Here is a 60,948-nt window from a genome sequence, read left to right as displayed (position 1 = left end):
TCAAGTAATGCTCTCAGGGTCATGAGATCTCGCCCAGTGTTGGGCTCTGGTTCTGGGCTCTGCCCTTAGCTCAATGTCTGCTTGGGTTTCCCTCTCCTTTTTCCCTTCCCCCTGCACTCTCTGTCTCTCTTTCAAGTAAATAAATAAATTAAAAAAAAAAAAAAAAGCTGATAGATGTACCAAAGAATAGTGTTACTTCCTTAAACTTTCTGCTCAAACAAGTTTACATTTTTCTTTTTTTTTCAAGTTTACATTTTTCAATGGTCTACCCTACTAATAAACACACGTAACACCTAATTCTCTCATTGCTAGCTAATCTTTACCACTGCAGTCAACCATTTCTACAGGAAGCAATGCTTATATAATAGTCAAACCACATGTACCTGAGGTTGAAGCACCATCCAACAATGGTGCTTCAGTTTAGCAAATCTAACAATGTCTTTGATTAACCGGGTGCACCTCAGGTCATTATATGTATTCACTCTTTGGTTCCATCTTAGCCAGGTTCTCTGCTCCCATCATTGCTTATCACTGAAAGGCACCCCCTAAAGGAAGGGTTTTCAAGGCACATGCTGGCAGCCAAGTGCAAACGGGCTCTTTGACGTTGCACATCTGCTCACAGGAATCTCTGTGCACACCGAATAGATGGGTGTGACCAGGTGTCTCAGAAATGACTCAGTGGAGAATCCCTGGGGGCTCAGTGGTTTAGTGCCTGCCTTTGCCCCGGGGCTGTGATCCTGGAGTCCTGGAATCGAGTCCCATGTCGGGCTCCCTGCATGGAGCCTGCTTCTCCCTCTGTCTGTGTCTCTGCCTCTCTGTGTTTTTTATGAATAAATAAATAAAATCTTTAAAAAAAAAAAAAGAAAGAACTCGGTGGGATCCATGTGACGTTCACCTAAATCGGGGACACTGACTCATGGCTTTGTAGCCCCTGAAAAAAACTTTTTGAAAAAAATTAGTTTGACTCTTTATACCTGAAAAAGTTGGCCAAATAATCTTTTCATTCTCCCACCAATTATTTTGGCATCTTTTAAATGTAGTCAGAAGATAAATGCTACCTAGTTTCCTCGCTTTTCATTTTCCTTGGCCTCTCCGTCAGGATGTGGATGTTAATGTCAGTTTGCACAAAATGGAGCTGGTTTAAATGCTTCATTTTTATGAGGGTAAGGAAGTCAAGTTCTTGCACCAGCTCTTTTCTCAATTATGGTAGAACATCTTTCCCTATTTCCGAGGAGCTAGTGACTTGCTTGTTGCTTTATTTGTTAAGGCTGCACTAGCTTCTGTTACTGGTAGGCCCCTCAAAATCTCAGCAGCTTAATCCAATGGAAGTTTATTTTTCATACACAGAAAGTTAGTCACTGGTGGGGTCCCAGAGTGATGGAGTCTCTACCAGCTGGCAGATGAGAGAAAAGGGCCAGCAGGGATAATTGGATAGGCAACTTGTACAAGTCCGGTCTGGGAGTGACACACTGTTGTCCACATTCTGTCCACCAGACTCAGGCATGTGGCTTTACAGAGCTACAGAAAGTGGGGAGGTGCCCTCTGGCAGAGAAGTCTCTTCTCAACAGCTCGACACCATGGAAGAGGAGTGCAAATTTTTTGGCGGAAGACTAGCTAGCCACATTGCTATGAGTGCTAAATTCCAAGAAATTATGTATTTTTAAGATTTTTAATTTATTTATTTGAGAAAGAGTGAGCAAGAAAGAAAGCATGAAAGGAGGGCAGGGGTGGAGAGGCAGAGGGAGAGGGAGAAGCAGGGAGCTAGACATGGGGCCTGCCCCCAGGATTCCAGGATCACAACCCGAGCCAAAGGCAGGCGCTTAACCAACTGAGCCACCCAAGTGCCCTGCCCCACCCAGCCAAGAAACTATATTTTAGAAACAATGACCTCTGACCAAATATTTTTAAATAAATATTTTACGAAGTTTATCTAAAGCGATTAATTTCAATAAAACAAATTAAGTCAGCATCTACTAGTTGAGCACCTAGTAAGTGCAAGTCTCTTGATAAATCTCATGGAAAAGTTGAGGGAAGGGACAGATGTCAAGATGAATGAATGTCCATGGCAGAAAATGAACTTTTGTGAAGATTATATACAGTTACAGTTACATCCATTAAGATGTAATTTAAAATATAATCTTATTGCTAGAAGATGTTTACAATGAGTATATTTGTTCTGTTTTCTGATTAAACAGTTTCATTGTAGGAAAATTTGGAAAGTACAAAAAGTACAAATCAAATATCCTTAATTCTGTCACATAGAGATAATCACTGTGAACATTTTTCCTGTTTATATTATATATACGTGCATATTCGAAAAATTATTTTATGAGGACAAATTTCAAAGCACCAAAGTCAAAAACATCAGTTGACCTGTACTCACCTATTTGTAATCATGAAGAAATTCGAGGGAGAATGCCAAAATAAACTGTTTTTCTTTGCTGGTATCTGGGACAGCAAGTTTCATGACTTATCATTAAAGGGAGAAGGAGGAACAGTTACAGCACCTTTTATGCGTCTAACAATTAAGTGAACAAACAAGTTGCTGCAAATGCCCACTATGTGGGCAGCCTGGGTGGCTCAGCGGTTTAGCGCTGCCTTCCGCCTAGGGTGTGATCCTGGAGCCTCGGGATCGAGTCCCACGTCGGGCTCCCTGCATGGAGCCTGCTTCTCCTTCTGCCTCTCTCCGTGTCTCTCATGAATAAATAAATAAAATCTTAAAAAAAAAAAGATCTACGTAACAATGCACTGAAATTTCCTATATTTATTCAACATGTAGCCTGTGCAAGGACCACCAGAATATGTTCTAGAAGAAAGGGATGAAAAGGATAGGGTCACTGGGAGAACTTTTCTGGCAATAATAACTGCAAAGGTGATTAGGCTCAGCCAGGCTCTCCCTCCATCACTGGAGGTGTCGGATCAGAAGCTGGAAGACCTTTTGGACTTTGGAATGTTGAGGAAGGGATCCAAGCACTGCACAGGAGAAAGATGTCCTAAAGTCATTTCCCACATAGGGTGCACGGATATTACCCCCAGCGCATCCCCACACATAGTCCCTACAGGAGCAGCTCTTATATGAACTATTTGGGATTATACATCCTAACCACTTAGCTGGTTGGCCAGAAACAGGGCTTTCCTAGCTCTGGGGCAGTAAGGAGTTAAATGCATCACCACTGGCACTCCAGACACCCTAAAGGCACAACCGGGAAGCAGGGAAAGTGTCAAGCGGAAGCAGAGAACCAGGCAGGTCGACGTCCAAAGAGTCACAGGAAGGCGCCTATTTCTTTGCCATACCACTAACTCTCATTCAGTCAGAAGCTGCCTCTTCTGCCTTCTTTGACGGATCAGAGGAGCTCTAACTCTGGACGTTAAGAGAAAATCATGGTCAGTAAATCGTGCCACCATGTAGGCAAAATGACATAACTAGTCACAGCATTTTGACTCCACTGACCACCGACTATAGAATTTTGTTCACCTCCCTGCTCTTGCCTACTCCTCGAGAGCACACCTTAGCTATTTTGATAACAAAACAAAAGTCCACTGGGCTTTGAAAGAAAATTGCATCATAGACAATCGGCAGACGCGCTTCCAAGTGGTTTGAGCGAAGTGCCACAGACTAAGTAGGCGACCACGGAGGGGACTGGAGTATTTCCTGCCCTGATTAGGGGTTATGGAGAATGTTTAACAGAGAGGGTTTCAATGCTTCTAAAGATGTTGAAACTAAAGAAAAAATATTTACCCAGAAGGTACAACTCTCCCGAAGGAGAGTAAAATACATCCTTTATAAAGTGAAAAGCTACTTGGCCGAAAAGTCCCCAAAGCCCTGCACGCCTGGCCCTCCGAGGCGCGGGACGCCAGCCTGGCAGGGCGCTGAGGCCCCGGCCAGCATCACCGGTCCTCCCTGCCCGGGAGGCCGCGGGCTTCGCGCCAGGCCGCCTCGCGCCCGGCCGGAGGCGCCCGGCCCCGAGGCCACCCCGGGCCGCAGCTGGCGGCCGCTGGCACGAGTGCCCGGTGACCGGGCCAGGGCTGGTTCCCGCGGCTCGCCGAGGCCACCCCGCGGGGCAGCTCCACCGCCCGCGGCGGCCCCGGAGGCGCGGCTCCAGCCAGGGACCCTCCCTGCGCCCGGGCGGCGGGCGGCGGGCGGCGGGCGGCGGTGAGTCAGGGCGCGTTATGCAAGTGCTGGCCGGCCGGCCGGCGCCTCCCCTCGGTCTTTCACCCCGGCCGTTACGAAAGCGAGACCCCCTCCCGCCCCGGCTATAAAGCGGCCGGCCCGGCGGCCCCGGCGGATCGCCTGCTTCCCCGGCTCCACGCGCGCCCCACACCGCGGCCAGGCTTGCGCGCAGCTCCGGTGGTGAGCGGCGGCGGGCGGCGGGCGCGCAGGGCGGGCAGGGCCGGGGGCGCGGGGCGGGCAGGGCCGGGGGCGCGGGGCGGGCAGGGCCGGGGGCGCTGGGCGGGGGCGCGGGGCGGGCAGGGCCGGGGGCGGGCAGGGCAGGGCCGGGGGCTCGGGGCGTGCAGGGCCGGGGGCGCGGGGCGGGCGGGCGCTCACGGCGCGGTCCCCGCAGGGCGGACTCCCGGGCACGATGGAGTGGGTGTGGGCGCTCGTGCTGCTGGCGGCGCTGGGCAGCGCCCGGGCGGAGAGCGACTGCCGTGTGAGCAACTTCCAAGTCAAGAAGAACTTCGACAAGGCTCGCGTGGGTATCCGCCGGGTGGCCCGGTGGCCGCGGCCCCCCTCCCCCCCCCGCGCGTTCTCCCTTGCAGGCGGCGGGCCGTGCTCGCCCGGCCACCAACCCCACGCTCACCTCCTTCGCTCACCTCCCTCGCAGTTCGCCGGGACCTGGTACGCCATGGCCAAGAAGGACCCCGAGGGCCTCTTTCTGCAGGACAACATCGTCGCTGAGTTCTCGGTGGATGAGAATGGCCGGATGAGCGCCACGGCCAAGGGCCGAGTCCGGCTTTTGAAGTCAGAGCCCCCCCCCCCCGCCCCTCAACACCCCCCCCCCCCCCCCCCCCCCCCCCCCCCCCCCCCCCGAGCACCAGACCCTGACTGGGGAGGGAGGGGAGCATCAGGGTGCGCTGGAGGGACGAAGCCCGATGCCGGCCTGGCTCAGGATCCCCTTGGCTTTTGCAGTAACTGGGACGTGTGTGCAGACATGGTTGGCACCTTCACAGACACCGAGGACCCTGCTAAATTCAAGATGAAGTATTGGGGCGTAGCGTCCTTCCTCCAGAAAGGAAGTGAGTAGTCAGTTCAGTGGAACCATCTCAGGGGAGGGAGGGGGTCACACCTGACCAAATTGCTGGGTTTCTTCTCCAGCGGCACCCTTGGAAACAACCGCCTCTATGTGGTGGGAATTCTCAGCAAGGCCTGAGGTTAGGGAAGTGAGGTTGGGACTAGTGACCACCCCTCCCCCCTTTCACCTTCAGCTCTAAAAACCTGGCCCAAGCTCAAAAGGACCTTTGGGCTTGTCAGGTGACCTCCTTCTGCCATTTTCCTGTGCAGCCACTGTGCCAAGGCATGTACCCTTCATGCTCAGACTTCCCACCTCTCCAAGACCCATCCCACATCACCACTCACAGCCTGGTCTTTTATTTCCTCCATTTCACTGGGCTGAATCCCTGGGACAGCTTGATTACTTGGGGACCCCAGCAGAGGCACGGAGACCCTCATCGTGGGATTAGGGAGCATTTGTGCATAGGGTTGGCTCACTCCCAGGTGCCCTACCTGAAAAGGCTGAGATACTGAGCCAGCCCAGATACATAGCATTCTGGGCTAAGGTCAGAGGCCCTGACCTCTTCCCTTCTTCCAACCACTGAAACTCAGATGGGGGCAGGGTGTTGAAGATTCTCAGAAAAGCATCCTAAAAATTGGGCTGATTATAAGAACCATGACATTTACATGCCCTTTCTACTTTTATTCCATTTCTCTTACGTTTCAAATCTGGAAATCTCTTTCGTACCCAGAGGACAATGCAGGCCGGGGAGGAGGTAGGGATCTATCCTGGGATCCTAAAGATGGAGAGTTAACCCTACAAACTGAGATCAAGAGAAAGTAGAGATTTGCCCATGGTCATACAAGTTTGTATGCCAGGGGTTCTAGCTCCCAGGTAAGTAGTAAAAAATATTTAAAATAATGTGGCAAGACTGCTAGAATGATTCATTTGGTGTGAAAGATACGCTCTTCTGATAATGAGTTACAAAAATCAATACTGGAGGTACAAGATTACTAATTTTTAGTAAACAAACAATGCTCTCTTGCATTTTGAGATGCACTCCTGAGAGGACTTGGGTTCTGTGGGTAGTGCATTCAGGAAGGGTGGGAGGGCACCCCATGAGGAAGTGGGGTTTGCCTCTTGTCTCCTCATCCCCTTACCAAACCAGATTAGTTTTGCTTTTACCTCTGATAGATTGAGATTCCAGCCAGGAGTTCAATCAGAGGGGGGGTGGGGGGGAACCAAACTTTTGAAATCTTGAGAACGATGGCTGCAGATATTCAGTGGGGGTGAATGCAATACGGAAGGCTCAGAATTAAATTCCCCGGGAGGTCCCCTTTCAGAAAGAAGCAGTGCTGTGCGGTGGCCGGTGGCCAAGCTTGCGGGGCTCAGGTTAGAATGCCTGAGTTAAGATCCTAACCCGACCTACTCCCTGTGGGAACTTGAGTGTGTTCCTTATCCTCTCTGTGCCTCAGTCTCCTCCTCTGCAAAGGAGGTGATCAGAGCACCTGCCCCATGGGGTTGTCTTGTTTGGATGCAGTGACTTACCCCACAGAAAGAGCAGTGCCAGGACGTGCGTCCTGTGTGAGTGTATATTATTAGTGCTTTGTCTTCTCCCAGCACGAAATCATATTTTATCTTCTGGGCATGTGCTGAGAGGTCCCACAGAGTCCATCAGTTCATTCTACAGGTGATGAAACTCACTTCTCTCTTAGAGAAATGACTAGCCCAGGGCCACCTGGCTACTTAGTGTCACTTAGTGACACCTCTTTGCCCAGGCCAGGAGAAAGGGCATGAGCCGTCCCTCCATCCCTCCGTATTCTAAGTAGCCCACAGCCTGAATGATCTGGGGCTTCTACCTCCCTGTGTCTTACCTGCTTTGGCGATTGGGCGGGTGGGGCTTCTACAAACTCTGCATTCTTTCCTTGTGCTGATTTCTTTCTTCCTTGATCTTGGTCTGGCATTAAACCCTGACTTGATCAGGAGGGTCTGAGGCCTTGGAGAGTGGCCTCACCCCTTCTACATCTGCTGCATTTTACCAAGCATATGTGTTTAAAGCAAGGTCTGCTTATTGCAGAGAAAATAACTCAGAAACACTCACTCTATTCTTCTAAAATGAGGTGTAATAAATTTCTACAGCTGAATATTCCATTGCAATGTCAGCCGACTCTGACATGGCTTACTGCCCCAGCTTTGGGCGTGCTCTGTCCTGGCCTCCTTCTGCCCCAGCTCTGCCAGCAGCAAACAGGACGTCTCAGGGGTTAAGGAATGCCACCATCAACCAATCTTGGTTGAATACAGGTTTCACCATTGACTGGCCTCCCTGAACTTTGATCTCCTTAACTGTGAAATGGGGATAAAGAATAGTCGCTATTTCATAAGATTGTTGGGAGGACAACTTAAGGTAACGCATGAAAAATGCTTAGTCTGATGGATAATAAGCGCTCATGAAAATATTAGCTTTGGTCATCATCATTTTGGGCCTCTCTGAAAGTCTTGGACAAAGATTCTCCTTTGTCTTCCAGATGAGGTCCGCCCCTCTGCTAAAGGGGCTAAATAATGCAGGCCTGATTGTCTACCTCAGTTTCTTCCTTGGACCACCTACATCTAGATCAGCTGGTTGCTTCCTAAGTGTAGATTAAGAGCTCAAACCTAGACTTACTGAATCGGAAACTCTTGGGGTGGGGCCCCAGGGTCTGCAGGTTTACTGTGGTCCTTCGGTATGCTCCTTCTGCACAATGAAGCTGGAGAGACTGCTCTCGATAATTCAATACAAAGAATTTGGAGTTCGGAGGACCAAGTTCATTCTTTTGAGTGGCGCGCGGGCAGTCCATCTCACATCTCAGGAGGGAAAGTCTAGTAAAGTTTCTTAGGATTTAAATTTTTCATCCGCTTTGAACTATGTAGCTAAAAAGGAGCCTGGAGATAAACCAAACCAAGTTAGGCCTTTCTTTTAAAGTCAAGAGTGGTAGCCAATTTTCTTAAAACCAGGCATTGAGAATTACTTAGTTCTTATGTCAGAATTCACTTCTGGCAACAATCTTGGAAAAATACAATTAAGCTGCAGATTTGCTGAGCTAATCGTTGCCTTGATCATGAATCAGGGTAACATTTCACAGAGTGCATGGGTGTCTGAGGGTAAGACTGCTGGGGTGCCTCCAACAGGCACACTGAGCCCCACCACCAGGGAAGGAATGACTTCATTTGCAGAGGAGGAGGACTCTCTGAACAGAGGCTCAGGAGTCTGTGAGGGGAGCCTGTGGTTAGGGTGAGGCCAGCAGGCGGTCTCAGGGTCTCTGTTCCTGTCCTATCTGATGAATAACCGAGCAGTCGTGCGTCTGGGCACCCCCAGCTCTGGCCTCTGACACTCTCCTGTGGGAAAGCCTGGGAGGGGTAGTGGTGGCTCATTCTTTCTCCTGGAGAGCTTGGAGGGAGCTGAGCTGGAGCCTCCAGTACCCAGTCCCCTGTAGCTGAACCCCTCCTCGGATGGTCCTCCAGGGGTTCTCAGATCCAAGAGGTGACTTAGGGTGGGCAGAAGAGGCCTCCCTTATGCATTCTGATCCTGGGGGGCCCGGGTTCCTCTGCATTTCTCCTGCCTGGAACCAACATAGAACAGAGACCATCACCTGCTTCGTGGTCTGAGCGTGAGATAGAGACACAGAGGCTTTTTGTCTCTTTGTTTCTTGTCCCCGCTCTCTTACTGCGTGGAGACAGTGTGGTGTAGCCATTATGCACATGGGCTCTGGTTCTGTCCTGCTCTTTGTGATCTTGGATAAATTATATAGTTTTCCTGTGCCTCAGTTTCCTTATCTGTAAAATAGAAATAACAGTGTGCACTTCTGGGTAGACATGAGGAATGATTGAGAAAGCATGGGAACTGCCTACACAGTGGTTGATACATAGTTAAGTGCTCAGAAAGTCCCAACCATGGTTCCATGTCAATGAGAATGTTCAATTAAGTAGAGATGTGGCACTTTTTACCAAGTATAAGGTATTTGGAGAAACCTGGAGGTTTCTCCAGGGCAAATCCTTCAAACATACATTCTTATTAATGTTATTTCTTATTCTGCCTTTGCTGACATTTATTCCACCTTTGTGTATACTTCTTCCTGGCTTACCTCCCAGCATAAGGAATAAATGAAATCTGAATTCTACAAGGGCTCAGCTCTGCCTCTAGCAGGGGAGATCTGTAAACCACAAGCTCTAAGAAGGAATATGTGTACCCTCAATGCAAAAACTACTCTTTTGCCAGGGTGGAGAAGTGAGTCAGGTTCTGGCTTCTAAGCCAGAATTAAGATGGAGCAGGAGAGCCGTGAAGCAGATCATCAGAGTGATGTCCTCCAGGGGATCAGGGGGCAGCAGGGCAGTGAGACATAAGCTGGCGGCCATCAGATGTCAGCCACAAAAGCACAGATATTGTTGGAGAATAGGTGGAGCAGACAACAGTAAATGGTCTATTTGATGGTTTCGATGGGCTCACAGTCCCAGTTGTTCTTTGGATAGATACTATCACATTTGTTGTCAGGGTGAGAGATTATCATTGAAGGGAACAAGGTCTTCCCCCCACTAATCACCTCTCGACTCCAGGATTCTTTTCTATAAAGGAGAACAACGTCCTTACTTATTCTCCCAATCTAATGAAAACCTTCAGAATTCTCGGCAGTCTCCTGCTTCCTGGAGAAATGAAACCAGTTTCAGGAAGTCACTGGTTTCTTGAGCCTGGTATTTCCCTGACACCTGAGCCCACTGAGGGAGAGGCATTGACTCTATGGCTTTCTGGTTTGCAGATGATGACCACTGGATCATCGACACGGACTATGACACCTATGCCGTGCAGTATTCCTGCCGCCTCCTGAACCTCGATGGCACCTGTGCTGACAGCTACTCCTTCGTGTTTTCCCGTGACCCCAATGGCCTTCCCCTGGAGGCACAAAAGATCGTGAGGCAGAGGCAGGAGGAGCTGTGCCTGGCCAGGCAGTACAGGCTGATCGTTCACAATGGTGAGTGGGTGGGTGGGAGTAGGGTGCCCCAGCTCTCCTGGAGAGGTCGGTGTGCCATGCATTTGGGCCCACCTGCCAGTGAGATCCATTTCATCTGCATGCGAGAGAAAACAGGGAGTCTGAGAAGCCCCAGGGGACCCAGCTGGGTCCTTCTTGATCAGATCTTTTGTGGGGCTGTTTCAGAAAGGGTGAGGGGGGAAAAAAAAAACCCTTTTCAAAACCCTGGCACTTTCTTTCTTTTTTTTTTTTTTTTAACCCTGGCACTTTCAATGAAGTAAAGCTGCAGAGAAAAGACTCTTCCTTTTTATCTGCTCCCCTAGGCTCAGTCTGTGGTCACATGACTTTGTCCCTGGCTACACTGCCCCCAAAACTGTTTGACTACATTCATATTATTTAAGGATTCAGTGGCCCCAGTGAGGGGTGGGGCAGCAAATGTGACCATTGGTGTAAAAAGGTAAAGAGATACATCACCATAACAAGTTCAGATCACAACCATTTCAACAAATGCTCTTTTTCTCATATGGAACTAAACAACTGTGAAATTGCCTAGCTAGTTTTCCTCACTTGTGGTTTTTGAGATTCCCTGGAACAGCCATCGAATCTTTTTATAGATGTTACCTTTGTCTGATCTTGACTTAAAAACCGATAATGTTCTGGAGGAAAGTGTGCAGTCTATTTTGAAATGACACCCACTCCCACGGGAAACTGAGTTTCAAAATCCAAATAGGGTAATGCTAAAATGTAGAAAAAGAACAAAACTGAACTTTTCTGTTGGTCATCTGACTAGCCAGCCCACACAACACCAAACAGATAGATATGTACCCAAACCAAAAAACATTAAAAAATAAGATTTTGATGCTTTATCCTGGGAGCAGCCTACATGTAGGGCCGGGGGAGGATGTCACCTCAGCCAGGACCCATACCGCACCATTTACCTGTATTAGCCCCCACGTAACCCTCAGAGAACCTTATAGAGTACGGATTCTCATTATCTACATTCTACTGATGAGAAAATGCAGACTAAGAAAGATTACACAGATTATTGAAGATCTCCCACCCCAAAGCCCCCCGTGGCACCACTTGGTGACACAGGACATGGTGAACGTGGTGAACATGGTTCATAGTTTATAGAACCATACATAGTTCATGGTTTATAGAACATGGTTTCTATAAAACCACCCACACAGTGGCTGAGGTCAGGCTGATTTGGTCCCCACTTCCTGAAATAGGAGGACATGCCCCCGATCCTTCAAAATGCAGTGAGGCAAATTTAAGACCAATTAAAGGAAAACTTCCATACAGCAGTTCCTATGCTCTTGGCCCCTCTCTCACCCACAAGAGAAAATCAAAGGGTTTCAGGAAGAGCCTTGAGGGTGGGGATGAATCACAGTCACATCTAGCTGTGACCTTACAAGAAACATTTGAATACAGCCGAGCCCTAAGGCCATCATAATAATCACTGCGTACATTTACCACTGGGTCTGTCTTCCTGTCATCAATGACTGTTTTCTCTATTTCAGGGTATTGTGACGGCAGATCAGAACCAAACACTTTGTAGCAACGTGGAGTTCCATTTGAAAAGTTCCCATTAATTCATGCAGCCTTCAACTGTCTCGTATCTTAGGGGTTTAGTTTGCCCTGCTCTGCACCCCTGCCCTCCGCAAACATGGAATCTCAGCACACCTAAAAATATCTGTGGGGATAAGTGAATCTGCACTCAGATGACTGTCTTTCCTGGAGTTTTCTAAGGAATTATTTCAAGCTTAGGATTCCAGACTTTGATTTATTAAAATGTAGTCACCTGTTTCCTGTGATCTGGGTTTTTATTTGTGCCGCCTCAATGTCAATGTGACAAGTTCTGTGGGTGGTTGGGTAGGGTGTGCTTCTGTATACCAGGAGGGGCTCTTCTCTCCCCATTCTTCATAACTTTTGGCCTGTTCTGTGCCTCAGCTCCATTAGTAATGACTGTGGCTTCTCCCGACTTCCTGGAAAGGGAGCTTGCCATTAACTGAGAAAGGCCTCACCTAAAGCCTGCCAGGGCCAAAAGAGGTGTGTCTTGGCTAGGCCAGGCCAGTGAGCTCAAGGCCATGGGTCCATGAGGAAGGTAGGATGGTGGGCTCACCCCCAGCCCTTCATGTTCTCTAGGACTTAAAGCACTTCTTATTTCGGGGAAGGCCAAAATGTCGAGGGAGAGGTGGCTGTGGGCTTCCCTGGGGGAGTCAGGAGATGAGGCCCTGGAAACCAGATCTGTGGGATGATCATGGTGCCTCCTTCTGGAGCTCGGGAAAGGGGTTAGCTGGGGATAAAAGTAGCGGGGCTGGGGAAGAACACGCAGTGTTCACATTATCAGTAGCTCTCGTGAACATAGTGTGTAATCACATGCAGAGCCATTTGCCCTTTGTTTCCCAGGAGCTCCTGGGAGCCTCAGTTTCTGATCTGGAAAAGGCATCAAGGCTTTGGTACCAGAGTCTTAGTTTTAGGTCAAAATCCAGCTCAGATATATATTAGCTGTGTGATTTGGAGCTGCTCATATGGCTTCCCGGAGCTTCCCTCTTGTGAAATATGGGGGAATAGTATCTGCCTAATGGGGTCCAGTGAGGATTCAGTTCTAGCACTTAGAAGCTGTGCAAGCCCTGGCGATGATGCCAGGCTGACATCTATGAGATGTGTTGGGAGGTGGGGAAGGGGATGTGAGTGTAGAAATCTCTGCCTGGAGCTGCCGGGTCAAGGAGCGAAGGGAGCCCTGGGTCCATCCTTTCAATGTGCTTTGTTCTCCCACCAGCAGGGGAGGAAACAGGTAGCTCAATGTGGGAAAGCTCTGCCTGTCGTGCATACCTAACAACAGGCTGTCAGAGCCAGGCTCTGCAGCTTCACTTTGATGATCCCAGAGGTCCATAACAAAGCCACATATCACTTCATAAAACAGCTTTACTTTACTAAATCTACTAACTAAAGATGCACAAAAGAACCTTGTCTTCTTGTTCTCAAGCTTGTGATCACCACTGAAATCTTACTTCAGAAGCAAGCTACTCAAGAAGCCTTGCAAGCAATGGCAACCAGTGGTGCTGATTTGCACCACTCTGCAACAGAGTCGTTGAGGTCCCTACTATGTGCCAGGTTCCAAGCTACTATGCATTGCAGTCATTGCTCAGCCTCCAAGTGACAGGTTCTCTTTGGTTCTGGTTTCTTCTCCCTATCTCCTTGTCCCAGGGATATTTTATAAAACCATAGACCTATAACCACTACCTGACGACTCCTGATGTTGTATCTCTGGGTCCAAGTCCTATATCCCTGCATCCAACTGCCCACTTTCCACTTGGATCTCATTGAGATCCCAAATTTGTATGCCCCAAACAAAACTCTTGGCTCTCCCACCTGCCATTCCTCTGGTCTTCCATATTCTTGTGGCCTGCCCAGTCATTCAACCACTGTCAGGAGTCACCCATGAATCCTCTCTTCTCCCACATTCTGTATCCTGTCCATCAGTAAATCATGCTTGCTCTGTCTTCCCAAAGTCGTTTCAAGTTCCTTTCTCACAACTTCCATCTAAGGCTGCCCACCTCTGACTTACCTCTTTTTCTATTTCAGCAGCCACCTAACTGGTCTTGTTTTTTTCTTCCTCCTCAAAGTCCATTCTCTGCACAGCAGCCAGAGTAATACTGAAAGATATATATTAAGTTTCCAGTTGCAAACCTCCAGGGGTTGCCCACTGAATAGAATTAACTCCTTATGTGGCCTCCCAGACCCTATAAAGTCCAGGTTTGTACTTTCTCTGGTTTCAGTCAAGAGGCTCCAGTAGGGCGCCCCCTGTCCTGGCATTAAGGACAGATTGTAGCATAGAGGAAGTTCAGTCAATAGTTGCTTTGCCTACACCAACCTTCTTTCTGTCCCACAAGTATACCAGCGCCTTTGCACCAGGACCAGTGTCTGTAATGTCTGCAAAGCCCCATTCCCCTGGATTCAGATGGTTCGCTCCTTCTTATAGTTCACCTTTTGGCCCAAATACCATCCCCTAGAAGGGTCTTCCTAGACCCCTCTCAGCACCAAGAACACCAGCATGTGCTTAAGAGGCACCTGACAGGTGAATCAGTGGAAGGAATTGCTTGTGCCCTCACTTTGGATGTTTTGAGCCATCCTATCTCCTCTCTGGTTTCATGGATTTCATGACACAGCTTCTCCTAAAGGAGTCCATGGCATTTCTTTTTTTTCTTTTTTTTTTTCATTGCATTTCTTATAAGTGAAAAACGAAATCATCTTTAATTACTCTTTGGAAATTCCTCAAGTGCTTCACATTAGTGAATGGTCTTTAGGCCTTGCAAGTCCAGGGTGGAGGCCTATAGTGGCTGTGATCCTTCAGGGAGAAACCTGTGTCCTCGATCATTTCCAAAACTCATTCCAGAAACCAGCACAGTGTGGCTTTACATGTAAGTGATGTGATTGCTGAACAGTTATAAATAAAAATTTATTAAACTCAATCATATTGCAAACATACTGAAAAAGTTCATATTTAAAAGGAGCCCATAGCAAATTTTTATAAAGGGTAAAATTGTTAAACCTAATGATCACCCTTTAATTTACTGGTGCTATAAATATGTATTTGCATAGGTTATATTTTCTTAAAGCAGGCTACACTGATGTCATGCACCTGGAAATTAACTCCCTTTGAGAACATATCATGGCTTTCCAGAGGGTGATAAACTCTGCCTATAGAGAAAACTTAATTAGCTGTAAATAATTGACAGATCATTTCTTCTGACAGATGTATCTGTAAACATGGCTCCCTTTTCTGGGTAGAAGAAGCAGTGAAAAATTTTCCTCCATTCATTCCTAAACAGTGACATGTTATAGAGAATGGGGTTCAGGGCCGAGTTGGCAAACGTGAATGCCACCACCCAGAAGAAGAGGGATGGCCAGATGACCAAGTCTTGCTTGAAGTTCTGGATCAAGATGAGGAGGATGGTGATGATGATGGGGCTCCACATAATGAAGAAGGAGATCATGAGCAGGAAAAGCGTGCGGAAGAGCCGGAAGTCCTGCTGGGACACGCGGATATGGTGGCTCTCTGAGTAAGCTAGGTTCACCGTGAGCCTTTTCCTTGACGCCTTTGTGATCTGCAGGAACACAAAACAGAGTCACAGCCATGATTTACTGCAGGATGTTGGGGGTTTTGACTTTGGAGGAGCAAAGCAGCTAGCATTGGAAGCTGTCATCCCTGCTGCCCTGAGACAATTTGGCTTTGGGAATTTGTGTGGAGAGCACCTGTCTCAGAGCCTGGCAGCTGCCTGCACTTAGAATGTTCTGGGGAAAAGGGGCACCTGGCTGACTCCAAGGAAAAAAGGCAGAAAATCACCCGTATTGTAAAGAGAGTTGATGCAGAGAAGTGAAAAGGCTGAATTGTATGGTCTAGAAGAGAAACATGCAAGCAGAAACACATGGCTATGGTCCGACGCATCACCCCCGAGGTTATGGCATTAGGAGGTGATCAGGTTATGGGATCCAAGCCCTCACGAAGAGTGCCCTCAGGAAAGAATCCCGGGACAGCTCCCTCAGCCCTCTACCACAGACAAGGGGGCAGGCTGCAGCCTGGGGGAGGGCAGCCTCCTCCTCACCTCCCAGCCTCCATGACTCTGACAAATTCACTTCTGTTGTTTACAAGCCAGTCTGTGGTATTTTATGATGGCAGCCCGAACAGACTAAGACACACATTTTCCCTATTATTTCTTGAGAAGTAAGTCATTGTATAAGAGCAGTATGTGTTCAAGCTACAAACTCAAAACATTGTGGTACTGAAGCAGATCAAGTTAAAAATACAAGACCTGTAGCTTCCCGTACCCTCTGTTTCCACTCCCTGGCAGTTTGGTGGCAGGGGAGATGGCATGAGGGTGTGGCAAATCTGGGCAGAAAGGGAGCACTGAGCCCCTGTATTTGGTTCCTTTCCTTTACAGGAGCAATTGAGATGGATCCTAGTCTTGCCACAGGCCCTTGAAGTGGAGGAGTAGAGGCTGCTCATTTGCTGAGACAGCTGCTGCCAGGAGTCAGCCTGTGGCATTGGCCATTTGGGAATGATCCCCTGATCAGTAGGATCTGTTGGCACCACCACCAGCTACACGGAGATCAGGCACCATGACCAACAGGTGAGGACAGTCACCTCACAGTGGTGGGTGAGTAAGGGATGATTCCAACAGCAACCTCATCACTTGTGCTGCCCACATTGCCCTGCCAAGAAGGCTAGAGTCCCTCATATATTTGAATGATGTCAATATAAATTCATATTTATTGAGCACTTACTATGTGCCAGGCCCCATACATATCACTTGGCTTATCTCTTTACATTCTCCCAACAATTCTGTGACATACGTACTTCGATGACCCCCATTTTACAGATGAGAAAACTGAGGCTCAAACAGGTTAAGGAACTTGCCCAACAGCACCCAGCTAAGCAGTCGAAAAGCTGAACTTCAAACCTGGGGAGTCTGACTCCAGCCCATGCTTTTAATGTTAAACTAGTTCCTTCCTACCATCTACTATTTCTGCCACTGGAAATCCTTCTGCCTGGACTATCACTTCAAGCTCTAATGCCAGAAACACCAAGAAAGCTTCTTGGTTCATCTCCCACGTGACATCCTGCAGTGCTTTGTTTTGGGGACTCACATGGCCTGTGCTACATGTGCCATGTGGTAGGTGCTGAAGCATCATTGTCACCTCTGACCACCACCAGTCTGCAGGCTCCCGGAGGGCTGGGCAGCCCTGTGGCTTCTGTGGCCCAGAGCTCTACCAAGTGGCTGACAGTGACTGTGAGCCAGCAGACAGAGAAATGGGCTGACTCATGGTCCGAGTGGATAAGTGGTTTGGTCTATTTTTAGCACTGACTGGTGCCTCCATTTCCTCTGCCCATGATTTCCACGGCTTTCAGGGAGTGAGAAGAAAATGGGCTCATTATGATCAAATGTGGCTCCCTGCTGCTCCCCACCCCATGTTAGACAATAAGACTAGTTAACGTTTTTTTTTCCCCCCGGGCTTTAAAGGGCTTTAAAATGTCTCTGTTGGGCACCGGGGTGGCTCAGTGGTTGAGCATCTGCCTTCCGCTCAGGTCATGATCCCGGGGTCCTGGGATCGAATTCTGCATCGGGCTTCCAGCATGAAGCCTGCTTCTCCCTCTGCCTGTGTCTCTGCCTCTCTCTCTCTCTCTGTGTCTCTCATGAATAAATAAATACAATCTTAAAAAGGTAGGGGGGCACTTCTCAGGCCCATACATGGAAACTGAGTCAGAGGCAGTGCTGACAGGTAACAGGAAAGAAAGAGGTAGAGGGTAGAGTGATATGTCTTACGGCTTCAGATGATTTGCTAGTTGTGTCTCTATGAAAAGAGTTGATTAACATTGATGGTCATTTCATTTTACCGAGTTATGCTCTTGATGGAAGAATCTCAGTTGAAAAGCTGAACCAGTGACTCTGAGTTATGAGTATCTTCAGTGGGAGAGAGACACAAGCTATGAGGGGCTGTCCAGACACTCCAACTGCCTGGAAGCTTTCCTGCTCCCAAGTTACCTGCCTGGCAAACCCACAGGTCCAAAGTGAGGACAAATGTCATAGCCCTCCCAGGAAATGGGTGACAGTAAGTTTGGCTAGTGGGGTAGAAAGTAATTTTTTAAGTCTTATGTTTGCATTAGTGTGATTTTCAAAATCACAAGGTTAGATCTCTTTCAAATTAAAGTCTAGCAGCCTGTTTGAAATATTATCATATCTACATTATCTTCTTAATGTGTTAAACAATCCCCTGGGGCCTATCCAGCTCCAGACAAAACCAAGGCCCACAGTAGTCAAATGATTTGTCTAAGGTCACACAGTAATAAAGTCTGGAGTAGATCTGGGTCTTAGGACTTTTTGTTCAGTGATTTCCCCACTGCCCAAAAGGAAGAGGTACTATAGGCTCTTTCAATGTGACCCAAAGTTTGTCTTACTCACTCAGTGAGTATTTACTGAGCATCTATGATGAATAAGCTAGGCTCTGTACTCAGCATAGAGCTATGGCAGTAAACAAAACAAAGTCTCAGCCCTCCCTCATGGAGCTTGCATTCTAGTGGGCAGAACAGATGCTTCACAAATAAACACACACAAATGGAACATGACAGAGGTTGTAAGTGCACTCAAGAGAAATAAATCAGGGAAATAAAGGACAAGAGAGTGATGAGGAGGGTCTCTGGGGAAAAGCCTTTTGAACAGAGACCTTATGGAGTTGGGGGAGTGGCCCACACAGAAACTGGGGGAATAGAGATCCAGGAGACTAAATCATCCGTGCAAAGGCCCTGAGGCAACTGTGAGTTGGCATGTGTGAGGAACAGCCCCACAGCCAATATGGATACAAGAGAGGGCTAGAAGATGAGGTGAGGTGGCAGGCAGGGGCCAGATCATACGGGGTCTTAAGGTGAGGGCTTTGAGTTTTGCTCTAAGCGTGAGGGAAGTGATGGGACCTAAATTATATCTTTGAGGGGCACCTGGGTAGCTCAGTCAGTTAAGTATCTGCCTTTGGCTCAGGTCATGATCTAGGGTCCTGGGATCGAGCCCCAAGCCCTGCATCCAGCTCCCTGCTCCCCGGGGACCCTGCTTCTCCCTTTCCCTCAGCCTGCAGCTTCCCCCGCTTGTGCTCACACATGCGCTCTCTCTCTGTCAAATAAATAAAATATTTTTAAAAATTAATTATATCTTGGAGTCGTTACCCAGACAGAGCACTGTTTCCTGTGCTGTGCTGGGGTCTGTGGTGGGAAGCTGTGCTGGGGTCTGTGTTGGGAAGAACTGAAGGCTGCCCTTGGGTTTAGACCAAAGTATCCAGAAAGCAATGAACTGCAGTTTAGAGTCAGATCAGGGGCCTAGTGGGCTCTGAGAATGTTTCCACATGGGCCCTGGCCTGAGAAAAAGATCGAAAAGGGTGGGAAATCTGTCTGTGGAATAAGTCAATCTTCCCTCAGAAGGTGGCTGAGGAGTCTGAGGTGAGGTGCCAAGGGACAGACCCGAGCCTCCCGGCCTCCAGGGGACGCCCACAAAGGAGCCCTGCTCCAGCCCTGCTCTAGCCCTGGCCTCTTGCTCCTGCCATGCTCCCAATCTGGACCTGTGGTTTATTCACTCAAAAAACTCAACAGTACCTTTTCCCAGAATGCTCTGAGACAAGGGTCAGAGGGACAGTCTTGCCTAACACATAACAGCAGAAGTAGTTCACTCAGCCCCTGTGGCAGGCAGGCCATATCTCTGACGTATCTCCCAACAATCCTATGCTGTCAGAGTCATCGCCATTTCACAGATGAGGGAGCTGAGGTTCAGACCAGTAAATTGCCAAAGGCCACACAGCAAGGACTGAAAAAGCAGATTATTAAAAGAGCCCTTTCTTGTCTCCGTGTCTGCCTTCCACGGCCCTTTGTTCTTCCCTCTCCTTCCCCTCCTTTACTTCTTACATCCATGAAACACTCAACAGTGTGCCAAAGTTTCACACTGAGCCCCGGCACCAATGCATCTGGCCTATCAGGGATTCCTACCTGGGGCAGTGGTGCTGCTGTCTGTCTCCTCTTCCCTTTCCTGGACAAAAGCTCCTTCTAGATAAAGAAGGTGGCCTGCTCACTCTTGACCTATCTCCACTCTCCAACATAGAGCAGTTCTTTAACAAATGTCTGAGGAATCAAAATGTTGGCTCTCTGGGGCCAGATTGCCTGAGTTTAAATCCTGATACTGCTCTTGTGAGCTGTGTGATCTCTGGCAAGTTACTTAGCCTCTCTCTGCATTGGTTTTCTCATCTGTTAATTCTTAATAGGATTAAATGAATTAGTTCTGACACATTGTAAATACTACATAAATATTTGTTAAATAACTTTTAAAGAATTCATTCTACATTTATCTTCCTTTTTCCCTTACTCCCTTTTTTTTTTTTAAGGTATTAATGGCTAGTACTTACATAGCATTTACAAATGCCAGGCCCCCATTGCAAGCACTTTACAGACCTTAACTCCAGGCCTGAATCTGCCTTATGCCTTGAACAAGTCCCAGGGTGGGTGTCACTTAAGTGGGCCACAAGTCAACTGGTAGGGAAGAGTCTAGAGAAGAACATGGCTGGCCCTCTCCCAAAGGACCCAGGATTAGCAGACCCAGAGGGAAGTTGGCCTAGTTTTGGGTTCTGAGCAACTCAGAAGGTTACAGATCCTCAGCTGCCAAGAAAAGGCCATTAAAGTAGCCAGCTAGCAAGCAAGACCTACAGGGCCCCACTTCACGAAGTTTGTTTGCCAGATGACTTATAATATGTAATAAAAACCAAGATTCAACAGCTATAAACCTCTAAGAGGACTCAAGGTTTTGCATTAAACCTGAGATGAGCATGAACACATGCCATCTGCCTGTGCCTCTAAGAATGGGCTGCCTCAAGAGGTAGGAGAAAGGCTGGCAGGGTCCTTTTGATGGCCCTGGACACGCTCTCACTTCAAGGTAGAGATCAGGACAGCCCCGGTGGCATAGCAGTTTAGTGCCGCCTGCAGCCCAGGGTGTGATCCTGGAGACCCTGGATCGAGTCCCACGTCAGGCTCCCTGCATGGAGCCTGCTTCTCCCTCTGCCTCTCTCTCTCTGTCTCTCATGAATAAATAAATAAAATATTAAAAAAAAAAGGTAGAGATCATTTCCTGGTTCAGCGCACTTTCGAAAAGCACCTTCTCTGGGAGTGTGAGGTAGTGATGGGAAGGTCACATGAGCGGGCTTCTGGCAATGTTCTGTTTCCCATTTTTTTTTCTTGGACTGCTTCTAGCAGTGTGGTCAGCTTGTGAGGTGTGCATGTATGCTGGGTATGCTTTTCTGGATGTATATTATACTTCAATAAAAAGTTTTTAGAAGTGTACATTCTCCATCACTATATTGCTGTTTGTTATGGGGTGACAATGGACTCAACCCAAAAGCCCATAAAATACATTATGTCATATCCGTATGATGGAAGACCAAGAAACCATTAAAAATAATGAGGCAGAGATATAAAAACAAATATGGAAAGATATTACAATATAGTGTTAAGCCAAAAAAGGAAATTACAAATAATGTTATCTCAAATCTGAAACAAACAAGCATTGGGTTGAATGCATAGCGTATAGTTGATATTTGACCATTTTATATGGTGTATTTTATATACATATAACATATATACATACACACAGCTAAAAGCATGTATACAGGTAAATTTATAAAAAAAATAACCCGAAAAATGTACTTTGAACTGTTAACAGCAGGAGTAGATGTTTAGTTTCTGTGATACATTTCTATATGTCTTTAATTTTTTATAATGAGCTTTGTGATCTGCTAAATAATAAAATAACAATCATAAAGACATAACTTAAAAAAAATACCAAACTCTTGCCCCTCACTGTTGCAGAGTGGACCTAGACAGAAAGCCAGGATTGGACTGGCATGAACTCTAAGGTAACTTTTGACCTGGAAGGTTGATTCCAACTGAAACATTCCAAGCCTAAGTGGAGTTCAGCTGTGGCACTGGAAGCACACATACCTGTAAAATTTTGGAGTAGCTGATCACAATGAGCAATCCTGGTACCAAGAAGTTCAAAGTAACAAACGACACGTCCCAGGAGATTTCTCCGGCAACACTGGGCCAAGCCAGTGTGCAAATCAGAATTTCCTAGTTACAAGAAGGAAGAGAAGAACATCATTTAAATGGTGGCTGCTTGTTTGGCTCTGGCTCAGTCCCAGTAGGAGGGTGCTCGACACTGTTACACTGTGCTGTTACCATTACACAACTAGGATGACAAGAAATCTCAGCATATAGGATGCCTGGGTGGCTCAGCATCTGCCTTCAGCATGATCTCCAGGTCCTGGGATTGAGCCCTGCATCAGGCTTCCTACTCTTCTGGGGAGTGGGGAGTCTGCTTCTCTCTCCCTCCCTCTGTTCCTCCCTACCACTTGTTCTCTCTCTCACAGTCATCAATCAATCAATCAATCAATCAATCTGTCTATCTCAGCATCCCTCCCCCTGCCCACACAAACACACCTACAAACCATTTCTCTCTGACCCTCGGAATAACCACAGTTATTATTCCCATTCTCCAGGAGATGCAACGGAGTCTCAGGCGCACTGGTAATAGTTGGAGTTAGTTCCCAAGCCCAGTGCTCTGTCTGCTTCCCTGGACTTAGCTGCCTGAGAGCCCTTGAGCCTTCTTTTGCAAGTTCCTCATTTTACAGGAGACAACCTGAACCCTAAGAGGTTACATAGATTGGAAGTGCAGGTTGTACTCAAGCATGTAAAAACAGGAACAAAGTTTCAGTGCTCTCCCACTGGTACTGCTGAAAGCACCAGGAACCATGTCAAGGCACTGAGTGTTTGTTGGGGAGCCGTGCAAGTGTCTAAAAAGTGTCCAGTTGTATCCAAGAAATCCATGGCTTACTCCAAGGTGTAATTGTGCCCAGACTTGAAAGCTCTATCCTCCTGTGTCTCTCCTCCAGAAGAGCATGCTACAGCCCCACAGAATCCCGCATCGTTTGAGATATAAAACCACTGGAATGGGGTGGAAAAGCCTGGTTTGTGACCTTGCTGGTGTCAGTATGTTGTGCTGGATTCCAATGTTTGACACTAATTACAAACCTCAAAACACGGTGGGGACCCTATTACATAGTTATTAGTAGCTGCTGCAACAACTTCCTCCAAGGAATAAACAGATCAATGAAAATTTTGAGATCTGTCTGTCTCCCCTCCCAAACACAAATTTCCCCTGACTGCTTGACTGTAGGAACAAAACTGCTTAGAAACCAAGTTGCCCTGGGGCACTTGGGTGGCTCAGTAGTTGAGCATCTGCCCTTGGCTCAGGTAGTGATCTTGGGGTCCTGGGATCGAGTCCTGCATCAGGTTCCCCACAGGGAGCCTGCTTCTCCCTCTGCCTATGTCTCTGCCTCTCTGTGTAAATACTCACGCGTAAATACATAAAATCTTAAAAAAAAAAAAGAAAAAAAGAAAAAAATGAAACCAAGTTGCCCTAAACCCTTCTGGACACGTAGAACAGACTTTTAAGAGCACATTCTGTGTAAAACATTATTGACTTTTGGTGGACAAGGCATCATAACCAATTGTAGTAGAATGATAGAAAGATTTCTAGCATCACTCATTCATTCATTCAGCCAGTACTTGTTGAATGCTACACTAAGCCAGAGCAAATAACTTTTATCACATATATCATAATTGTGTGCTCAAACCCAAAATGCAAACAGTTACTTCTTTTCCTATTCAGTATTAACAGAAAATAGTAAATCTGATAGTCACTGAACAATTTTTCTATTCCGGGAAGCACTTTACATACATTATCTCATTGAAATGTTCCCAACAGCCATATTGAAATGCATATTATTATTTTTCCCGTTACACAGAGGATAAAACTAAGGCTTAGAAACATCCTCCTAAAACAAGTCTAAGACACTAAGAGTGTAGTTTTTTTTTAAATTTAAATCCAATTATTTAACATATAATGTATTATTAGTTTCAGAGGCAGAGGTCAGTGATTCATCAGTCTTATATAACACCCAGTGCTCATCACATCACGTGCCCTCCTTTAATGTCCATCACCCAGTTATCCCATTCCCCCACTCCCTTCCCCTTGAGCAAACCTCAGTTTGTTTCCTATGATTAAGAGTCTCTTATGGTTTGTCTCCTCTCAGATTTCATCTTGTTTTATTTTTCCCTACCTTCCTCTATGATCCTGTTTTGATTCTTAAATTCCACATGAGTGAAATAATATGATAACTGTGTTTCTCTGATTAATCTTTTTCCACTTAGCATAATACCCTCTAGTTCCATCCATGTCAAATGGCAAGATTTCATTTTTCTGATGGCTGAGCAGTGTTCCATTGTATATATACACCACACCTTCTTTCTCCATTCATCTGCTGATGGACATCTGGGCTCTTTCCATAGTTTGGCTATTGTGGACATTGTCGCTATAAACATTGGGGTGCAGGTGCCCCTTTGGATCATGACATTTGTACCTCATAGTGCAATTGCTGGGTCATAGGGTAGCTCTATTTTCAACTTTCTGAAGAATCTCCATACTGTTGTCCAGACTGACTGAAGGTGTAGTTCTTTTTAATCATATAATATCTTCCCCACAGAGCTAAGTGGTTATAAAAGAAATACAGGGACTTACTAAGAAAACTCAAAGGCAAATCAAGCAGGGAAGAATGCTTTAATCATATTTGTACCTTGAAAGGGGCGGTGAGAATGTTGCTTCCCTTTCCTATTTTGTTTAGATGGTTCACAAATGTACTAGTAATTCTTTTTTAAAAAACATTTTATCTATTTATTTATGAGATACACACAGAGAGAGGCAGAGACATAGGCAGAGAGAGAAGCAGGCTCTCTGTGGGGAGCCTGATGCAGGACTCAATCCCAGGACCACGGGATCACGACCTGAGCCAAAGGCAGATGCTCAACCACTGAGCCAAAGTAATTCCAAAAACTTGTTCTTCCATCCCCATCCCTACTGTCCACACCTGAGGGGGGAAAGTTTATTAGATCTTTATACATCATGTGATTGGAAAGATATTGGTGTCTCTCAAGGATCTTCTGAATCTTGGCAGTGTGGTAATGGTCTTTAGATAATCATTGCAGCTTCACTGGTACTCAGATCTCTACCCACCATGCTCTCATTCAACAATACTGGTGGGCAACACATACCAGCAAATATGCTGAAGCAGTGATCAGAAGAGACAGACTCCATCCCTGAGTGTGCCTTGATCTCTGATTCCTATATTTGAGATAGGAAAATGTATAGGGAGGGCAGAAAAACAGATCCCAGAACCATTTCTGAAGCCCCCCAAGGGACCCAACTCTTTCAAAAGCCTTTTACAGAATATCTGCCAAAATCTCTCCATGCTTAACACGATTTTGTAGAGGAATGTGTAATGATAGAGCCAGATATTCTCTCTACAATTGGAGCAAAAAAGTAGATCCCTAAACAATCTGCCTGCATTAGCCCCATGCTGTTGAAGAAAATGTGTGGGTGTGAACTAACAGATATACACCAGTGCGCACTACCCCTCACATACGTGTAGAAAAAAGACTGGAAGGATACATTCCAGAAAACTGCCTGTTCTCGGTGGGACTCCCCTGGGACTCAAGTTATTTTTGCTCTTTTGGCTTATCTGAATTTTCTAGAATGTGCCTATATTATTTTATAAGAGCAAAAAAAAATGGCGATACAAGTTAATTTTTAAAAGAAGTGCTGATCAAACATGAAACATAGATTACCGTGATAGTTCAGCTATTTTTTTCAACAAAAGCAATGAACTCATCCAGGAAGTTCCTCCCATTTCATGACTCTGGTGAAGACGTTCCTTTACCTTTTGATTTGTGGCACTCACTCCAGGCACGAGGTGTGATAAGGAAGTCAGGTGAGCACAGCGCCCCCATGCCTGACAGAAGAGACCGTGGCTGGCCGGTGGGGACTGGATGACTGATTTATGTGCTCTTTCGAAAGCTTTCTGTGGTATCACAGGTTGAGTGCAGTGTTTATTCTCATTAAAAAATGTAACAACAGGCACCAGGCCCACAGGCAGAGAGCTGGTCTGGTATTATAATAGTGTTTTTGTGGGAAAATCCAACTGACTTACATTATTTTGATTCTAGTATTCTCTCCTGGGCTGTGACTCAGGGGGGGACCGCATGGCTGTGAGACAGCTCTGGAAGGTGAAGACATGAGTCTTATTCTCTGTATTTTTCTGCATGTTTGAAGTGCTTCCTGATTTAAAAAAGGAAATTTGAGGGCAGCCCGGCTGGCTCAGTGGTTTAGTGCCGCCTTCAGCCCAGGGCCTGATCCTGGAGACCCTGGATCGAGTCCCATGTTGGGCTCCCTGTGTGGAGCCTGCTTCTCCCTCTGCTTGTGTCTCTACCTCTCTCTCTCTCTCTCTCTCTCTGTCTCTCATGAATAAATAAATAAAATCTAAAAAAAAAAAAAAAAAAAAAGGAAATTTGAAAAGCCAAAGCGCTAGGCCTGCTTTGTTACTGAGCTCCAGAAGCAGAGCTGGCCAGGTCAAAGACTGTCCTTCAATTGCTGTGTTCAACCACTCACTGACTCCCGCCCTGGTGGCTGCACCACCATGAGGCCACAGTGAGAAGGCGCAAGGTGAGCCTGCCCTCAAGAAGGCTCTGATGTGCTCAGGGAGAGAGAGAAGCACTAAGAAACTTCACCACAGGGCAGTGAGCCGGTGGTGCCCAGAGCGAGAGGGGACAGGAGAGCACGTCACAGAGGAAGTGGCATCCCGGAGGGGTGGTGTTCGCTATGCCTGGAGGGATGAGGCCGCAGTCAGGAAAACGGGAAGGCTGGAGCTCGGCATCAGGACCAGCAGGCATGAAGGCAGGAGGCCACATACAAGGAGGCCACATACAAGGGTATGTGTGGCTAAGGGTGACTTGTATCCCCATCCCAACCACCACCTCTCCCTGGCAACCTCATCCATTTCCATGGCTTCTTTTCCAAGATGCCACTGCTTTTTCCAGCCCTGTCTTCTCCTGAACCCCAGACTAGCCCCTGCACCCTGAGGACATCTCTGAAGGATGACTCACAGGCATATCAAGCTCCCATGTCCCATCCTGGAAGGCTCTACCTCCTGCCATCACTGGCTCAGGGCATGGAGTCACCATTCCCTGTGCTGCTGGCGACCTGAGTAAGGGCCTTCTGCCCTCTTCTCCCTCTCTCCCTACTCAGAGTGGACCTTTAAGTTCTGCCCTAATAGCTATCCAACACATCCACGTGTTGGATATCTCATTCTCACAGGCCCACCCTCCCAGGCCAGGCCATCTCTCTCCTACCAAGTCCAGACTCCCTAAAGGGGCACAGCCGGCCCTCCTCCAGCTGGCCCCACCAACCCTGCCCACACCATGTCTTGCCAACACGTGGGCTATTTCCTCTGCCTGTAATATCCCTCCAGGTTCCCACAACCATGTCTAGCTCGCTGCCTTTCATCTTCACCCTCAGCTGAGATACCACTCATTCTCTTCTGAGAAGACTCCCCTGTGGAAGGGACATCTACCTATAGGCACTGCTCAAAAGCTGACCCCTCTCCACCCTGGCTGACTTATCTGCAAATGCCACCCGACTCCAGCTGGTTCCTGTCAGCTTCTCTAATGATGTCTCTTGGAGTACCCCTGAGGATCCTTTTGGTTTTTGTTTATTTGTTTGTTTTGAGATGTACCTCGTTATTTATTGCTATTTTTGATCTTTTTCCAAGCCAGTTCTTTGTTTATTTTTTAAAAGATTTTATTTATTTGAGAGAGAGAGAGAGAGAGTGCACACAGAGGAAGAAATAGACTCCCTGCTGAGCAGAGAGCCCCACGTGGGGCTCAATCCCAGGACCCAGAGATAAGATGCTTAACAGACCGAGCCACCCAGGGGCTCCTGAGGATCCCTTTGTAAACCATTCTCCCTCTTCCAACTCTTCAAGCAAAATGGAAGACTTTGAGATCACTTTAAGGCAGTGGGAATCCCAGTGGATATACCCTTGTCTCCCCACTTCCTAAAAGAAAAGAAAGAACACATCAATGCAAGAGATGAACTTTCTTCTATCGTAAAGATATCCTCTGGGGATGCTCTAAGTGGCTCAGTGGTTGAGTGTCTGCCTTCAGCTCATGGCATGATCCCAGGGCCCTGGCGTCGAGTCGAGTCCCACATCCGGCTCCCCACGGGGAGCCTCCTTCTCCCTCTGCCTGTGTCTCTGCCTCTCTCTCTGCGTCTCTCATGAATAAATAAATAAAATCTTTAAAAAAATGAAGATATCCTCTAATAGTAGCAAAGGCAAGCAAACTTGTGTTTATCACCTCAGCCAGTTTACACTCAGCAGAGACATGACGGCACTCTGGTCTGGTATTAAACTAGGGCAGGCCGAGTGGGAAGGTAGGGGGCTCCTAAGGAAGTGTGAATTCATGGGAAACACCACGGGGAGGAGCATAGACTCAGGCTATATTCTGTTCCATCCCCTGACTGCTCCGTGACTTTAGGCACATCCCCCTTCGGAAAATGAACACACAAACACCTATTTGTAGGGTTTCTGTGAGAACCACACGGTGCCACGGTTTCAGGCCATCTACATTGTCGATACATGTACCTCTTTGCACAGGACGGTGTCTCGGTCATGTGACTCATGGTGAGGGCAGCGTGGAGGGGTGCTCAGTAAACGTTTGTGGAATGAACGGGCAGCAGCACATTCTGGCCAGGGTGGACAGTCCCCCGCAACCTGCCGATGAGGGTCAGTGTCCTGCCATGGCCACAGCACACACAGGCAGGAATCCTGTTGGAACAGGCTGAATTGACCTGGCAGAGATGTCTGTGTTGCTGCCATGTGCCCACCTTCTTAAAATGACAGTCTCTTATTTTACAGCAATCAGAAGAATCACACTATTTAAGGAATCTTTAAAATACTTATAACCGAAGATAAGGAAACTAATAATAGCTGGCAATTCTTGAGTGCTTAACTGTGTATGTGCCAGGTGTTGGCTCACGTACTGAGCATTAGTCCCCACGGCAATCCTATAAGGTTACAGTGTTCCCATGTCCATTCTGGAGATAAGGAAAGGAGGGCATAGAGGTGGGGACCACTTGCCTCTGTCACATGGCCCCTAAGTGGCAGAGATAGGATTCAGACTCAGAATGCTGGACCCCAAAGCCCATACTCCTAAAACCAAATTGTTTAGCATTTTTAGCACGTCAATCATTTCATCCTCCCTTCAGAGAAGTTTTAGAGAGGTGGTCACCTGGACTGCTGGGCACCCAAGTGTCCAAATGGACAAGGCTACTCATGCTCCTGTTTTGGGGACCTGGGGGGGCACCCTAATTGGTAGGAAGCTCTGAGAGGCCCTGTTTCCCTGGCCAGCGCTTCTTCAGCAGAGGCAGCCAGCGTGTGTGTTCAGGGTTAGTGAGCTCCCTCAGCTGGTGGTTTGGGTAGGAAAGTATCCCTCACCTAAAACCTCCGTATTCAGTGGCCAAGTGGGAAGGGGCAGGCACAGTCTACAGACAGGAAGCTGGGAACAGAGGATTAAGAAAACAAGCTTTTGCTAATTTTAAATGTGAGACTCTGTTCTGTCTAGCCTAGATCCTTCTCTGTCTCTTTTTTAAAATGGCCACACTCCTTTTTCTCCCCATTTTCTCCTTCTTTTTAACTTATTTCTTCAATCCCTAAGCCTCAGCTTGCTCACCTATAAAATGAGTTGTTTCCTGTGGGCTCCGTTCACAGCCCTTGAGGAAGAGGAAAGTTTTTCTGTTCCTTGGCTTATTGGCAGAGGCATGTGGCAGGAGTGCAGGTGGGGAAAAGACAAAGGGGTTGGAGAGTTCGAAAGGACCATCTGGCTTTTCATTACAGGCTCCCTGGCCCCACTTCTACTAATTTCAGGGAAGAGGGCTCCTGCAGCCACCTCACCTAACCCCCAATTTTCTGAAGTGTTCTCCAATGGCTTCGTCCAATTCCTCTCCAAAGGCTCTTAGAACCAAGGAGTTGTTTCTGCTTTAGGACAAGAGGGGTCTGCATGCCCGGCCCCAAGGGACACTGAGGAAAAGCCACCACAACACAAGTCTCCCTGGAAGCACCTTGCAGTATAGCTCTGGTCATCCCAGAAGTGCTGTAGGGGGCTCCGACACAGACACCCTACCGGAGGTGAAATACAGAGTGACAAAACAAGAGGAGCCCCCATCTGCATGAAGGCCTTCTCGCTCAAACAGCCACCTGTGTCCAAGCAGGCGAGCAGTTTTAGTCTGGGCTTTTGGCTGGGAGGGGACAAGAGCCTCGCTTCTTTTAGTGTTATTTGTCAGTCAAGTATAAGTGTACCTAAAACAATTGTAAAAGGGAGGGGCACAAGGTACATGTTTGGGAACATAAGATACCCTAAAGACATATTCTATTTGATCTTTAATTTCCCAAGTGTCATTTTTTTCTGTAAGAAAAAAAAATGAGGAAACGTCCCTCAAGGTCTATGAAAAAAGAAACACCATGATTCAGTGAGATAGTAACTTAAGAGATCAAAGACTGGTAGGAGAACCTGGCCTCCAGCTGGTCCAGCGGCTCTGCGGTGAGGCCTGGTCTTTCGCTTATTTTAGAAGTATCTGGGTGACCCACCTTGATTCTCAGGGATATCTGGGCTGAGGAGGACAGGCTTGCCCACTAGGTTGGGGTCCTTGGCTGCTATGCCAGTGGCACCCCACCAACTCAGCTGAGCCCAGCTGTCCTGGCCCCGGTACGGGGGGCATGGCCACAGGCTTACATTTTCTTTGATCAAGTGCCACATGCCGGACATAATTCCTGCTTATTAGTCATTCAAGGCCTTCAAACAAAACAAAACAATCAAACAAAAACCTCACAACGTATTCCATGCAAAAAGTAACCTATTAGGAAAGAGACTTTTAGGTCTGACTTGTGTTAAAAGGGAAAAAAAAAAAAAAGATACTGCTTACACAGGATGCAGACTTCTCCCCTCACCCCTGGAAAAGGTCTGTGTGGGACACTGATCTGGGGAAACCCCCAGAGAAGCCCACCTCTGCTTCCCTGCTCAAGAGGACTACCCAAGAGGGCATCCTCTGGCCAGAGTTCTCTAGCAGAAAGCCTTCCCCAGGCCCCATCTTATTCTCGTGCCCTTCCATCTTCTCATTCCCTTCTGGTCACTGAGCAGACCTCTCTTTGGGGCTGTGGTTTGTGACAGTGTTGCTCAGGCCAGGAAACCAGTGAGTTGTAGAGAAAGGGAAACCAGCTTAGGGCAGACGCCCCCACAGCCCCACCCTCACCCCAGAGGCTGTCCCCAAGACAGGATGTGTGCCTTCCTTTGGGTCGCACAGACGTCTGTCCTTTCTCTGTCCCTTCCCATGAGGTGCAGAAAACCTAACACACTGGGATGACAGCCAGAACCACGGGCCACCGTCTTCGACCAGGCCCACATCCAGGCTCCGGTCCCGAACTGAATCTTGGCGTGCAAACTCTGCAAGAGCGCAGCAGGGCAGCAACAGGGACAGCCCTGGACTGCGATGCCAGACCTCAGAACTGGAGTGGACCCGAGCCAGTGTCATGAACTGTCCACAGAACCTTTTTTTTTTTTTAACATCATGGATCCCCCACAAAGCTCCTAATGACAACTGAACACACTGCTCAGAATAAAGCTCATCTGCCAGCTTCTGGAATCTGCCGAACATTTTTGGCACCCAGGATACTCTGAAGCCACCCATCATCCAAGGCTCCCAAGGTAGAGAAGATCCTGTGTTCTAGTTTGATCCTTCTGTCTTGCAGTTGGAAAAACTGAGGCTCCGGGGAAGGATCCCAACACCCCTAGTGGCAGCACTGGGCTTAGGTCCCTGGGTCTCTGATGTGTGTTCTCCCTGGCTCTACCCGCAGGTTCTCAGAGCACCAGGACCCTCACCCGGCCCACAGGAAAGTGCTGAGCGCGATCTCAGCTCCTCCTCGCACTGAGGGTGAGATGCCCTGAGCAAGTCATGCCCCTGCGTGCCTCAGCTTCCTCACTGGAAAAGTGGACGTGTGCCAGGAAGAGTGCTGCAGCAGCAGCAGAGAGAATTCTCCGAGAAAGCAGCATTCAGTCTACAGCAATGCGATTAGCCACCCCGGAGCCTGGAGGTTCCATCTGGCTGGCTCCCACGTTCCCGTTATTGCACGAACCTCAAAATAAAGAGTGCACTTTGCAGGCGTTTGGAGGACTCCACTTGAAAAGGTTTTGGAGGGCCTTCACGGGGCCTGCGTCGCTGCAGTGACATTTAAGTGCCAACACTTCAAAGCACCGGGCACAGCGACACAACGGGCAGATAGAGCAAATGGCCCGTGATTGTCCTGTTGTTTTGTTACCCTTTATCCCGGGTCACCGTTCCCTCGGGATCCTCGCCCGCCAGCCCGCCAGCCCGCCAGCCCGCCAGCCCGCCCCAGGCGCCTGCCGGGCGCGCACAGCCCGGCGCTCACCTGGTCGCGGCCGGGGAGCCGCTGGGGGACGACGTGGAAGAAGACGCAGAGCGGCAGCGCGGCGAGCGCCGAGTAGCCCCAGATGAGCGCCAGCAGCGCGGCCCTCGCCCGCCGCCCCAGGCCCCGCGTGCCCCGCTGCAGGCGGACGATGCACACCACGCGCTCCAGGCTGACGGCCGCCAGGGTGAGGATGGTGACGCTGCCGCTCAGGCTCATCACGTAGAAGAGCAGGTGGCAGGCGGCCGGGCCCAGCAGCCAGGCCTCGGTCCATCGCACGGCCAGCACGGGCGGGATGGCGCTGGCGAAGAGCAGGTCGGCGCAGAAGAGGTTGAGCACCAGGCAGGCGGTGGTGCCGCGGCGCCGTCGGCGCGCCACCAGCACCAAGGCGCACACGTTGCCCAACAGCGACACCGCGAAGATGAGCGCCAGCGCGCCCGTCTCCACGGCGGTCAGCGCCAGCCGGTGGTCGCCCTTGGCGTCGGAGAAGAAGGGGAAGCGGGTGCGGTTGGCCCGCTCCGGGCTGCGCGGGGACCCGGCGCCCGCCGCCTGCGCGCACTCGGGGGACATGCCCGGCGCCCGGCGGCCCGCAGCCGAGTGGGGCGCGCCTCGGGGAGGCGACCGAGCGCCAAGGCGGGGAAGGGGGAGGGAGGCGGTTGCGACACGTCCCCCGCCCCCCGGGAGCGCCGGCGCCGGGCGTTACGAGCCGAGGCCGGGCGCGCGGGAACGAGGAAGTGCCGGGCTCGCGGCGGCCGGGCGGAGGCTGGCGCCCCCGGGCTCCTGGGGAGCGCCCGCGGGCCGGGAGGACGCACGCGAGAGCCCCGGCAGCCCTGCAGGGCGCCCCGGGTCCCACCGACCTCCGGGGGCCCAGCGTGTGCGACACCCTCAATCCACCGATTTAAGTAAAAATGGATTTCGGAGCGTCGGGGCCGGACTTCGGAGAGCTGCGTGCTTCGGGCTTCATCGGAGAAGCCCCGCGCCCTAGGGGCAGACTCCAAAGCCCTTGGCAATGGGCGCGGGCCTTCTTGGGGGAGAAGGGTCCGTTGTTTTATCTTTGCTTAGCAACAGGTGACCTTAGCTGGATTCTTTTATTTCTCCGTTACCCAGGTTTTTTGTTTTTTGTTTTTTGTTTTTTTTCACCTGTAGAATGCGAATAAGATATCTCCCTGGGTAATCGTGAGGCTCATATGGAGAGATTAACACTTGGCCTCTAGTGATTGCCCCTGAAATGTCATCAGTTATTAGTCACTATAGAAAATGTATGTGAACTTTGCATTCTGAGCAACGATACAAAAATGCTTTCACGTAAAAAGAGTGGGGTCCCAAAAATCTTGAAGAAGCTTGACGCCCCAGAAAGACAGACACGCCAAGATTTTCAGGTATAGCTACAGGCCGGGAATGTGTCTCTGACACCACAATTTGAAAAGCACTGGGCAATCCAGTCCCCATATAGGTAAGGAAACTGAGGCATAGCAATGAGTGGCTTATGCAAGGCGGCTCCTGGTTAATAATAATAGCCAGATCCCCTGCCCCACATCTTTCCACCAAGCTCAGTGTCTAGTTTTCTGTTACACTAAATGAGGCAGTTAGAGAATGAAAAATGTGCTTGTGGCCCTAGACCCAGTGACTACTTCCCTGGTCAGCCACCCTCCCTTGGCCACCCCCACCCCCTCCCTTTGCCATACTACCAGGCCTCTCCCAGTGGTGCATTCTGTCTGTGTATTTATTAAGGATTTGGCTACACCAGCCTGAGGTGCTATCTGGGGAGGAGTCTGCTTATCACTGTGTCATGTGTATCTCAGTTGAGTGTGACCTCTGACCTGAGGAGCAGATTACATGTCAGTGGGAGATGTTCAACTAGAAGCCTGAGGAAATTCAAGTTGTAGGGGCACCTGGGTGGCTCAGTGGTTGAGCATCTGCCTTTGGCTCAGGGCTGATCCTAGGATCCTGGGATTGAGTCCCCCTCCCCCACAGGGAACCTGCTTCTCCCTCTGCCTATGTCTCTGCCTCTTTCTGTGTCTCTCATGAATAAATAAGTAAGATCTTTTTTAAAAAAAAGAAATTCAAGTTGTAAAACAGAACCAGTTAGCTTCCTGACACTGTTGTAAAGAGATTGGTATAAAGGGAATTCATGGGATTTGGCAACTCCCTGGGGTCAGGGTATATTGGTTTGTTGTGCGAGGGAAAAGAGAGCTGTGTGAGTGTGAGGGAGAGAGAGGGTTGGTGAAGGTAGAAGGGTGGATTCCATTATCACAGGTTAGTGTACCATGGGGATGGATAGGTTTCCTCAGAGTGGGAGACCAGGATGGGCTTTCAGGGCTAGAAGGCCTTCTCCATCTTACCCTCTGGGGTTCTTCCAATGGCAAAGTTTCCCACATTTTCTTTCTTTTTTTTTTTTTTAAAGGAGCAGCATTAGCATTGATTAGTGCTCTAATTGGCATTTTATTTTTTTATGATAGTCACACAGAGAGAGAGAGAGAGGTAGAGACACAGGCAGAGGGAGAAGCAGGCTCCATGCACTGGGAGCCCGACATGGGATTCGATCCTGGGTCTCCAGGATCGTGCCCTGGGCCAAAGGCAGGCGCTAAACCGCCGCGCCACCCAGGGATCCCTTTCCCACATTTTCTACTTTTACATTGCCTTCATGGCACACCCAGGCCAAAAGACATACCTAACAGTTTCATTTATTAAGCAGCAGGGTCCAAATGACTTACTAAGACTATATGTCCTAAAAGCTTAGTAACCATCTGGGGGAACAATAAACCTGAATGAAAAAATAGACATAGTGACTTCGTAATGGGATGGGTGTACCTGCTGAGCTCTAAAAAACTGGGAATCAGATTGAACAATGCTACTCTCATTTCCTACTCCACATTGATTGGTTTTTCAGATGTTTGCTTTTTATCACAGTAACCCCTGAAAACTGAGTTAGTGAGCTTAAGGTTGAAACTGTGAACAACCTAGAGCTAATAGTTTATGTGGAGTCCAGTGGATGTTGAGTAGTCCTGTGTTTCTCTGGGCACCCAAGCACACGTAAGCATATGGCTAAGAACACGGGCTTGGAAACTCGCCTGCCAAGATCAGAATCTTGACTGGGATGCCTGGGTGACTCAGTCTGTTAAGCGTCTGCCTTTGGCTCAGGTCCTGATCTCAGGGTCCTGGGGTCAGGCTCCCTACTCATCGGGGAGTCTGCTTCTCTTTCTCTCCCTCTGCCCCTCCCCCTACTCATGCTCTCTCTCTCTCTCTCTCTCTCTCTCTCTCATTTTCCCAAATAAATGAATAAAATCTTTTTTTCCAAAAAAAAAAAAAAAAGATCCTGACTATATAACTCACTAGCTTCTAGTGTCTCAGTCTTCCCATATAGAAAAGGGATATAATAATAGTACTGATCTCTTAGGGTCTTGTGGGGATTAAATGAAGTTCCTACATGTGAAGAACTAGGTACATTAAGTCATCTAGTGCTCAACACTGTTTATGGACTTAAGGACTGAACACACATCCCTATTTGCTGAGACAGTCTCCAGTTATAAAATTATTATTAGAACCCTCTTTCCCTCTCAAATCGCCCTGGTTTGGAGGATAAATTCTGTGGTCATCCTACTTTTATGTTTAACATTGGGTGATCATCAAGTTACCATAGGCACTGAGATTTACTTTTAAGTGGTCTGATTCCAGGGCCTCTACTCTTAACCACCAAAGCAGTGCTTCTTAACTGAGTGAGATTTGAAACACACACACACACACACACACACACACACATACTGTGGCCGCAGAGACATCTGGAGACATTTTTGGTTGTCACCACTTGGGGGTTGCCACTGGCATTCAATGGGTAGGGGAGAGGCCAGGGCTGCTACTTGTAATTGTATAATGCATAAGACAGCCCCATGACAAAGAATTGTCCAGCCCCCAAATGCCAATAGTGTTGAGGTTAAAGATCTCTGTAGCAGAAGCTGTTGCCTCCCCAAACTTTACCTCCTACTGTTGATATCTGTTGTAAACTCCCACCTAGTGGCAAAAGCCAGAAATGGTACTATTTTCCTGGTAGGGGTTTCACAGAAAATTCTGTTATCCCTTTAACCAAACCACAGGTGAGACTCAAATTTGTGCTCTGGTCCCAGATGTGTACAGCTATAAAATATCCTTGGTCCACGGGACAGGATATGAAGTCGTCAGGGTGAATTGACCTAACTAGTTCCTCAGAATCAAGATGGCCGGAAACTAAAGGCTGAGCCCTCATTATAAGAGCTGATTTATTGCTCATGGTCATTAATTACTAATATTACTATAACTTTGTAATATAGTTTGAAATCATGATGCCTCCAGTTTTGTTCTTTTTTTTCGAAAGATTGCTTTAACTACTTGGATCTTTTGTGGTTCCACACAAATTTTAGGATTGTTTGTTTTATTTCTCTGAAAAATGCCATTGAGATTTTGTTAGGGTTTATATTGAATCTGTAGATTCCTTTGAGGAATATGGACATTTTAACAATATTAATTCTTCTAATTCATGAACATGGACTATCTTTCCATTTATTTCTGTCTTTTTCAATTTACTTAATGTCTTATAGTTTTCAGTGTATATGGGTTTTGCACTTCCTTGGTTCAATTTATTCCTAGATATTTGATTCTTTTTCATGCAATTTTTGATGGGATGGTTTTCTTAATTTCTCTTTCTGATATTTCATCATTAGTGCATAAAAACTCAAGAGATTATTATTATTATTTTTAATATTTTATTTATTTATTCATGAGAGACACACAGAGAGAGAGAGGACAGAGACACAGGCAGAGAGAGAAGCAGGCTCCATGCGGGGAGCCCGATGTGGGACTCGATCCTGGGACTCCAGGATCATGCCCTGGGCCAAAGGCAGGCGCTCAACCGCTGAGCCACCCAGGCATCCCTCAAGAAATTATTTTACATTGATTTTGAACCCTGTAACTTTACTGACTTTGTTTATTAATTCTATCACTTATTTTTCGTGAAATCTTCAGGGTGTGCTATATATAAAATACTGTCATCTGCAAATAGTGACAGTTTTACTTCTACCTTTTCAACTTGGATGCCTTTTATTCTTTTTTCTGGCTAGGGCTTCCAATACTATGTTAAATAAAAGTGGCATGAGACTATCTCTGTCTTGTTCCTGGTATTACAGGAAAAGCTTTCAGCTCTTCACCATTGAGGATGATGTTAGCTGTAGGCTTGTCATATATGGCCTTTATTACTTTGAGGTACATTCCCTCTGTATCTGATTTGTTGACAATTTTTATTATAAATGGATGTTGAATTTTGTCATGTGCTTTCTCTGCATCTATTGAGATGATCATATAATTTTTATCCTTCATTTTGTTAATGTGGTATATCATATTGATTGATTTATGGATATTAACCCATCTTTTCATCCCTAGAGTAACTCCCACTTGATCATGTTAAATGATCCTTTTAATTTATTGTTGAATTTGGCTTGCTAATATTTTGTTGAGGATTTTTGCGTCTATGTTCATAGGAATAATGTTCTGCAATTTTCTTTTTTTGTGGTGTCCTTCTCTGGTTTTGGTATCAGGATAATCCTGGCCTCATAAAATGAATTTGGAAGCTTTCCCCTCTCTTCAACTTTTTGAGAAGTTTGAGTAGGATAGGTATTGAATCTTTGAATGTTTGGTAGAATTCACCAGTGAAGTTTTCTGCTAGTGGACTTTTGTTTGTTAGGTGGTTTTTGATTACTGATTCAATCTCCTTACTAGTAATTGGTCTGTTCAGACTTTCTATTCCTTTATGATTCAATCTTAGACAATTGTGTATTTCTAGGAATTTTATCCATTTCTTCTAGGTTGTCCAATACCGTTGACATATAATTGTTTATAGTAATCTCCTATGATCCTTTGTATTTTTTGATATCAGTTGTAACTTCTCTTTCATTTCTGATTTTATTTCTTTGAGCCCTCTCTCTTTTTTTCTTAGTGAGTCTAGTGACTATATAATCTGGCAATTCCACTTCTGGGTATCTATCTGAAGAAAATGAAAATGCTAATTTGAAAAGACATATGCACCCCTATGTTCATCGCAGCATTATTTACAATAGCCAAGATATGAAAACAATCTAAGTGTCCATTAATGGATGGATTGATAAAGAAGATGTGAGATACATACACACACACACACACACACACACACACACACACAATGGAAAACTTTTCAGCCATAAACAATGAAATCTTACCATTTGCAATACCATGGATGGAATTTGAGGGTGTTATGCTAAGTGAATTAGTGAGAGAAAGAAATATCATGTGAGTTCACCTATAAGTGGAAGCTAACAAATGAGCAAATCAAAACAAAACTCACAGAGAATAGATTGGTGGTTACCAGAGGGGAGGGGGTTTGGGGAGTGGGTAAAATGAGTGAAGGAAATCAAAAGGTACAAGCTTCCAGTTATAAAATAAGTAAGTCATGTACATGGGATATCATGTACAACATGGTAACTTTAGTCATCTCATCATACGAAAAAAAAAATTGAAACTGTATGGTTATGGATGTTAACTAGACTTAAAGTGGTGATTATTTTGCCAAATACACAAATAAATCATTCTGTTGTACACCTGAAACGAAATCACATTATAAGTCAATGTTACTTTAATCAAAAAATAAAATGAGTATTAGACTAAAAAAATACTATTATTATCATGCTCCTTTGCCTCTTCCCCTCTAGATAAAACGATAGAAATGGAGACAAGGATCCACTAAGTGTAAATATGAACAGTCTAGGTTTTGAGCTAAAGGGAAGACCGCATTGAGGGATGACTTCTGTGCCTGTTTATTTTGTATTTTTAACCAGACAGCAGGAGAGGACTTTTTCTGCATGTGGTTTTTTAAATTTTCCTTTGGAAAAATTTTATAAAGTTTGTATAAAAATGCTTACTGGCCCATCATTTCCTCTGCAAACCTCTCTGTGAGTAGTCTACCCACCATCTGTCATCTACCTATTTACCTGTCTCTATATCCAGTTTGAGACACAAGTCCTTGCAGTGATCAGGGCATCTCCTGCAAAATTAGGATCTACTCTAGAGCAGAATGCGAAGGGCACTTATCCCTGTGTAAAGAGTATGAGTCTTCCTCCAGCCTCCATTGTTCCCATCGCACCAAGGAGGGTCTCCACCACACCCCAGACCCAATTGCCCTGAACATTCAGCGATGAGTAAGCAGGAGGCTGGGAGTGAAGGCCACATAGTGCTCTGAGAAAGGCTCCTCATGCTCCTTTTTCCAGGAGGCCCAAGAGTTCCCAGGTAGACAAGGCACGGAGCAAATGGGAAGGCGGTGTGAGAGATCAAACCACACCTGGGAATGGGCAGAGCCTTCTGTGCACCTCCAGCCTGTAGTCCTCTCCAGTCTGCATTGTACCTATCAGACAAAAGAAGGAAGTCCAAGGAAAGATTGGAAAATGACTAAAGCAAGACGGACAAGTCATCATCAGCCCCTGGTGGTGAAGCCTGTCTTCACCTATCAGAGCTCAGGGCAGGGATCTTTAAATGAGATCTGGTGGCCTGGACGCAACTAGCACATGCAGTGCTTCCTATCAATTAGACAAAGTGACTGCTCTGAGCAGACAGTGACGAAAGGGCATCTCTTCCTCAGGGCTGATGCAGCCACGGCTCCAGGCTTGGCAAGCCTGGCCCTTGGCCCTTGCACGCACCCCTCAGGGGGGCATCCTTTGCAGGGAACCACCTGCATGTTGATTCGCTATGGCTCTGCCTCCTAGTCAGTGGGCTTGGGGCTTGGTCCCTCTCACTGGCTCTTCCTGCTCACTTGTCAGTGGTTTCTGTCCAAGGCCTCAGAGGCCACCCCTTATCCTATCACCAACTGCACAAGGCCCCCCTGTGTGTGTCTCACCAAGCCAATCATTTACCTGGGGAATTTCCACAATCTCCCTACTCCTGTGCCTCCCCTGAGGAACTGAAGAGCTGAAAGCAAGAGGTTAGCCTTGTAGTAACTGTGAGGACTTCGATGTACAAAGAGACTGATGTCCCTGTGCTGACCAGCCAAGCTTGACCCCTGTTGTTGGAGTCCCTGGTGTGAATGTTCCCTGAGGCAGGTAAGGAGGGTGGGGCCCATCCTAAAGCTGGCCCTGCTTCCCTGATGGGGAGTTATGAGCCAATAAGATGAGGAGGATCACCTCCACTTCTGAGGTAACTTTGAAGGGCAGTGAGGAACAGGTGGACTGGCCAGGTGGATAGGAGAGAATACTAATAATACTACTGCTACTAGCAATCAAACACCTATGTGGTAATTGCCATCTTCCAGGCACTATTTTAAACACTAGCATTAGCTCATTTAATCTTTATAACAATCCTATGAAGTACTGTGGTGGTTATAAAATATGGCTACAGATTTTTTTTCATACACTTCCCTTCAAAAAGTGGGGCCTAACTTTCTTCTCCCCACACACTGGCTGGACCTCCTTTCTTCTAATGAGTGACTATAGCAAAAGTGATGTGATGTGATATCACAGATTAGGTCATACGAAGGACAGACCGTCTGTCCAGCTCTCTCTCTCCAGTACCACCTGCTCTGAGGGGAGGTACCTCCTGTGTTGTGAGGAACCTCTAGAAGTCCAGTTGGGGAGAAAGTAAAGCCTCCTGCCAACAGCTAGCCCCAACTTGCCAGCTGTGTGAGCGAACCACCTTGGAAACAGATCTTCTAGCCCCAGGTGAGCCTTCAGGTACGATAGCCCCACCCTACGTGTGACTGAACCTCATGAGAATCCATGAGAGTCACCCAGCTAAGCTGCTCCAGAATACCTGACCCACGGAAACTGAGGTAATAAATGTTTATAGTTGTTATAAGCCACTAGGTTTGGGGGTAATTTGTTTCACAGCAAAAGATAACGAATGCCAGCTGGTTCTTTTATTATCTCTATTTTACAGACGTGGAAACGGAAGCACAGAAAAGTCATGGAATTTGCTTTAGGTCCTGGTCAATGTGATCTGAGACCAGGCAGTCTGGCTCCAGGGACTGGGCTGTGACCCCCCACAGTGAGCCTGTCTGGATTCTGAGGCCTGTATAAGAGACAGGGCTCAGGGGACCCAGCAGTAGTCCTGAAGGCGTGGGTCCTGCCCATTTTATCAGTGGGCTCTAGCCTTCCTGTCCAAACTGGGAGTTACCAGAAGCCTTTCCAATGCATTTCTTGCTTAAGTTAGCCAGAATTAACCCCTGTCTCTTGTCAGTAAGAAGCCTAGTCAAGGGGAAGAGACCCATCCTCCCCAAACCCTGTCTTTAATGGCAGCCAGATTGCCTCTAAGGAGCTTAAACTCATAAAAGGAATGTTGGTGGTTACCTTGTTCCAGCCTTCCGAGGAGAGATGCAATCAAAGGCTTCAAACACAAATTTTAAGCTCAGAAAGAATAGCCCCTCTCCACGTAAGTGGCAACTTTTCTCTGTGGCCCCTGTGGCCAGCAGCCGCACTGGCCAGCCTGGTAAGGAAAGCGGCCCACTCAGCACACACAGACCCGGCACTTAACCGCAACCCAGACACCAGGCCCGGCCCAAGGAAAGCAGAGACAGGCGGTGAGCCATGCCAGCAACAAGCCCCGAAGAGCCTCCTTCACTGCAATTCCCCAGGTCCCGAGAGGGCCAGCGTCTCACACAACATGTGGCATAATTCATCTTGCACCACTTTTCCCCCTTTGGCTACTTGATTAGTTCTGTTTCTGATTACAAAACAGTAGGGTTTGGAAAATGCAAGGAATAACTCAGAGAAAATAAACCCAGCCATCATTCTTCCGTGCAGGAGTAAGTCCATGGGATTTTGGTGTATAGCCTTCTGGGGTTTTGTTTGTTTTCCTGTGCGGTTGAGGCTGCGGGTAGACATACAGGTACTTTACAAATTGGGGGTCCTGCTGCACGTGCTATTCTGTAATATGCATTAAAAACATTTCCTGGAACGTCATTTTTCTATTCTGCCCTTCAGTTCCCCAATGCACATGACTGCCCCATGACGTGATTCCTGAGCCTCTCGCCGCCCAGGGAAGGCTCGGCTGTGAGGTTGAAGGACACCCTCATCACCCACACTCGCTGTCCGGCAACGGCTCCCACAGGCCAGCCCTTGCTTCTGTTCCCATTGATCTAAAGCGAAATGAGAAAAATAGAGACCATGTAGGTTTTTTTTTTTTTTTTTTTTTTTTTTTGTGAGGCTAAATACATCCACTTTTTTTTGGGAAGTTATATCCTACTTACCTTTTTGTTAAACTTTTTTATTGGAACAGAGTGTTTGTGGTAGTCATTTTTAGAAAGAAACAGCTCTATGGGGGGCACCTGGGTAGCTCAGTGGTTGAGCGTCTGCCTTTGGCTCAGGTCGTGATCCTGGGGTGCTGGGATAGAGTACCACATGTGGCTCCCTGCATGGAGCCTGCTTCTCCGTCTGCCTGTGTTTCTGCCTGTCTCTGTGTCTCTCATGAATAAATAGATAAAATCTTAAAAAAAGAGAGAGAAAGAAAGAAAGAAAGGGAAAGAAAGAAAGAAAGAAAGGGAAAGAAAGAAAGAAAGAAAGAAAGAAAGAAAGAAAGAAAGAGAAAGAAAGAAAGAAAAAGAAAGAAAGAAAGAAAGAGAAAGAAAGAACAAACTCGGGATCCCTGGGTGGCGCAGCGGTTTGGCGCCTGCCTTTGGCCCAGGGCGCGATCCTGGAGACCCGGGATCGAATCCCACGTCGGGCTCCCGGTGCATGGAGCCTGCTTCTCCCTCTGCCTGTGTCTCTGCCTCTCTCTCTCTCTCATTCTATGTGACTATCATAAATAAATAAAAAATAAATAAATAAAAAAAAAAAGAAAGAACAAACTCTATGGGACTCATGGAGATTTACAACAACAACAAAAAATCCTGACCTATGAGGTCCCCAAGGCCGGGAACTACTCTCTAGGCATCTGGGGGACCCAGTTGAAGCCCAGCAGCCCAGCTAGTGGTGATAGTAAGGACACGCAGATTATACAAGAAAAAACCTCCTTTCACACGCATGCTCTTATCTCATCTTGAGGACAGTTCTCCGGGGCACATAGCATAGATTACATGGGGTAGTACAAACTCCCATTTTACAAATGAAGCTGCAGAAGGGCCCAGTGTAGCACCAGGAGAGGGTCCAGCTCACATGGCTTATTAGGCCTCAGTCAAGCAGACCCACATTTCTGGCTCCCATCCCAGTGACCCCGGAGGGGCTCTTCTCTGAGTCACAGCTTTGAAGTGGTCCTGGATCCCACACAGAATAATAATATATCCAATTGCAGAATTGAGCTTGATGGAACATTCTGGAATTCCACTCTGGGAGCCAGAAAGCTATAATATACTTAAGTGAACAGAGAGCCAAGGCTGGGTGGGTCTCTGCAGCTCTTGCTCATCCCTTGGGGCTCTGTGCTTAACCACCCCACAGCTGCCTACAGAGGTGCAGACTCCAGGAGAGTCCTGGGCATGAGCAACCACAAGCCCAACAGTAACTTCAATGAAATGCCTGACCATTTGGGTGGCAACCTCTAAGGCTTGACTCCTGGTTCTGTAGCTCACTTGGGCAAGTGATACCATTTCTCTTGAGCTCTGTTTCCTCACCTGTGAAATGGGAATAATACTGATCTCTCTCACAGGCTTGTGTAAAAAGATAGTGAATGTCAGGTCTTTAGCACAGTGCCTGGCACATAAGTGCCCAAGAGCGTAATAAGTGTAACTACATGAATTACGTGAATTTCTCTTCAGCCCCTGACACATAGTAGATGCTTGAAAATATTTTTAATAATTGGATAATTAAACAGATGAACAAATGAGTGAACGGAAAGGAAGCTTGGAGGTTTGCTGTGCACCCTGGACATCTCCCTCCGCCATCTAAGGCACCGACCTAAGAGCTCGCGGTGACAGTGTGTGGACGGCTGGCGGGGAGGGAGCGAGCTGGGCCACACCTGCATTCTTCCCAATAGCTCCCCTTGGGGCTAGAGTGCACGATGCACAAAAGAAGTCAGTTTTGAGAGAAGCCTGGGGCAGGACATGCTCTGAGCACGGAGACCTTCCTTTCTCGGGAAATAAATACAAGCCCAGACGATGTAGGTCCAAAAGGACAGAAGAGACGTGCGGAGGAGAGAGTTTCGTGGCGGCCCGAGGCACCAAAGCTGCGGCCGCGCCGAGGGCCCTCCCTGAACGGCGCGCACAGGTTCACCCCGGCGTCTGGGCGTCTGGCGCACGCGCGGTTCTAGCGAGGGCTCCGCGGAGCTCCCGGGGGCTGGGCGCACGGGCCCCTGTAGGGCAAGACGCGGATCCACGCAGGAGGCCAGCTGCAGGAACTACGTGTCCCTTCGCCCTCTCTGGCCTCACCTCCTTCTCTCGCAAATGAAAATGTTGAACCGAATGAGCTCTAGAAACTTCCCCAGCTAGGGGCCGGTGGAAGTCTGGGGAGACTTGACAAGCTGCTCCACACTGCCCCCTCGTGGCATTTGGCTCCAGCAACCGTCATTCCTCAGGGATCCATCCATCCATCCATCCATCCATCCATCCATCCATCCGTCTATCCATTATTCCTTCTTTCTACTCAAAAACACTCTCCTGGTTGTTGGGGACCCCACAACAATTGATATGTTGCCTTTGTCCTAAAAGGAAACTCACAAAACATTGATATTAAATATAAAATCCCTGAGGGCCGCCTGGGTGGCTCAGTGGTTGAGGGTCTGCCTTTGGTTCAGGTCATGATCCTGGGGTTCTGGGATCGAGCCCCGCATAAGGCTCTTCGCTGGGAGCCTCTTCCTCTCTCTCTGTGTCTCTCATGAATAAATAAATAAAATCTTTAAAAAAAACCCCACTGAGTAACTTGCAGGGTTCTTAGATTGTTGTGGGCGATGGCTGGGGTTAGTAGCTGGCTCTCTTGGGGGCTCAAGCAGAATTCACAGAGGAGCTAGTGGGTCATTCAACAGACAAGCACTGAGTGACAGAAGTGCCCCAGGGCAGAGCAGGGCAAGCCAACTGGAGGCAGCATATGACCATCACCAGAAGGTGGGAGCAGACCTAGGAAAGCCAAAAAAGAAGAGAATCATTCTCCACCCATAGTTTGGCTCCCCTTGCCATGCTCGTGGGGCTTCTGACAGGCACAGTCACTGGGAAGTGTGAGGCAGGGACCACTCTGGAGCCTTGCCCTTAATTGGCTTTCTAGGCTTTTCTTTCTTTCTTTCTTTCTTTTTTTTCTAGGCTTTTCTAAAGGAGAAACCAATTAGAGCAGTTTCTCAACTCTGTCCCCCCAAATGGGGTCTCATTTGGGACATACTAAAACCCGGTGTTTAAAAAAACATTGTTTCTGTCCTTGCATTTTAGGTTTGGGGGGTGAATTCATTTTTGAGGCCACTTTAAAAGGCCTTTTAAATTAAAAAAAATTTTTAATTTCTTTATTCATGAGAGACAGAGAGAGAGAGGCAGAGACATAGGCAGAGGGAGAAGCAGGCTCCCTGCAGGAAACTGATGCAGGACTCTATCCCAGAACCCCAGAACCCCAGGATCACGACCTGAGCCAAAATCAGATGCTCAACCACTGAGCCACCCCCATGTGCCCCTAAAATGTCTTTATTTCTGCAGAGGGAAAGCCAGAGATGAGTCCTAAGGCGGAAGGATGTGACAAATCAGAGCCAACCGCTCTGTTGCATTAGGGGAATTACCCTCCCCAAGGGCCTGAGATGTCTCTGAAAATTGTTTCAGCTTTCCATATCAGAGGGTAAGAGTAGAAAGAGGCCTGGGTTTATGTCAGGTAGGCAATAATGACTTCAAGGAGCAGGACCACAGGAGGAAGGGTGACCAGGTGGTCCTTGGAGCTGCATGTGGAACTCAGAGGTGCTGAGTGACACCCAAGTGAGCAGACTGGGCCTCTGTGGATGGTGGTGGCTTCAATGAGTTTTTAAGGATGAGAGGACATTGGAAAGGGATGTGGTGGCACACATCATGTGCACACCCACGCACTGTAGAAATGCTGCAGGATGATGTACACTTCCTTTCAAGCCCCATCTTGTGACTGGGAAATTTCTCACATGGTGAGTCTCATCTCCCCAAGGTCAAAAGCTAATGCTGGCTTTCCTAACCCACTTGCAACAAGGCATAAACACCCAGGACAGATTTGGCTCCAGAGGAGGACACGAGGAACTTGAGGCTGCATGGATTCCATTTTGGGATAAGGGTTTAGGGCACAGTCATGGGTTCCTAGCATTCGGTGGCCATTCCTAACAGTGCGAGCCATGCATGGTGTCTATGCCTCAGGGTAGCCCCCAACATGAGGACATCATTCTGGACTGGAAGTCTCTGAGACCTGTTCTCTGGCCCTCCCCTCAGAGACCCTGCAAACTGTTCATAATACCTTTGCTGCTTAACCCAGCAGACTGGCTTCGTGTGGGAATGTTACTCCTCTTGTGCTAACATTTTGCTCAGCCTCAGAGCCCTCTGGTCTGGCTTCATCAGAATCTCGACTGCTTGGAAAAACAAGAAGCCTTAACTGAGCATTTTCTGAGTGCAGGCATCATGCCCTTTCTTCCCACAACCAACTCAGGAATGAGGCTAGGAGGCCTGCTAACTTTCTCCCAGTTTGCTTTCTCTCTCCAAACTGCATTGCAAAACCAGCCGTTTCTGTCTTGCCAACCACTCCATCTCCCCTTTCTCCTCCTCTCTGGCAACCCTTGCTACTTCTAGCAACTGCCAATAGAATGGGGCCCAGCATCACCTGGCATGGACGCAGGGACCTGTGAGAGGGAGGTGGGCAGTGTGTGCGGGATGTGTGAGGGAGTGGGATCGCTGGTTCCCACCCAAGGAGATGGGCACAGGCCCTGCTGCTGGCGCAGCCTCTGCCCAACCAGAAGTGAGGAAAGAGCAGCTCCCTGGAGGAAGTTGCCGACACGGAGTTTCTCTTTTCTCAACTTGTTTTCTGTATAGATTTATGCATGGGGCAGTCTTGTCTCACATTCGGGTTTGGGACAGAGGGATGAGATTTTCTGGATTCAGTTTTTCTAACTCCTGAAAAATAATAGGTAGCATTTGCTGACTCTCATCGGTACCATTAGTATCTTCATTTTACAGGTGAGAAGACTGACATGGGGGAGTACACTGGTCAGGAAGTCTTTCGGTTACAACTAAAACTTGAATTGAGGAATTCAACCCAATTTGAACAAAAAGTAGAAGAAGGATAATGGGGGTGGGGAGAGAGGGAAGAGGAGGAGGGAAAGAAAGAGAGGAAAAAGAAATGTACTGGCTCAGGTAAGCAAAAGTCCAGTAGGTAGAACTAGCCTTAGGCACCCCGGGATCCGGGTACCCAATAGACTTGTTTGGACATCTGTGTGCCTCCCGACTCTTTCTTTCTGCTTGGCTTTGTTTCAGGCAGCCTGCCAGTCTCCTAGCAGGAGCACAGAGGCCCCAGCAGCTCTTCCTACTTCCTACAAAGTCTTTTCTTGCACGGTGGGCAGAATGCCCGAGTATGGCTGTCCTGGGCTGGCTTGGAGTGGCATGCCCATCCCTGCGATCTGGACTGAGACTGGTGGCAGGTTCCACAGAGAAAACTCAGAGACCTGAGACCAAAGACAGAGGAAGCGAGGCTGGGGAGGCTAACAATAGGGGTCCACAGCAGGGTCCAGCGTGTGAGTGGGCATCCATTGCTCTGACATCATGAAGCCCATGAATGGCCTGGGAGAGCTGGACTCTACTTGTGCTTCTGCCACTAACTAGCTGCGTTACCTTACGACCTCACCATTGACAGCCTCACTTTTCCCGTTTGCAAATAAAAATAGTAATACGTCAGGGCTCTTGGGTGGCTCAGTCGGTTAAGCGTCTGCCTTCAGCTCAGGTGATGATCACGGGGTTCTGGGATCGAGTCCCGCATCCGGCTCCCTGCTCAGCAAGAAATGGGCTTCTCCCTCTGCCCTTCCCCGCTGCTCATGATCTCTCTCTCTCTCTCATTCAATTAAGTAAATAAAATATACATATCCAACTTCCCTCACTGGATTGTTGTGCATATTAAGTCAGACCTTGAATTAAAAAGCATTTCAAAGAGTTAAGCAGAAGGTATCATATTATTCTTGTGTATATCTTCCAACTGGTATGTTGGAATTAACTCACAACCCTCTATATTTTCCTAACTCCCTTTTTTATTTTCCTTTCTAAAAACGTATTGCAAAGTAACATATACTATAAGCAGTTTTAAAATATAGAGAAGAAAAAATAAGATTTTTTTATTTTTATTTTTTTTCATGTATTCATGATAGACATAGAGAGAGAGAGAGGCAGAGACACAGGCAGAGGGAGAAGCAGGCTCCATGCACCGGGAGCCCGATGTGGGATTTTTTTTTTTTAATTTTTATTTATTTATTTATTTATGATAGGCACACAGTGTGAGAGAGAGAGAGAGAGGCAGAGACACAGGCAGAGGGAGAAGCAGGCTCCATGCACTGGGAGCCTGACGTGGGATTTGATCCCGGGTCTCCAGGATCGCGCCCTGGGCCAAAGGCAGGCGCCAAACCGCTGAGCCACTCAGGGATCCCCCAAGAGAAGAAAAAATAAAGGTAAAATGATTTATGATCCCACTGTCCTTAAATAACATTTTGGTATTATATCTTTTTTTTCCCATGTGCTTGGACACATGTATGTTTTATTAAAATAAAAGTGGCATACTACTCTTTTAAAACCTGCTTTTCACCATAAATATGTTGCACACATTTTATGTAGCATCAAATATTTTCCTACAACATCAGTTTAATGGCAAAATGGCCTTCATTGTTTAATAAAACCCCTCTGATTAGACATTTGGATTATTTCTAATTGTTCCCTATTAGCAAAAATACTATAGGACACATCCTAATAACAAAATACTTATCCAAATATTCATGATTATTTCCTAAGAAACTTTTCTAGATGTGGAATTTCTGGGTCAAAGATTTTGCAGCATTCTAAGGCTTTTGGAATCTATTGTATGTTCAGAAATATTGCACCAAATTATGCTCCCGTGAATAGGAGATATGTGTCCATTCCTGCATCAGCTATTATCATGTTGTCATGTTTTAAAACTCTCATAACTTTGAGGGGTGCCTGAGTGGCTCAGTCTGTTAAGTGTCTGCCTTCAGCACAGGTCATGATCTCAGGGTCCTGGAAGGGAACCCCACGTCTGCTTCTTCCTCTCTCTTTGCCTCTCCCCTTGCTTGTGTCTTCTCTCTCTCAATTAAATGAATAAAATCTTAAAAAGAAAAACCTCTTACACCTTTGATATCTTTTCTTGTTTTGGATTTAGATCCATGATTACTTCCCCTTGATTACTTTGTGCTGATGAAACTTCAGAAGACCAAAGTTCACACCCACACTTAGAAGCTGTGTGACTTCTGGTAAATTAATTTCACTAAGCAACAGTGTCCACGTCTATAAGATAGAGATCTAGTCCTGCCCCTGGCCTGCTTGCCTTATAGGCTATGAAAGATCAAACAAGAAATGGATGTGAAAGTCCTTTCTAAGAATTCAGCTCCTGCACAGCTGCCCAGGAGGCTTCACATTTGTTCACTATGGTGGTCAGTCTGCCAGGTGGCCCCAGTGAAGGATGCTTCCTGACACTCACTCCCTAGTGTGTAGGCCTTTCCCCCTTGAAGCTAGGCTGGTCCTATGCCCCATTTCTAAGTAGTAGATGCACTAGAAGTGACACTGTGTGACTTCTGAAGCTGGCCACAAGATTATCTGAAATCATAAAAGAGATTCCAAGAGAAAACCACCCATCTGGCCCTGTCAATCTACAAAACTAGGAAAGGGAGTAATATATTTTTGTTTTAAGCCACTAGGTTTGGGGCTGTGTTGTCACACAATAATGGATGAGCAAAACATCTGCCAAATTTTCTTCTAGTACCTTGATTCTGGAGGAGTCTAAAGTTTAATTGTTAAAAGGTATTGTCTTTGGAACCAGACAAACTGGTTCTCAATCTTTGTCACCAGATGATGCATCTACATCATCTCAAGGAAATTATTAAACTCTCTCGGCCTTACTATACCAATCAGCAAAACGGGCACAATAACAGTACCTGCATCATGACACTGTTGAGATGATCAGATCAGATAATGCACATAAAGTCCTTAGCACAATAAGTCCTGACACACAGTCCTTATACATTTCAACCATAGTGATGGTGATAATCCCTGCTGATGAAGCGCCTGCCTTATTTAGCTTCCTTAATTAAATTTCTTAAATTGTATATATCAAACTACCTAATATTTTTAGCCCCTCCTCAACCAACATCCCTGTGACGTCTTCTCCAAGCATGCAAGGGATTTTCAACACTTCCAACCTTGGAGATGTAGTGCGGGTTCAAGTGGCCAGGCCAGACTGAAGGTATTCTAAAAGTCAGTTTCCTTAAAGAAATGTTTTATGTTCGTTGATGTCATTGATCAAATATTTACTTGATTTATAGCCACATTCTTGAAGTCGGCTATATAGTCTCTTTCGCGCCCATGTTTGTTTAAAGGGCTGAATCATACTGCTTGTTCCTCAGTGATTCTCCCGGAAATTCTAAAGCTTAGGTATTTAGGTATAAACCAAGTGCTTCTTAAAGACAGTCAAATGGTTGCTATCATTGTTTCTAAAAGACCCTCATTCACTTGTTCTAAAGACATCTATTGAGTATCTACCATGTGCCAGACCTTAGTCTGGGCATGAGCAATGGGGAGGGAAGACCATCCAACCTCTGAACTTAAGAAGCTTACAGTTGGTTGGGGGTGGAATGGATGGAGAGAGAGAGTGACAGGCCAAGTAGAAGGTTATCATAATACTGAGAGAAAAAGGCAATGGAAGAGAGAAGCATAAGAATCATGGAAGCCCAGAGAATATTCCCTGTTGTGTCTTTAACCAGACCTCCCAGCTTGGGGACAGAGCATTTGGACATAAGACCTGGTGGCAGATTCCAACCCAGCAGCTATTCCCAAGCCCCTACTTCTCTGACATCTGGGATGGCCTTCAGTGGAACACAGTGCTCTGTGTTCTTCACACTGTTTCTTTTGTCCTTCCCAGCCACCTTGCAGGAGGTGGGCCACCTCACTGAGTTCAACCAATAGAGATGTGAACAGAGTCGGTTACAGTTTTATGCAATCAGGAGCCAGTACCCTCTCCTTCCTCCCTCTTTCCCTGCCGCGGTGACCTTAGAGGTCTCATGGTCCCAGGGAGATAGCTACAAGATAAAGGAGGGCCACCAGCTCACAAAAATCATGAAGAGAAAAAGAAATAAACCTATATTGTGTTAAGCCGCTGAGATTTCTGCAGGGTTATTTAAAAACACCAAAGCTTAGCCCAGCCCATTCTAATACACTATGTAATTAATTCCATGCTGGTTAATGCGACGTGGGAAAGTGTCCTATGCAGTTTCTGGATGGATATTTTCCTAAAACATTTCATTTTATTGGGAAAAGGGGATAGGCATAAAGGAATTCTCATTCATTATCTGGGTTAGCTAGTTGTCTGCTTCTTGGTTTTTGAAAAAATGTCTCATTAGACTCATTAGACACACTAAACACACATTAGATAGTGATGTTTGGAACTGCAGCAGCCATTTTGTGAGCATGAGGATGAGAAACCAAAGGGATTACAGAGATGACAGGCTAGAGCCTTAATATTGTGAAACTGGGATTGTCTGATTCTATACTTCTTTTTAACAAACCAGAAATGTCTCCATGGTGTCAGCCTTTTCTATTATAAATATCCCCCACTTTTTGAAAGTTCATGTTACAGCCTCTGTGCTTTCATAAAAGACCAACATTAGTACCTGTTTTCGATGACTGAAAGAAAGCCCTTATAGCGGCAGTGCACCCCCTGAACAGTGAGAGGTGGCACTGCCAAGCTCCTTCCTCAGAAACTACACTCAGCATCTCAGCATCAGCTTGTCAAAACGTTGTGTCTGGGAACCATCTGTGCTTTGTCTCAATTTATTTAGTGTATCAATTAGCAAGAGGTGTCCTAAGGTATCAGAAAAGTCTAAGAAAGGTTACTTTTGGGGTCTAAGAACCCTCAAAAAAATTTTTTTCCCACGTAAGTTAATAGTAATTGCTTCTTCACTTTACACCATTTCAGCTTAGGAAAGGTTACATAGGACCACTCTACTTTTGGACACTGGGGGGAGATTTGTGTTTGCATCTGAGGGTATCTGTACTGTTAACGAGTTGCAAATGAAGATGAGGAGTTGGTTATAATGGACGAGTAAAAGGAAAGGAGGTTCTGGTGGGAGGGGTGGGTAGGGAATGTCACTTTCATCTCCTGTCTTCTCTTTCTCTCTGTCCACACTACAATCATTGCTAAAAGATAAAAAAAATAATCCTGGATGGTCTTTCTCCATCTGTAATGTGCTTTTGTGTACATTTTCTAGCTTTAAGATGATAGAGTGGCAGCATTTCGTCGAGGGTAAGAGCACAGTCTCTAGAGATAGACACACTCAGGTTTTAGTACTGGCCCTGCCACTCTTGTTGCTGTGTGATCTCGGACAAGTGACTTAAGCTCTCTAGACCACAGCTCCCCATCTGAAGCGATTATAGAAACTCCCATGTATATAGTGTTACTGTGAGGACAAAATGACAGGATGCATATGCAGTTTTTAGCATATTGCTTGGGACACTAAACACACTTACTGCACAGGATTCCCTAAAATAAATCGGACTCTGGTTTCGATGACATCCTAGGAAGATAGCCGGGGCAGGCACTGACATTCCTAATGCAATGCTCAGGAAGCTAGTAAGGAGGTGGGAGGTTAAGGACTTGCCCCAAGTCAGAGCCAGATTTTCATCCCAGGTCTGGTGGTTCCCATGTTAGGGCTCTTTCCAGATTAATAGGCTTCCTTGAAATTGCCCAGGAAGTAAAACAAAATAGTTTACATTTTGAGATGCTTCATTTTTCATTTCCATAAAATTCACTCTTTCAAGGGAAGGGAATTTTTACTGTAGTGTATGTGCAAATGTGATTATTAAATGTATTTTGAGAATAATAGGGGCACCTGGATGGCCCAGTGGTTAAGTGTCTGCCTTCAGCTCAGGTCATGATCCCAGGGTCCTGGGATTGAGTCCCCCATCGGGCTCCCTGCAGGGAACCTGCTTCTCACTCTGTCTGTGTCTCTGCCTCTCTCTGTGTGTCTCTCATGAATAAATAAATAAACTCTTTAAAAAAATGTACTCTGGAAGCTATTTTTCATCCTCCAGTATCAGCTTGCCCACCACTTACCTCCACCTTATAAAAATCCAGTGAAAATGCACACCTTCATAGTCTATGCAAGGTGGCCTGGATGCTGTCTGCAGTATCTGTGAATCAACCAGCAAAGCTGACCTTTTTCTAAGCCTTTTTCTTCTCCTTCATGAAAACCTCTATTGATTACATCTCCTTCGGTCTTTTAGCATTCAAAACCGTCTGCTTCCTGTGTCTTTGCGGCTATGTGACTCTCTACAGTAGGTTAGGAGGATATGCAGAAACCCCTTTCACGGTGTCAGGATCTGGATCCACACTACTGCCCTTCCTCTACCCCTTCACCCTTTGTCATCACAAAGTGACCCATATAACCCAGACCATTTTCTTTAAGTTCTGTTTAATGATTCACTTTCAACATAAGTCCCAGAACAAACACTATTAAAACTTGGATATTATTTGCTATCTTAGACCTAGCTCAGTCAGCCCCTCCTTCTCAGCAGTGGGGTGGTGACCTCACTGTGCTGCCCTTGATCTGCATTACTGTCCACCTCACCTTGGCTCTGCTGGCAGTGGGCCCCGCCACACTCCTTTCTCCCTCTAGTGTCTTGTGTGCCACCTCATCCATTACATATAGGCTAAATGTTTGCTGAGTCCAGTAAGGAGGTCAGTGCCTGGTATGTCCTCTGAAATGGGTGAGTCTGCCAGAGATTCACCTGTAAATACCTGTTAAAACATCGTGGTGGAAGATGTGCTGATCTCATTCTGGGATTAAATCAGTATACTGAGTCTGGTTGGCGAGGTGAAGGTTATGATCAGATGGTAATTCCTTCCCTAGGGGGACATGCCATTCCTTCTTTCACTGGTTTTTTGGTTTGGGAGACACATTAATTGGACGCTCTTTGAGAGCTCCTGCCTACTTCTGGACCTCAGGATGCTCCAGGGCTATCTTCTTTGATCCTTTCTTCATCTCTTCAGACTCTATGCACATTCCTGACTTTAACCCTCGTTTGGGTGCCCCCACAAAATTGTCCACTTGGGTGTCTTGTTAGTATTTCCCACTCAACTCTCCAAAGCCAACATGTCATTAGATTCAAGGCAGAGAGCACAGCACAGAGGATAAGGAGAAATAAAGACACGTGGGCCAACAGACCACTGGATTTGCCTCAGGAAGATGAAGCATTGAGGAGGACTTGAAAAGGGAAAATTACCCTGCTGGAATCAGGGCACACAAGCCAAAGTGGTAGGGACTCTCATGACTATTGCCTTTGAAATCCTGCACCTCCCTCGCTTTCTTGCCAACCCATTATGTGACCTTGTATAAGTCACTCCCCTCTCTGGGACTCTGTTTCATCAGAAAGTCAAGGTTGGCCTAGATGAGCAGCTCAACCTTTAGTAAAACACCAGAATGCCCTGGAGAGCTTGTTAATAATGTATATTCCATGCTCTTCACCCCCAAACATTCTGATTTAGGAGATCTAGGGGAAGCCAAGAAATCAACATTTTTAACACGATCCAAGGGTGAGGTGATTTCCCGGACCAAAACCACGCAAGTTGATGATCTCATTGTTCCCCGCCAGCCCACAGATACCCTCAGTTGTCCAAGTTAGGAAGCAGAGGGAAGCAAGAAAGTGCTGGCAGCCAGCCAGTTCTGTTTGGTAAGTGTAGCCACAAAAGAAAAAAAAAAAAAGCCAGATGGCAGGTGGAAGGGAATGGTCAGGGAGGGCCATATTGAGTGTGTCCCTCGGATAATGCCTATTTGGTTGAACTGGACTTGGGGGAGACCTCAGTCCCAAGATGGCAGGCTGGATCAAGAGTCTGCCTTCACTTCCTGCCACCCCTGCAGGCTAAGCTCGCCATCACTGCTTTTGCCCCACCTGGATGTTCTACACGAAGGCTACAAATGGGCAGTGTGGCCCCACATAGTGTTGTTTTTAATTTTCCAATTTAAAAATTGGAGGATTTCACATTTAAGTATTCCAGATTTCTCTTGGGAAATCTGAAAGGTCAGCCACACGAGACTCATGTGCATAGGACCTACCTCGGCTGGAGCTGAGCAGGTGCAGCCCCCCTTAATTAAGGGCACCATTTTACAGCCTCACATCACCCAGCTCCTGTTGGAGGGGGCTTTTGAGTTGGCTCCCTTGACTCATAAAATTTGCTCTGGGATAAGCAAGAGCATCAGAAAGCCACGTGTTGAGAGAGTATTGCCTGCCCTCCTGGAATTGTCTCTGGACTGAAATTATTCACCTACATGGAAGAACATTGGTAAGAAACCAGCAGAGTGGGACCACCTGCTGTGCTCATGGCAAGGCTATGCTAAGGACGCGGGGCCCTGTATTCTACGGTTTCCTGTGAAGGCACTCAGAAGTCTCTCTCCAGCCTCAGCACTTGGATCACTGTGGTGGTGTTCCCCCTGAGGAGCCACTGTACATGTGAACCACGTCACTGGTGTACAGGACTGTCCCTGTGCTCAGTGCCAGGCTCACCTCTCTGAAGCGCATGACCTGCCCTGGGGCTACCTGAGGTTGGCTCTATTTAACTTCTTAGGCTAGTTTTACTCTCACTCCCCCCACTTTTTAAAAATCTTAGGATAAGATTTATATCTTTCAAGAGTAAGACCTCCAGTCTTTATTAGAATAAGGCAGTTTCTATACCCTCCATATACCTTGATTATAGCACCTCCTACGATGTATTATACTTATCTGTTAGATATTGGCCTCCTCTGCTAGATGGTGAAGATGGGGCTGCATTTTATTATCACCGTGTCACTAATACCTAGCCCAGGGACTTGCATGTAGTTGGCATTTAATAGGTGTTTGGAGAATGAGATTAGAGATGCTGGAGAACTCGCATAGCAGGGATCCACGGAACAGGTTGAGCAGGGGTTCGACAAGACACAACAACTTCTCAGACCACAGGGATGAGAACATCAGTTGGGTCCTCTCTGACTCAAGGAACATTCCACTACTCTGGTTATATTATCACTTAAGTATATTGAGTTTGGAGAATTCACAAGGGTTTTCTGGCAGGGTAGAGAGAAGAATGGCTTTGGAGTTGACTTGGGAGTTTGAAACCCCCAAGAATGTATATGCTTCTTTTTTAAATGATTGTGGGGATTCTGCTTAACCTTTCACAGCCTCATGTGGTTTGGGGTTCCAATGGATCCTTAACTACCTTATCGTTTTACACTATAAGTGAATCCATTGTTTTGGCACACCTCTCAGGAGAGAAATCTGAGAATACTTACCTATGTACATAAACTCTAGGCATATTAAAACTTATTAAATAATTTTATTCTTTTCTCCTTTATATTACTAACAGTAGCCCAGTGTTCAGCATTTTAGAAAACTTGAAGAAATAAAAAAAAATTGGGGGTTTACACACACATATAAAAATATATATTCGGATAAGCAAATATCTGCTCATTACACTGACCAACTTTAAGAGTGCCAAAAATAAATAAATAAAATGCCTGCCAATCAAATGAGAGGGCTAGATGGTTTTGCTAAAATTCATTATAACACCTTTAAATGACCAACATGTGGTAACAAAATTCAAGTTAAAGTTACAGTCAGTTAGTATGAAAGAGAACATTATGTGGCCACTGAGTATTCCTTAAGCAGAATCTGCTTTGTGCTTAGAACACAGCTAGGTTTCAACAGTAAGCAGCAAAAAAGGTCAAGAAAATTTCCAACTTTTCTAATAACCGCCTTGTAATAGAAAGGAAAAAATATAGAAAGTATAACAATGGCCATGAAAATCACAATTGTATGTTTATGAGGCTTGGGTAACAAAAGCCAACATAGTTAAGATCCTTGGTTAGTTATCTCTGGTTTTTAAAAACCTACAAAACATAAAATATTTGCTTGTTGGTGCAACAAATTTAATCCGCGAGCAATAACCTGAACTATCTTTTCTTCATCAAGTACTTTAACAGTGCAAAATGTCAGCTGTCTCAGCTCACACATTCCATCACTGAAGCCTGAAGATGAACCATCTCAGGGAGGTAAAGCTGCCAAGGAAAATGCAAAGCAGCCAAAAAAATACAATGATTCACTCCTATACCAGAGTCTCTGAAGGTAGAGAGGCAGTTTCTTATGTAAGAGGTGAAATAAGTAATTCAAAATATCCATAAGCTAACATAAGATACAGTATTGAATCTTTTGACACAAAAACAAAGAATACTTATATTGCTATTTGGAACAGTATTCAACGTGGACAAGTAGATCTCGATGTTCTGTGGCAGGGTACTGTATATTGCACTTGGGACATTCCACCAGGCTTTCATTTAGTGCAGCAGTGGGAGTTTTTGGTGAGGCAACTTTTACTCTGTTTTCAGACTCTCCTTGGAAAGTGACTAATGGCTCTGTGAAGGCAAGCTCCCGAAGCTGCTTCTGAAAAATAAATATATATGAGGTGGTTATAAATTACCCGAATTACCCAAGAAGTACTAGGCTTGGGGGTTTACATGGATAGGTTCTATTAAAATACTTAGAGCCAAATGTAAAGGTAGACTTGTGTGCAAAGCTGGCCAAATTTGCTAGTTTTGTAAAAAAGCAGCAAGTTCAGCAATAAAAACAATGTAGAATCAAGAATAGCAAAAAAATTTAATGTTGATCAAACAGGTTACACACAGAAATGATGAAAATACTGCCTAAAATGTTTGTGACTTTCCTTTTTCATGTTTTTTCCCCCTAAGGAACTCAGAATAGTTGATAAAGCTTAAAAATGAATATTTTATAGCACAGTCTAAAGATGACGGACAGCAGGGACACAAAGAAAAAAGCACAGGAAAATTATGGGCTCTTTTGCATACCCTCCAGCTTCCTATACTTTGAAAAATAGTAACAGAATGAGTTATAAATTTCAATTTCAAATATTATAAATCCTCAAAACCAATGACTTACTAGAGTCAAAGCATATTGTCTTTTACTCATAAAGAAGCTACAAATGATTTTAACAATTGCTTTTTTCTCTTTCAAAAACTGAGGAAGTCTATTTGTAACATTTCACCATCTGCAAATATTCTGTAGTACTACGATCATGTATAAAATACAGGCCAATGGGACATAACACGCAAACACAGATCCCAAAAGCTTATTAGTAAGATGCAAATAATAAGTCAAAAATCACTTCTTCATAGAAGAATCATTTAAAAGGCTTATGTTTTAAAAGATTATGTGTTCAAAGGTAACCCACAAAATGTGCTTAATTTAATATGCTTAAAACAGTGTATTAACAGGAACAGTCTATTATCACTAAAAATGGCATTTTTCTTTTTAAATAGAAAAACACAGTTTCTGTTGAGGATTTACAAGTGCACTCCCTTCCCCCATGGCCCCCAGGGCAGCCCCTGTGTAGTGCCTCTAGAATCCTGTGCTGGGGCGGAGAAGATCCAGGCACCACTCAGTGGGCATGATGCTGAGGCCCATCATGTCCCTCTTCCTAGCGCTCTGGGTTGATGCTAAAAGGCAGCTGCTTCAGATGAAGCAGGGGTTCTTTTGCCTACTGATTTGAGAAACAGCCATTCTTAAGCTGTATCCTCCTGGTTTGGGAACTGGTTTGATAAATAAATGTAAAAACAGCAGCAAGAGAAAGAAGAAAAGAAGTTTTAGTTGAACCATTCCAAACTCACCAAGGATTCCAACTGTGTTATTTGATTTCTTGCTTTTCGGAGCTCCTTAAGAATTACATGCAGTTGGTGCTGCATATTCTGACGGTCAAGTTTTTCGTTTTCAAAGTCTAAAGTACATGCATGCATCTGGAACAAATGCCCAGGACAAGACAATTATGGCTTAATAGACACTGTCCGGTTCTCCGGACTAGATGTATAAATGTTTTTCATGGCACAAGAGGCAAGCATTTGTGCCTCTCAGCAAGAATTCATCTGAGTACAATGAGATGTTGATAAATGAAGCTTACGGTTGAGGCTTTGGTTTATTCAAGGAGCAAAGCAAATGCTGGAGGTATAGGTGAGTGAGGAGGAGCTCAGGAAGTTGACTGGAATTTCTCTTCCCCATCCCCCTCCCCTGTTTGTGGGGAAGGGGAAGAAGGGAAAGAGATGGCTATTCCTCAGTTTGGAATACACTAAAAACCTCTGTTCTCTGTTCTGAGAATAAATGGTACCTCTCTGAGTTCTGCTTGAAGTTATACAGTAGCCCTCATGGGGAGACCCTGCTAGGCTAGAATAGGGACTATGGAAGCCATGTGGGGAAGAATAAAATTTGCTAAGGCCAACATCACCCTGTCAAAACAATTGCCATCCCAGTTCAGAGAATCTGGTTTAGCTTAAAGACAGAAATATATGGCAAGATAAGTCAGATAGTCACTTAATTTTTTTGGTTGTTAAAGTTTATTAAAAACATTTTTCAGGGGTGCCTGGGTGGGCTCAGTCGCTTAAGCATCTGCCTCTTGACTTTGACTCAGGTCATGATCTCAGTTTGTGAGATTGAGCCCCACAATGGGCTCCATGCTGGGCATGGAGTCTGCTTATTAAGATATTCTCTCTCTCTCTCTCTCTCTCACTGCCCCTCCCCACCCACCCCATGCTCTCTGTCTCTCTCTAAAAAAAAAAAAAAAAAAAAAAAATTATTTTCATGACTTTCAAATGGTTCTTCACAGAATAAACATGAGGAAATATTCCATTTCCTAACAAGTTAAGGTGAATTTAGAAGCAACCCCAATAAGTACCTGTTGTTCCAGCAGAGCTATCCTTGTTTGTTCTTCTTGATGCTTTAACAGAGACGTGTAAAGGAACTGGACCTGTCAGATGTAAACAGAGCCAACACTGTCATAGCTGATCTTTTGTTGCGTGACCTGGGGTGCATGAGAAGCTCACCAGTCTCACATCTCTATCTGGGACAACACCTGCTTGTCGCGCTGAGTCACTGCAGCTGCTTGTTTGATGGCAATCTATAAAGCAGCTGAGCAGAACAACCCTGGCTGAGAGTTCCCTGGGGCACAGACTGCATGGCGATGAACAGCACCAAACTCTACAGCACACACACCTACTTTCTTGAAGTACTGACATCTGCTAATATTTCTGAGTTGGATAACAAAGCTGGCAATGCCTTGCCCTCCTGGTCCGCAGAGGTGTGCAATAGAATTCTCAACCATTTTTGCTTAATCTTTTGTAAATATCACTGTATGCACCTGTAGGCAGAAGCTAGGTGGTAAAGACCAAGAAGGCAAATGTTACAGACTTTTTTTTAATCCCTCTCTCAACTTTTGGATGATTTTAAAAAATTACTTCGTATTCTAATAATAGCAATAACTAACTTCTACCCAGCCCTTGACTTTACAAAGACCTTTTACATTCTCTCAGCTGACCTTCACAAAAGCCCTTATGAAGCAAAAAGAGATTGTTGTGATTAATTTGACACACCAATGACCTGCAAGTCTGGGAAGGCAGCTGATTTTCCTAAGGCGGCACATCCTGAACTAGAGACCAAGTATGGATCCCAGATCATGTTTTTTCCATTATTCCATGCTGCCGAGTAAGATTTAAATGAATGGTTTCTGCCAAAGTACTAGTCAATAGTCAATTCTAATCATCCTAACTTAGTAACTCTAATGTCACTGACACAGACATCCTGGCAGAAGGTGGGGAGTAGAACG

At 46.5% G+C, this 60,948-nt stretch overlaps 3 protein-coding genes across 5 annotated transcripts in view; 1 reads left to right on the top strand and 2 right to left on the bottom strand.

Moving 5' to 3' along the window:
* The first annotated feature begins 4,213 nt into the window (after positions 1–4,213).
* On the top strand, positions 4,214–12,016 carry RBP4 (retinol binding protein 4). Its single transcript, XM_055300675.1, has 6 exons — positions 4,214–4,351; positions 4,563–4,691; positions 4,824–4,960; positions 5,129–5,235; positions 9,998–10,210; positions 11,731–12,016. The coding sequence occupies exons 2-6, from the start codon at positions 4,581–4,583 to the stop codon at positions 11,766–11,768; spliced, it is 606 nt and encodes a 201-aa protein (XP_055156650.1). The 5' UTR covers positions 4,214–4,351; positions 4,563–4,580; the 3' UTR covers positions 11,769–12,016.
* A 2,522-nt stretch (positions 12,017–14,538) lies between these two features.
* Positions 14,539–32,733, bottom strand: FFAR4 (free fatty acid receptor 4). Its single transcript, XM_055300166.1, has 3 exons — positions 32,165–32,733; positions 21,735–21,863; positions 14,539–15,321 (listed from the first exon to the last, which is right to left on the bottom strand). Exons 1-3 carry the CDS (start codon positions 32,729–32,731, stop codon positions 14,932–14,934), a joined length of 1,086 nt encoding a protein of 361 aa, XP_055156141.1. The 5' UTR covers positions 32,732–32,733; the 3' UTR covers positions 14,539–14,931.
* Positions 32,734–56,623: 23,890 nt separating this feature from the next.
* CEP55 (centrosomal protein 55) overlaps positions 56,624–60,948 on the bottom strand; it is a 22,627-nt gene continuing 18,302 nt past the window's right edge. For 2 of the 3 annotated variants that reach the window (XM_055345827.1, XM_055345828.1), the window contains exons 7-9: positions 60,022–60,093; positions 58,967–59,092; positions 56,624–57,725 (exon numbers count right to left, since the gene is read on the bottom strand). In XM_055345827.1, the coding sequence (XP_055201802.1) occupies positions 57,525–57,725; positions 58,967–59,092; positions 60,022–60,093 (399 nt within the window). In that variant the 3' untranslated portion in view covers positions 56,624–57,524. The remainder of the gene's footprint in view (positions 57,726–58,966; positions 59,093–60,021; positions 60,094–60,948) is intronic. The other variant, XM_055345829.1, reaches the window with a different exon arrangement.

The sequence above is a fragment of the Nyctereutes procyonoides genome, unplaced genomic scaffold (assembly GCF_905146905.1).
Source record: "Nyctereutes procyonoides isolate TBG_1078 unplaced genomic scaffold, NYPRO_anot_genome, whole genome shotgun sequence".
Classification (NCBI taxonomy): Eukaryota; Metazoa; Chordata; class Mammalia; order Carnivora; family Canidae; genus Nyctereutes; species Nyctereutes procyonoides.
The sequence above is the reverse complement of the archived record's forward strand: the minus strand, read 5'-3'. Positions and strand labels throughout refer to the sequence as shown.

Bases quoted from the DNA above. Each gene is read 5' to 3' on its own strand.
- RBP4 (XM_055300675.1), top strand. From the start codon at position 4,581: ATGGAGTGGGTGTGGGCGCTCGTGCTGCTGGCGGCGCTGGGCAGCGCC. The intron at 4,961-5,128 runs GTCAGAGCCCCC...TGGCTTTTGCAG, and splicing joins GGCCGAGTCCGGCTTTTGAA to TAACTGGGACGTGTGTGCAG. The intron at 5,236-9,997 runs GTGAGTAGTCAG...TCTGGTTTGCAG, and splicing joins GTCCTTCCTCCAGAAAGGAA to ATGATGACCACTGGATCATC.
- FFAR4 (XM_055300166.1), bottom strand. From the start codon at position 32,731: ATGTCCCCCGAGTGCGCGCAGGCGGCGGGCGCCGGGTCCCCGCGCAGC. The intron at 21,864-32,164 runs GTGAGCGCCGGG...TCTTGTAACTAG, and splicing joins GGCTCCCCGGCCGCGACCAG to GAAATTCTGATTTGCACACT. The intron at 15,322-21,734 runs GTATGTGTGCTT...GTGTTCCTGCAG, and splicing joins GCTACTCCAAAATTTTACAG to ATCACAAAGGCGTCAAGGAA.